This window comes from Sarcophilus harrisii, chromosome 2 (genome assembly GCF_902635505.1).
Source record: "Sarcophilus harrisii chromosome 2, mSarHar1.11, whole genome shotgun sequence".
Lineage (NCBI taxonomy): Eukaryota > Metazoa > Chordata > Mammalia > Dasyuromorphia > Dasyuridae > Sarcophilus > Sarcophilus harrisii.
Window position 1 is genome coordinate 306162738 of NC_045427.1, and position 72089 is coordinate 306234826.

At 40.4% G+C, this 72089-nt stretch overlaps 1 protein-coding gene across 2 annotated transcripts; it reads left to right on the forward strand.

Moving 5' to 3' along the window:
* The first annotated feature begins 15167 nt into the window (after positions 1 to 15167).
* On the forward strand, positions 15168 to 37532 carry SYNDIG1L (synapse differentiation inducing 1 like). Of its 2 annotated transcripts, none has more exons than XM_031952526.1 (4): positions 15168 to 15277; positions 32249 to 32750; positions 35199 to 35336; positions 36416 to 37532. In XM_031952526.1, exons 2-4 carry the CDS (start codon positions 32337 to 32339, stop codon positions 36572 to 36574), a joined length of 711 nt encoding a protein of 236 aa, XP_031808386.1. In that variant the 5' UTR covers positions 15168 to 15277; positions 32249 to 32336; the 3' UTR covers positions 36575 to 37532. The 2 variants fall into 2 exon arrangements, with proteins under 2 accessions (XP_031808386.1, XP_031808387.1); XM_031952527.1 differs by having other exon boundaries at positions 32252 to 32750.
* The last annotated feature ends 34557 nt before the right edge of the window (positions 37533 to 72089 follow it).

Below are 72089 nucleotides of genomic sequence, written 5' to 3' on the forward strand. Positions count from 1 at the left end.
CAGGGAAATGAAAGAAGGGATCAGGGGGGAAGTAAATCAAAAAGGAAATGGCAGCGGGAAAAAGAGACGATTCAGAAGGGAGGAGAGAAGCATGAGAACTGTAGCTTGAAGGGAATGGGGAGAGGAAGTCCCTGGGAAGGAGACAAGGGGGAAAGAAAATGAATTTTTTTTTCATTTCTAATTCAGCTTGGTGACCAAAATGGCATTGACAGAATGGAACAGCATGAGGTGAGCTAGATTCCAGGGCAGGGCAGGGTCAGATGAATGCTATTCATTCAGAGAGAGGCCTCCCTCTCTCCCCCCATCACTCTTTTGTTCCCATCTAGACAGAGTACAAAATGATTTAAAAACAAAAGCTTGGTCATTAAAAGCCTCTATCTGGGAGAAGGGAAATGAAAAGAAGCAAGTAGGATCCCCTCTGTTCCTGGTCCATAGGAAATGAGGAGCAGTGCTATGATTTACCAATAATTTATATCATCTTTTAAAATTTGTAAAGAACTTTTACATATATTATCTCATTTGATTCTCACTAAACTCTAGAAAGTAGATGCTATAATTAATTCACATTTTATGATGAGGAAATTTACCTGAGAAAATTTTAATGATTTTCCTGGAGTCATACAGTATGTATCTGAGGGAGAATTTGAACTCAGGTCTTCCTAAATCCAAACCTACACCTATTCTTGTCTTGATCTATCTCTTGCCACTGGACTCAAGATTCCTATGATCTTAAAATGAGGGAATGAGATTAGGCCCCTTGTAGTTCTAAAATTACTTGTCTTATTACTTGCTTTCAAGGAGTTTACAATCTACTGGGGCAATAAACCAACTTAGATAAGAATAGGAAGCAGGACTGATTGGAGTTAAATGGCATTTTTTCTCTCTGCCCACCAGGGCCTTGAAAAGTGCAGTGACCATAGAAAAGTTGTCTGATTGCCCATCCCTAGGGCACAACTCTCGCCGAGAACCACTAGTTGATTATCTGTAGTCTGGCTTTTTACTACATTGCTGGGCATTAGGGGAAAGTCGAGGGAGCTCTCTGTCTCTTAGCCATAATGATGAAAATGTGTGGAAGTATCCTGACTTCCAACGGCCCCTCTCACTAATGCAGTCATTCTGAAGTGACCTCGTGTTTTAACCTTGCTTCACCCCGGCTCTGTGTAGCTGGCCATCTAAATGCACTAATCAGTCTCATCTCCTAAAAGGGACATGGCCGTGGTTGCCCTGGACCATCACTTAGCCCTGTCTCCTGGTTTGGAATAAGAATCAATCAAAATAGTCAGGGGGGAGCTGAGGAGGCACTAATCCCACCTCCTCATGATTGTATGGTCCTATCAAAATATCTCATATGCTACTTTCTCTTCTCAATAAAAGCAGGACTCCATTTGAACCCTAGCCTTGATCCATCAGGGAGTGTTTCACTTTCTCTTCCCAAGTTTAGCTCCTTTAATCAGGAGGAAGGCTCCTCCTGATTTTCTTTTAACTTTTCTTTTAACAATACACACACACTCATATATACACACATACCTACACATATTCATAAATATACATACATATATCTATATACATACATATAAATATATACATACACATTCTATGTATATATGCATATAAATATGTGCACATATGTGTGTATATATATACTTTTTTCTCAACTAATAAGTATTAATTTTCTTTTTCTCCTACCTTCCCTTCCCATTAGGAAAAATAAAAAAAGAAAAGAAAAAAGAAAACCATCACAGGAAATATGAATATTTAAGTAAAATAAATTCTCACATTGTTCACATCCAAAAATGTGTGTCTTATTTTGTACCATGAATCTCTCGGTTCTGTCAGGAAATAGTTAGCAAGGTTTATCTTGGATCCTCTAGATCCTCTGGAATCACACCTGTTCATTATATTGATCAAAGTTCTTTAGTATTTTTGGAGTTGTTTGCATAATGTTAGTGTTACTGTAGAAATGTTTCTCTCTGTAGTCTGGCTTTTTACTACATTGCTGGGCATGAGGGGAAAGTCGATATAGCTTTCTGTCTCCTAGCCTATAATGATGAAAATTTGTGGAAGTATCCTGATTCTTCCAAGTACCCTTCTTTTCTTCCTCCCATCACCATCCCCAATACCTGAAAGTGTCCAGCTTGTCAGCGGGGTTCACAATGTATATCATCCTGGAGAATTTAAACACATCAACTACATTTTCCTCAGACTGTTCCAATTTCCTTCTCAGCGACCATGTTCCAAGAGAGCTAATGGTGGGCACTGCTGGAGCAAGAGGTTGTTCTCATTAATTTGTTCAATCGCGTCCAACCTTCTGTGACCCCATGTCCTTCTATCCTCCACTCTTTCAAACTCTATCCAAAATCATTCTTTTGTTTCTTTCAAGGCATTATCCATCTCATCCTGTGTTATATACTTCTCCTTTTGTATTCAATCTTTCCCAATATCAGGGTCTTTTCCAATGAGTCTTGTCTTCTTAATTTGTGGACAAAATATTTAAGCTTCCTTCAGCTTCATTATTTGTCTTTCCACTGAATAGTGTGAATTAATTTCTTTAAGTATTGACTCATTTGACCTACTTGCTATCCAAGGGACTTTCAAAGGTCTTCCCTAGCATTACAGTTTGAAAATGTCTATTCTGCATGGCTCAGCTTTCTTTATACTCCAACACTCACAGTCATACATTGTGAATGAAAAGACATACCTTTGACTACATGGACCTTGGTCAGAGAGGTGATGGCTCTGCTCTTTAGTATGCTGTCCAGATTCGCCATAACTTTCCTTCCAAGGAGCAAGCATTTTTTAATTTCATGGCTGTAGTTGCCATGGGTTATGATCTTTGAGCCCAAGAATATGAAATCTGACACTGTTTCCATTTCTTTTCCTTCTATTTGCCTGAAAATGATGGAACCAGTTGTCTTAACCTTAGGGGTAGTGGTTGTTATTTTTGGTTATTTTGTTTTTAGGTTATTCATGTATATTCATTTTTACATATTTCCATATGAGTTGTATTGGAAGAGAATATTCAGAATAAAAGGGAGAAAATGAAGGGGGGAGAAGGAAAAAAAAGTGAAAATAGCATGCTTCAGTTGGCATTCCATCTCCATCATTCTCTCTGGATGCAGAGAGCATTTTTCCATCCAAAGTTTATTTGAAATGTTTTGGATCACTGAACTACTGAGAAGAACCAAGTCTATCATGATTGATCAGCACACAATTTTGCTTTTCTGTGCATAATGTTTTCCTGGTTCTGTTTGCTTCACTCAACATTAGCTCATGTAAATTTTTCCAGGCTTTTCTAAAATCAACCTGTTTATCATTTATTATAGAACAATAACATTCATTACTTTCATATGCCATAATTTATTTAGCCATTCCCCAAGTGAAGGGCATCCATTCAGTTTCTAATTCTTTGCCACAACAAAAAGAACTGCTACAAACATTTTTGTACATATGGGTTCCTTTTCCTCTTTTGTGATCTCTTTGGCATACAGATTCAGTAATGACACTGCTGGATCAAAAGTAATGTACAGTTTTATAGCCTTTGGGGGCATAATTTGAAATTGCTCTCCAGAATGGTTGGATCAGTTCACAACTCCACCAACAATGTATTAGTGTCCCAGTTTTCCCACATTCCCTCTTACCTTAGTTTTTAATATTAAGCTTCAAGCTAACTTTTACATTCTTATCTTTCATTCACACTAAAATGTTTCTTAATTCTTCTCCTCTTTCTGTCAGCAGTGTTATCATCTGGATATTTCTCTTGACAACCTTAATTCTGACTTTTGATTTATCCTTCCTGGCATTTAGCATGATGTACTTTACATATCAGTTTAAAAAATAAAGTCACAATATAGAACTTTGTCATACTCCTTTCCCATCTTGAACCAATCAGTTGTTCCATGTTTGGTTCTAATTGTTGCTTCTTGTTCTGTATCTAAGTTCCTTGGGAGACAAGTAAGATAATCTGGTACTCTAACAATTTGAAGATTTGCCATATTTTGTTCTAATTCACACAAAAGCTATTTAGTTTAGTCAGTGAAGCAGAAGTAGATGCTTTTTTTTTTCTGGAACTCCCTTTTTTCTATAATTGATTAAATATTGGCAATTTGGTTTCTAGTTCCTCTGCCTCTTCAAAAAGCAACATGCACTTTTGGTAATTCTTAATTTACATATTGCCAAAGACTCACTTACAGAATCTTAAGCATAAGCTGATGTGTGAGATAAATGCAATTGTTCAATAATTTGAACATTCTTTGGCATTGCCCTTCTTTCAGACTGGAAAAGCTGATTTTTTTGTAACCCATTAGCCACTATCATATTGAGTGCAGCACTTTACAGCATCTTCTTTATGATTTTATAAAAATAATATTTTTTTCCCAATTACATGATAAAACAATTGTTAACTTTTGGTTTTTTTTTTTACTTCCAAATTCTATCCTTCCCTCTCTCCTTCCTACCTATTCTTCCCTGTGATGGCAAGAAATCTGTTAATAGATTATACATGTGCAATCATGTAAAACATTTTCATATGAGTCATTTTGTACAAGAAGATTTGAACAAAAAAAAAGAAAGTGAAAAATAGTATGCTTTAGTATGTATTCAGGAAATATCAGTTCTATTTCTGGAAGTGAATAACGTGTTTCATCATGAGTCCTTTGGGATTGTCTGGGATCATTGTATTGCTGAGAATAAGTCATTCACAATTCAGCATTGCTCCTATTGTCTACAGCATTCTCCTGGTTCTGCTCAGTTCACTTTGCATTAGTTCTTGCCAGTCTTTCCAGATTTTTTCTGAATTCATGCTGCTGATCATGCTGCTGATCAATAATATTCCATCAAAATCATATAGCACAACTTGTTCAGCCATTCCCCAATTGATAAGGACCTCCTCAATTTTTTTAACTACCACAAAAAGAACTGCTGTAAATATTGTATAAGTAGATCCTTTTCCCTTTTAAGAAAAATCTCTATGGGATATAGATATAGCAGTGGTATTGCTAAAATCAGACACACAGTTTTATACCCCTTTGGACATAGCTACAAATTGCTCTCCAGAATGGTTAGATCAGTTCACAACTCCACCAACAATGCATTCTTTTCCGTATCCTCTCCAACATTTATCATTTTCCATTTTTTTCTGTCATATTAGCCAATCTGATTGATAGATAGATGAAAAGTAGTACCTCAGAGTTGCTTTGATTTTCATTTCTCTAATCAATAGTGATTTAAACTTTTTTCACGTGATTGCTATTTATAATCGTCTGAAAACTGCCTCTCCATATCATTTAACCATTTATCAATTGGGGAATGGCTTTGTATTCTTATAAATTTGACTCAGTTTTCTTTGTATTTGAGAAATGAAAGCTTTTCTTTCATTATCAGAAATATCAGAAATATTTCTGATAAAGCTTTCATTAGAAATATTTACTGTAATATTTACAGTTTCAGAAAAGCAGAAAGTTTTCCTTCTAACTTTGGTTGCATTGCTTTTATTTGTGCAAAAGAAAAAAATTTAATTGTATAAAATCACCATTATACACATTTGTGTATGTGCTTTATTCTATATCTTGTTTAGTTCTCAATTTTTATTCATAGATCTGACAGGTAAACTATTCTATGCTTTCCTTATTTGTTTATATTACTCTTTTATGTAAATTACTTATTCTTTTAAAAGATCTTATCTTCCTATACAAAATATTAGTCTGTATCTAGTTATTGTCATATTGTCTTACACTTTTCCCAGCAGTCTTCATCAAATAATGACTTTTTGTCCTAAAAGTTTGGATCATTCATTTATCATATATTAGATAACTATGGTCACTTACTACAATGTATCTGTACCTAATCTATTCCACTGGTCCACAACTCTATTTCTTAGCCTGTACAACAGTGTTTTGATAATTTTTGGACATCACCAGATGGTCAGTATCAAAATCAGATTATATGCTTTGCGGCCAAAGATGAAGAAGTACTCTACAGTACAGTACAGACCCGGAGCTAACTGTGGCCAGATCATATGTTTCTTATTGAAAAATTCAAACTTAAATTAAAGAAAGTAGGGAAACTAATCAGACCACATAGTATGATGTAAATACATCCCTAATGAATATGAAGTACCTGAAGACCTATGGACAGAAGTTTGCAATATTGTACAGGAGATAGCATCAAAAAACATTCCAAAGAAAAAGAAGAGCAAGAAAGCAACATGGTCTTGCAACCATCTCCTTAACTTCCAATTTTTTTTAATCATCTTCATTTAATATTCCATACAAACTTATATTCTTAAAGCACATACTCTGAGTCTACATTATAGACTACAGTGCTTTCTTATTGACTTTAGCATTAAATATTAGAGGTAAGAACTACACCTATGATTTACTGGCATAGTAGGCCTCCAAGGTAGGCACTTTCCCCTACCAATACAATTCCCCTACCAATATCTGCTTTGCAGTTTATAGGAGAGTATCCTAGAAAATGGAAAGTTTAAATGATTGGTTTATATCACAAGCAGGACTCAAATTCAAGTCTTCCTGTCCTGGAGGCCAGTTCTCTGATCCTTATGTCACATTGTTGTTGTTCAGTCATTTCAGTTCTGTGTGACTCTGTGATAGCATTTGGAGTTTTCTTGGCAAAGATACTGGAGTATTTTATCATTTCCTTCTTCAACTTATTTTATAGTTGAGGAAACTGAGGCAGGGTCACAGATCTAGTAAGTTTCTGAGGTCAGGTTTGAACTCATGAGGTTAAGTCTTCCTGATTCCTGGCTCAGCACTCTATCTACTGAACCATATAGTTACCCCCTATGTCATATAGCCTTTAATCAAATAATCTTTTTTTTTATCTTATCACTTTTAAATTTCTGTTTTGTATAAGCCTTATAATGTACATAACTATTAGTACAACTGTACATGTATATACTTTATAAATATAATCATATATATTAAATATTCTTATTGACAGGGCACACAATCAGAAAAGTTTGGAAATCCTTGCTTTAGATCCAAGCTAAATTTGGTTTAACTGTGGTTAAACTGTGGTTCTGACCCCTTTTGGAGTCTCATAATTGAATGTTAGGGTCACAAAATTATGATTTGTTATCAGCAATTATTTAATTTATATATCTCATAAACCTATATATCTGAAGTCAAATTAAATTTTCCCAGGTGAAAAGAGGTCATGAGTGGAAAAAGTTTAAGAAACCCTGGTCTAGATAATAGACCTGGAGATTTTGTACTCTAAAGAAATGCTTCCTAGTTATCTCTTCACTAAACTTTTGTTCTATAACTTCTATCCTCAATTGCAAGCTTGTATGCTATCCCTGGGTCCCTCAGCTTTGATAGGTGACCTTGTGTCTTGTCTTGCTTAGAACCAGGCCTTTATACTATTTCCTAGCCATCTATTTATCTTGTCCATATAATTAAATAATCAATAATTTTAATTATTAATTAAAATTTTATTTTCTTCAAACAATTCTAATCTACCTTCTCTTCCTCTCATCTTCATGCACCATCAGTCAGGTATTAATCAGAGTTCTAAAGTCTCCTCTCTAGAGTTGTGTTTACAATAATGTCACATATAAATTGTTGTCCTATTTCTGATCACTTCATTCAGGATCAGTTCATACAAACTTTCCCAAGTTTCCCTGAAACCATCTATTTAATCATTTCTTACAGCATAATAGTATTCCATCACATTCATGTACCATAACTTGTTTGACCATTCCATTTTTGCTGGGCACCCTCTCAGTTTCTGATTCTTTGCCACCACAAAAAGAACTGCTATAAATACTTTTGTTCATGTGAGTCCTTTTTCTCTTTCTTTGATCTCTTCCCTGTTTCCTTTCTAGCTCCCTTTTATGTCTTGTCTTATCTCTGTCCAATGAGACTTGTCAGCAAACATTTATTAAGTGCTTACAATGAGCTTGGTACTGTGATAATTGCATGGAATACAAATATAAGCAGAAAGACAGTCCTTGCCTTCAAGAAGCTTGCCTTCTAATGAAAGTAGATAAAAGGAGAATGAAAAGGGGTAAGGGTGGCCATGTGGGAAGAGGCAGAAGTATATCATGGAGACCAATGAAGACAAGGTTGGCCTTGTCTTCCTTGAAATGGAAGGAATCATCCAGAAAGAGAGACTTCAGAGCAGAAAATACTTCCAATGTGTGAAGCCCAAGAGTGGAGAGAGCTTCCTGGATGAAGAGATTTTTCTGTGATGTGATGTGTAGTAGTTATAGCATACTTGTACAAGCCAGTTGTAGCATACTTGTTCACCATGCTGTCATTCACAGTTTTTTATGGCACTCCTTATCCATTCTCTGCCGCAAATAAATGTGTTTCTTTCAAGAGGTTTTTAATCTTTTAGAGGGAAGAAAGGTAGACTTATTCATTTATTTTGAGTCTTACTGCCTAGTTCCCCTGTCTTGGGGATTTAGAGAGATAGACAGGGATAGAGAGACAAAAAATTAATCCCTTTAGGGGATTTTTGTTTCTGCCCTATAGATGAAGGAGGATAGAATAGGGGAGAGGAAAGGGAGAGAAGCATTTATTAAGTATATAGTACTGGTCAGAAAATGTGTTAAGTACTTTAAAAATATTATCTCATTTGATTCTCACAATACTACTGGGAGGTAGGTGCTATTATTACTGCCATTTTACAGTTGAGGAAACTGATGTGGACAGTGATTAAGTAACTTGTTCAGGATCACACAACTACTAGTACCTGTCTTCCCTAAATTCAGCTTTTTCTGACTTAAGGCTAGTACTCTATCTACTGGGTTACCTATCTGCTAGGTTCTTAGAAAAGAACTGGAAGCAGTCACTAGTTTTCCTAGGTGTTGGATATTGTACAGTTGTCCTTCTAGGTTTCCAGTTTACCTTATGGTAACATGTTTTCTTTGCCAAGCTTATGACCTTATCAGTTCTGTGGACTTCTGTCTGACTACTGCCTAGGGCATAGGATTCACCCAGGGGCAGCTGTGATTTTAGTTTATAGAGTCATTCATCTCTATAAAAATCAGCCTTCAGTTCCCCTCCTAGTCTCACTTGGCCCTCCCCATTCACCATCTCTCAACTTGTGCAGAGAATGTGGTGAATTTGGATTAGTCATGGGTTAGATGCCCTAGAAGAAGAGTAGAGAGAGGGCTATTGTTGTTTGGTCTTTGTTTTCAGAGAAGATCATGATTTCAGGGAGGTGATGCCATGACATGCAAGTGGTTTGGATTTAAGTGTATTGGAGGGCTGTGCAAGGTCACTTGTCTCACTTTCCCTTTCAGAGCCATCGGAGTAGTGGCAAGATATAGAACAGGATGACTAAACATGACCCTGGATGCAGTGGGAGACTTTGACCTTTTTAAGTTAAAGTCTTAAACAGGATTCAGTTTGACTGAGGTAACACCCTGAATGGGTGATTCAGTCTAGGTGAGAGATGAGGCAAAGAGTGGCCTTTTTTACCCAATCCAAAAAAAAAAAAAAATCTATTCAGGAGAGAATGAAACTCAGGGTTTCCAAGTAAAACCAAAAAAATTGCATTTACATTCATTCAGAGCCAATTGGGGCCCAGATAATGACTGAGAAGGGCTTGGCCTGTGACCTATTGTTAAGGTAATCAGTGGGTGCCCGACTACTTTGTGTTTAAGTCATGGTCCTTAAGAAAGAAATCTAACTCCAGGACATTTCTTGAGGTTTCAGTGAGAAAAGAAAGAAAGGGTGGGGAAGGAAGGAAGGAAGGAAGGAAGGAAGGAAGGAAGGAAGGAAGGAAGGAAGGAAGGAAGGAAGGAAGGAGGGAAAGGAGGGAGGGAAGGAGGGAGGGAGGGAAGGAGGGAGGGAGGGAGGGAGAAAGGAAGGAGCCCTGTTGCCTAACTGGCCAGTATCCATTAGGTACCCAGTCGGGGAGCTCCTGCTACTACCCACAGAAGTTGTTTGTCCTTGGTCCTTGAGGAGGATTATGATATCAGAGAAGCGATGCCATGACATGCAAGTAAATTGGATTTAAGTTAGGGAGGGCTATGCAAGGTCCACCTGCCTCATTTTCTTTTCCAGAGTCAGTTGGATCCAGATTTAGATCAGGAGGACCCAGAGAGAGGGTTATTGGCTTGGAAGTGAGTAGGTTTCAGCAGTGGGTGAAGTTAGGGAATATAAGTAGAGAGCTAAAAAATAAATAAATAAAAGAAAAAATAAAAAACCCACAATCTTGCTACAAATTCAAAAATCCTTAGGTACTAGTCAATGCATGGTGGGGCCCTATCAAAAGATGGAAAAAGTACAAGGATCAGAACTCCTTCAAGTTGTCCTTTATTCCTTTTCTGGATCAACATGAATTTGACAAGAATTGCCAAGTGGGTCCTGGGAAAGCATCCTGAACCTATACCCTGAGCCCTAAGATGGTGTGGAGATTAAATTCTACATGACATAGCCCTTATACCTGAAAAATAAACAAAAATGAAGGCTTGGAAATGTTGGAAAATTGTAGAAAAATGAGGCCTTTAACAGTAAATCCAACTGTTTAAGGTCATAAAAGTTAGCAGCAAAACCTAGACTCCTAACTTCCAGATAGTGTTCTGTCCATTTCTCCATACTACCTCTCTTTGTGTTTTCCCTTCAGGCAATAACATATAATTATCATCATTAGCATTTGAATTTTTATCTGTTTTTTACTTCACAAGTTTTTTCTAATCTGTATAATTATTTCTATTAGTAACTATCTAAAAAGATAAAAGGTACAGACGAATTGCCATCTGTATCAGTAGAGGGAGTTTTTCCATGAGAAGCTTTGTGTACTGATGAAATTTCAGACTTAAAAAAAAAAATAGTAACTCAACACATCGTTCAGCTGTGAAGATAGATGCCAAAGTGGGCAATACAGAAGTAGAAGAAAGCCTGAAGAATCAAGTTATTGGTTAGATTGAGAGATGGGTAAGAAGAGAAAAACCTTATCCTACTACAATAGTATTCATCAATCAGATGCTCAATGAGTATTGATTTCAGCTCTGCTGTGGCCTTGGAAGGAGGCTTTGAGACTAAAAGATAACCTTCTTGTCCCTATGGATCTTATAGTTTAATGGAGAGATGAGGCAAACATGCATATTTCACATACATAATATTTGGATGGAGCTGTTATCCTTTGTATGCCCAACAATTTAGCAGTTTCCTTCTACATAATGGTCACATAAGTGTTTGTTGAATCTGGATTATTTCCAGTATGGGTTCTAAACCATCATTTAATCTTAACTTTCACATCTATATTCATTTATCTTCACTTTCACATCTATATAATGGGTGTCAATAACTTTCCATAGTCTTCATGGAAGATCTATCCAATAGGCTGGAGGCCTTCTACTTTTAATATCTCTGGGATATCAGTGGAGCATTTAAGCTACTCATCTTTTTTTTCTAGTTCACACAGAGACCTCCTTTTCCTGTTTTGCTTGTCATCAATGATGCCCTTTACAAGATTATTCATTCTCTAGTATTCATTGGCCAATACATAGCCAACTTACCCTTACCGTGTGTTCTTTTTTTCTCTTTGGGTCACACAATTTTTAGTTTTCTCAGATTATCTCAATCATATTAGCAATACCTGATAAAAATTAGAATATAAGAGATGGACTTTTAGCATTAATACAAGTAATAAAGACACAGCCAACCACAGATATATTAAAATGTATGTGAAGAGCTATTTTGTATATGTGCTGAATGAATATGAATATGGTTGGGGATTGGAAGAAAGGTATAAAAAATTATAGGGCACTAGTAAGGTTTACATGCCACGAGTATGGCTCAAGTCTCCAGAAGAAGAAGGAGCTAGTAGGTGGCTAGGCTCAAGAGTATGGTCATCTAAAGTCTCCCCAATGATATAGCCCTAAGGGGTCAATTATTGAATTGAGAACATTTTAAATACTCTTTTTCTTGTACTTGGAGTGTATTGCCCAGACCTCAGAGTCACTCCTACTAAAAATTCCAGAATCATTGGGTTACAGGCCAAGGGATCAGAAAAAGAAGGATGGAGCCATTAGTTATGGTTCTTAACTTACTATCCACTAATTCATCTTGAACTGGCTCTAGATTCTATTCTCAGTCACAGTATTTCCATTTCTATTATAAATTTAGAAATGGAAGGAAATTTAGAAAATATCTCATCCAGCCCTTTCATTCAGTAGATGATCAACTGAGACCCATCTAGGTTAGCTAACTTCTCCAAAATCACCAAGGTAGTAAACATAACTGGGATTTGAATCCCCAGGGTTACAATTTGAGAGTTAAAAAGAGGGCCTTAGAGACAATATATAATGACTGTATTCTAGTTTAATACCTCTGTGTTACAGATGAGGAAATAGAGGTCCAGAGAGAGTAAGTGAATTTTTTAAGACCAAAGAAGCAAAAACTGGCAGTAATGAGATTTGTACCAGATCCTCTACATGGCCAATTCAGTGCTGCCATTATACTACGGCACTTCATTGAAGGAGTAATCCCACTTTACCATCTTTTGGAAGGTTTAGGAAGTCCCTACTATCTAAAGTTTTTTTTTCACTTCAGTGCTTCTCAAATTATAAAGCAATGAATGAATATTTATACGGTATCGTTGATAGTTGTATCCCCACGATAGAGATGAAGAAGCTGAGACAAAAAAAAAAAAAAGGAGTATCAGGGGCAAGGACAAAGGCAAGATTAGAAGCAGTATGGCTACCTGGTCTTCAACACTCTGAGACATAGAATTTCAGCGTTTTAGAGTTGGATGGGATATCAGCAACCAGCTAATTCAACACTTACTGGAAAGGAATATTCACCATAACATACCTGATAAATGGTATACTAGCATTTGCTTTAAGAATTCCAGTGCAGGAAAACCACATATCTCCTGAAGCAACCCTCTTTTGGATACCTCTGATCAGGAATATGCTGGTAATTTTTTTTAAGGCAATCGAGGTTGAGTGACTTTCTCAGGATCATACAGCTGGTAAGTATTTGAGGCTGGATTTGAACTCACTCCTGACTTCAGGGCTGGTGCCCTATCCACTGTGTCACCTAATTGCCCTGTACCAGTAAATGTTAACCATCTCTCTGCAGGAAAATGCATCCATTACACACTGTTAATTTTAAAATATATTATTAACATTTTCTACATCATTGTAAGTCTAGATAATAAACAAATGATAAATCAAGCCCTGATGTATAGAATTTGCCAATTCCCAAGATGTAAATGCTGATATTGAAAATTAAACAATTGATTAAGATTCAAGCTGGCTTTGACACACCTCTTTAATTGCTAGGGACTCCTAGCAATCAAAACTCCACAATTTTCATCTCACTGCCCCAAGTTCCACTCTTTTGTACCCAACAGAACAAATCTAATCTCTCTTTCATCTCACAACCCTTCAAACACTTAAACAAAGCTGTCACTTTTTGCCCTTTGTTTTTCCTTCTCCATTTCCTTCAACTGCTCCTCAAGGCTGGTCACTATCCTGGGTCCTCTAGAAGCTATCCAATTTGTCAATGTCCTTAAACTTAGAACCCAGAACCAAACATGATATTCTACATGTGATCTGACCAGAGGAGAAAAGATTATCATCTTCCTATTCTGGAAGCCATTCCAAGATCACATTCACTTTATTTGGCTATCATTGTATTGTTGATTCATAATTGAATTTGAAGTCATTAACCTCCCCCCCCCCATCAAACTAGATCATTTTCAGACAAACTACTTTCTAACAATGCCCCCTCCCTCCAAACAAATACTTTTGAAGTTGATTTTTTAACCTGAGACTAAGACTTCACATTTATCGAATTTCATCTTATTAAATTCAGGCCAACATTCTAGACTATCGTGATCTTTCTGGATTCTGATTGTCATTCAGTGTGTTAGCTGTCCCTCCCAGCTTTGTGCCATCTTCAAATAGGATAATGATGCCACCCATGCCTTTATCCAAGTCATTAAAATTTTTTAAAGTAGCATAGGGCCAAACAAAGATTCCCTGGGGCATATAACCAGAGGTTTCCTGCCAAGTAAACACTGAACCATTAACCTTTTTACTTTCTGAGTCAGACAATTCATCCAATTCTGAATCTATCATATAGGCCACATCTCTGTCTTTTCTATGAGAACAATTCAAAAAACATTAGATGAGATTCTTTACTGAAATCAAAGTAAACCACATTTTACTACATTCCCTGATCTACTCATTTAGTAACCCTGTCAGAAAAGAAAATGAGGTTAGTCTGGCATGACTTGTTCTAGATGAAATCAGACTGTCTCTGTAATAATCACTTTCCTTTGGCTCAATAATCATCTCTTTAATGATCCATTCTCAAATTTTCTCAGGAATTGAGTCAAGCTCCCTAGCTTACGGTTTGCAGACTTAATTACTTCTCCTCCCCCCTTTTTTCTTCCAATTTGGACATTTTTCCAGTCCTGCAGTACTTCTCCCAATTCCCATGACCTTTCAGATATCCCTGACAGAGGCTCAGCAGTAATATCCACCATCAGAATCCAGGGTGGTAGTTTATTTGGGCCAAATGATTTGAATCTATCCAAGATGTTTTGTTCCTGGGTCCCTCTGGCCCCTTCCCACAAACTTGATGTATCGAGAAGGTAAAAAAAAAAAAAAAAGAAAAAAAAATACCAAGCTTTTGCTCCATGATCCCCCGGGGAGTAAAACTCCTCTCCTCTGGAACCAGGTCAGGCCAACTCTAACCTGACAGCCTGCGCCCCCAATCCCCTTCTGTGGGGGAGGGCACTTCAATGACTTCCCATACTCAGAATTGCCCCTTTCCCCGCCATTCCCTCAGGATTACAATCTTGGGGGAGGAGGAGGGAAAGGGGGCGGAGGCGGGGTGGTTTGGGGAAAACACAAGAGAGACAGCGCAGTCGAGATGGGGAGGGAGGAAGCAGGGGAGGAGGAGGAGGGACCCTTCTCGGCTTCGCCTATAAGTCGGAGAGAGCGCGGGCTGTGATTTGAGCAGTCTCCCAGTCCGGGCCCTGAGGGCAGATCGGTGGAGAGACCACTGTGTAAAACAGCGGCCCCGGGGGCAGTGATGCGGGACTCCCCAGACCAGGCTGGGAAGAGCCGGCGTCGATTAAGGAGGGTGACTGGGCCAGGGGAGCGCCTGGCTGCCTGCTGGGGGGAGCTGTCCGCGGTGCTGGAGCGTGCGGCGGCGGCGCCGAGCTGAGCTGGAAGCCAGAGAGCTCTAGCCCACTGGGGGAGGCAGGGGCACCCGGGGACGAGAGGACCATGTCTGGACTGCGGCTCCTCAGTCCGGTGGAGGCGGGAACCTACGCCACCCACCAGGTAAGGGACTGTCCTGGGGCGGGGCGGCGAGCTGGACTGGGAGACACGCATGAGGTGAGCGCCTTCGCTTGGGGGCGGCGGCGCGGCAGGGCGGGACAGCGCTCTGGACCGGGAAGACTCTTGCGATCCTCTTTCCTTTCTGGATACATTACCTACCCCCAGCCTCTTAGGAGTGAGATAGTCTAGCCAGGGAGCGGTCGAGGGGGGGACGGAGACACACATGGAGCCAAGATCTGGCACCCCGTCTTCAGTCCAGGACTCACCTAGTGACCCGAGTAGGATGCTTTGTGACCCAGACCCAGATCGGGCCAGCCTCAACCATTCAGACAGGTCAAATACAAAACCCCAACCCTTGTCGCTCCTTCCTGCCACCTCCTTTCTACCATTTCGGAGTAGGTGGTGGAAGACGAAAGAGAGAGAGGGGGAGGAGGAGAAGAAGAAAGGAGGAGAGAGAGAGAGAGAGAGAGAGGAGAGAGAGAGAGAGAGAAAGAGGAAGAGAGAGGAAAAAGGAAGAGAGAGAGAGAGAGAAGAAGAAAAAAAAAGGGGGGAGAAATAGCATCTCTCCCCTTGACTTCCCTTTGCCCTCCCAAACCTGCATCAAAGCTCCCTACTTCCCTTTCCCCCACCTGCAGGTGAAAATGCTTTGATTTTCCTTTCTCCTGGGTTGATTCACATATATCACCTATAGGAGCCAAGCAGGAGGCTAGTTGTGTTAAGATATACTGATTTCTCAGCAGAAGAACTAAGGCTTGCTCGGTCTCTTCAAAATTTTTAAATCATCCTTCCCTTCTTCACATTAGCCCTTTTTGTAAACAATGAAGGGATAGGGAATCAGGATAGCTGTTAACTACTAGACATCTAGATGCTGTGTGATACTGGCAAAGCATCCAACCTCTCTGTGCCACAATTTTCCCCTTTGAATAATGAAGAAGGAATCTCTAATTTTTTCTTTTTCCTTCAGGTGTGGTAAAGTGGAATAAACACATGTTTGCAAAAATGCTTTGAGTTCTTCAGACTCATAGACAGACAAAAGGTGGATAGTCAGAATGTTACTACCTCTCTTATAGGACAGTGGCAATTGGGCTTTGGCCCAGTAACTCTTTTAGAACTCCTCACCCTCTTCCAACACAAATCAAGCTTACCTCTTTTATCCCCAAGGATTGAATGGCAATTCCTGTATTCCTCCTCTTCCCCCCTTCCCCCATAGCATGTTCCTTTTTGGTCTACAACTGAATCCAAGAGGAAAACATGGTCTAGGTTGGATATTTGGAATTTGGGGGGAGAGAGGATGTCTGGGATTAAATTTATGGTCCTGAAGCAAAAAAGCTCTATTTCTCCAATGTAGTATTTCACTTCCTAAACAATCTTAGGGGACTAGAAGGCTTTGTTTTAACTGTAGTCCTAGAAAATGTGGTCCTAATACACATTCTGTGTACTAAAGCATGATGATATTTTTTAGTTTAACATTGTCTAGGATCCCTTTATTGCTCTGAAACATTTATATGACCAGGCCAGAAGCTTAAGTCCAGCTAAATTTAAGACAAACAGTAGTATGGTGGAAAGAGTACTGAATTCAGAAGATTTGGCTCAATTGCTCTATTATTAGTTGAGTGATCATGGGGAAGTCACTTTTACTCTCTAGATCACCAATCCTGTCCCAGTTATCAGCTCCACTCACTTTGATTTATTCACAGAGGGATAAATCATTTGCAGGTTGACACCAGTCCCCCCAGAAAAATTGTCAATCTGAAGCTTTGTCTTAAAATTTTGAAATATCAGATATACTTTCAATGTTGGATCAATAGTAACACAGACAATTTCTATTCAAGGTATTCTGGCCAGTGCCAGCCTTGCCATCTCCTCACTTAAATTACTATTGATCCCTCTGGTTTAGCAGAATCTGTAAAACCATACTTTCACATAGAGAGGAGGTATCATAGGGGAAAACTTATTCTGAGAGTCCTGTGTTACCACATTTATGAGGCCTGGTTCTTGACTCTAATAGTAGACTTTTCTGAGACTCGATTTCTTCATTTGTAAAGTAGGAAAGTTGGATTAGATGATCCAACTTGCACTCTACAGAATCAAAGATTCTCTTGAAAGTTCCTCTGACTATATGGATTCCCAAGCCTATTCTGCATATAGAAATTAAACACAGGTTAAGAGTAGCTTTTTAATTCAATCTTAGGAGTGAGTTATTATTGCACTGAGTAACTGAGCAGTCTAAAAAAAGAACAGAAAAGAATTATAGGTTATAGAAAAATAAATTATTTTCCTACTATTTTCTTAACTGGTTCCCACTATTTCCTTAGAGTGACTTTTCAAGAAAACCATCAATGTCTTGAATGAAGCTCAGACATAAACATTGGGTCCTGACTTGGAGAGATTAGAGGGAACACGGACCCTTTACTTAAATTTCCTCTGTTCCTCTTGCTCCTAAAGCACTGTTGGTGGAACCAATAGCTAAATAAACCCCCAATCTCAGCACACCCAAGAGTCAAAGGATGATCTCGAAGCAATTAACTTCATTCTTGTAGGGGCCTCATCTCATACTCAGGCTGGATTGGGTCCATTTTTTTCCAGACAGAGAGGCCATGAAAAATGGGGAAAGGAAAAGAAAGGTTTATTCCCTAGGGAGTTCTCCTCTTGAAAAAAAAAAGAGTTTTTTCAATAATAATTCCATAAGAGAGTAGCAGGCCATGACAGACACTCAAACTCTCATTAATTGGTTCTTGGGAGGTGCTGAGTAATCAATCCATATGGATGACCTCCCCAGTTGATCTGTTAAAACATGTCCTGTGTTGGAGGACCAGCTTTCCCTACCCTTTCTCAGTATTAGCCCTTTAAAAAAGGGCTGATTTACAGCTGTCTGTGCAGAGGTATTGAGAATAAGATCTCCCCCAGATAATGGAGAGTCACTAACCCTTGCAATAAAACAGTAGCAAGAGAAAGCCAAGGGTGCTGGGTCTTATTTTCCACATGATCAGTCTGGAGGACTGATTGCCTGTAGCTGGTAATAAGGGATTGGGCTACTCTTGTCTGTCTTCCTGAAGACAAGGCAAAGAGAGCACCAGTAGCAACTGGCAGGATGAAGGGCATTTGTGTGTGCATAATAACTGCCCCAGATCCAAACCTGTTCATTTCCTAACCATCCACAATGGAAAGCTTAGCATTTCTACAGAGAGAAAAAGACAGTGGCAGAGATCATCTGAGGACAACTACACTGAGACCTTAAATTTGTATGACATTTTACAAAGTGTTTTCACACCCCTTATATAATTTGATCCTTGGGACAAAGCTGTGAGATAGGCAGGGCAGACATTCTCCTTCCCATTTTATAGAGAAAAAAACTGAGGCTCAGAGGTTTCTTTGTTTTTATTTTTTTTAATGACATGCCCAAGTTATAGATCTTAATGTTAATGACATCAGATCTTAAGTGTTATGATTCTTAGCTCAGTCTTCTTTCCCCTATACAATGCTAAGATAAAAAGCTGGTACATGTACATTTTTGGAGGGACATCTTTCAGAGAAGGGAAAACATCATTGTTAGGACAAAGACACTGCTTCTGTCTCTGGATGAAAAAAGGTTGTTAAATTCCCTAACATTGCTTCTATTTTCCTTCATTTGCAAGGAACTCAGTTATCATCCCACCTAGGACATAGTCCCCTGACCTTACAGAAAATTGTTTTCCTGACCCTAGTATAGCCACTGGAATTCTCCTCATTGCTCCTTCTGTTTTCCTTTCTCTCTTTTGCTTCCCCTCCTCCCATTTCTCCCTCTGTCACATCCTCTTCCTTACCCTATGGGCCTGATGTGCTATTTCCCACCATTAGATGCGCCACTCTGCCTTTAAGTGGTTGGAAAGGAACTGCTTCAGTGAAAAAACAAGGTTTTTATCAGTGAGAATAAAGATTTGGTGACTGCCTGGAAATTGACCAATTTGACTGGTGAGTGTATATGGTGCCACTTTTCCAAAGCTCCAAGCAATTTCACCCTTGTCAATTCCAGGGCTTATTGGGGAAATGATCCCCATCTTGGAGGGAGGGGTCATACCTACACACAAATACTCCTTATCCCCCAATTTTGATTAGGGGGGACATAGACATTTCAGTTAAAAGGAACTTTAAAGAAAACCTAAGAAAGGATTCTTAGTATCCATAGATCCCTCCAACGGTCTATGAATACAAGGAGTCCATGAACATGGAGGGGGGCAAGGAATCACATGTAAAAACAATAAGTATTTATTAAGCATCTTCTATGTATCAGGCAATGTGCTAAATTGTTGCTGTTTGTCCTTCCTGCTCAAAAAGAACCAAGATGACATCACAAGTTTGAGGTCAATAGACGGTGTGTTTCACTGTGACTGATCATATCAATAGGAGCTCTGAAGGCTCTACTACACACCTGCTAAATGCTGGAGATACAAAGGAAAACACCTTCCCCATCCCTTCTCCAAAAAGCTCATAGTCTAATGGAAGAAATAACATGCAAATAATTATGCACACACAAAACATAAGGGGAAGGGAAGTTCACAGAGTCTTAAAGATCTAAGATTAAGGATGGTTAGAAAAAGCTTCTTATAAAAAGTGGAACTAGTTAAGATTTGAAGGAAAACAGGGAAGTCAGGGATGAGGAGGAAAAGAATTCCAAAGAGGATAATCAGTGAAATGTTTAGTTGGGAGATGGAGTGTATTTTTTAAGGAATAACAAGATGGCCAGTATCACTGGAGAGTAGAGAATGTGGAAGGAAATAAAGTATGAGAATGCTGGAAAAGTCACTAATTTCTAATTAGACAAGTATTTCTTTCAATGATTTAAAAACATTATTCTGGGAAAAGGTCTATCAGCTTCATCATAATGCCAAAGGGGTATATGGCAGAAAAATAAACTAAGTGCCCCTGGTCTAGCATAACTCCTTTTTTTAGATAGATGAGAAAACTAAAACCCCAAAAGGTAGGTTGACTTTCTCCAAAGTCACAGGGGTAATATGTGGCAACGCTAGGATTTGAAACTAGGTATACTGGTCCCAAATCCAGCACGCTTTCTACCATTTTATGAAAATATTTCCTGGCAGGTTGCTGTGGAATTGATACCTAACTGCTGAATTATTAGACTGATATATTCCTGCCAGAACCTGGAAATGCAGGTATTTTATAGGACTATCCCAGATGCTCTCAAACTGAAATTGTTTAAAATAGGAGACTATGCTTCAATAACTTTTTTCTCCTTTGTAGCCAAACTCCTGGGAAAAGCTATCTACATTTATTACTTCTACATCTTCTGCTACTTCCTTCTTTATCTCTAAATCTTTTCCTACTTATTTCTTAATTCTAGCAGTCTGGCTTCTGACCTCCTCATTTAACTAAAGTAGTTCTTCCCAAAGTGTTAGTTATCTAGCACTTCTGTATTGCTAAATCCAATAACTGTCTTACTCTTTATCCTTCTTGACCTCTCTTTAGCTCTTTTGCCATGATGACTAGCCCTTCCTCCCAGATTTTAAGTGTTGTCTAAATTTTAGTGACACAACCTTTTCCATTTCCCATTTTTCTTGGTAAATCTCTATATGCTTTCTTGGTAATCTCATCAATTCTCATTGGTTCAATTATTGTCTCTTTGCAGATGACTCCTAAATCTATTTAGCCAGCCCCAATCCAGTTTATCAAGTGGAAAGAAAGTCACCTTAAAGCCAAAAGGACCTAAAAGCAAGTCCCTCCTCTAACAATGCTGGTGTTGTCATCTTGATCAAGTCGCTTAATCTTTGAGAATGTCATCTTTTGTAAAGACATATTTACCAACTTACATTGGTAGAATTAGTTTTCTTATTCTAGAGTTTCCTATATCCAAGAAATCACAGTTCCAATCTCTATCGCTATCCTTATCTCTACAGTCTCTCCTCTGAACTCCAGTCCCACATTACTAATTACATACAGATTAGACATCTTTAACTCAGTGTCTCAAAGGTATCAGAAATCCAATGTGTCCAAAACAAAACTTATTTCTCACTCACTCTCCCTCCCCCAATCCACCATCTTCCTAGTTTTTATGCTTCTGTTGAGAGTACCACCATCATTCCAGTCACTCAGCTTTCTGACTTCTGTGTCATCCTGCACCTTTCCCTCTTTTCATCTGCTAGACTCTTATCATTTGCCAAGCATTATCAATTCTGTCTCCACATTTTACACATCCGTCCCCTTCTCTTCACTAATATGGCTACAATACTAATTCAGATCTTCATCACCTATCATTAGTATTGTAGTAGCCTTCTAATTTGTCACTCTCTTTCCAGCTTTCCCCTTCATTAATCCATCTTCCACACAGCATCCAAGGAAGTTTTCCTAAAGTATATCTTATCATGTCACTATTCTGCTCAAAAACCTTCATTTGCTCTCTATTGTCTCTAGGCTAAAATATAAGTCTTTTAGCTTGACATTTAAAGCTGCAGTGTACTCCATCCTCATCTTCACCTCTTAGAGTTCTTGTCTTCCTTCAAGGTACAACCCATATACTACTTCCTAAGGGAAGCCTTTCTTGTTCCTTTTAGTTGCTGGTACTGTCTTCATGTTAAGTTACCAAGTATATATACATTTATCCACGTGTTTTATTCCCCAGTATAAGGCAAATTCCTTGAGGAGAGAAGCTCTTTTTCATGTTGCCTTCATATTCCCAGTGCCTTTTAGATAGATACATAGATGGATGGCTAAATGGATGGAAAGATAGATAGGTAGGTAGATATGAATATGCACACACACAGATATGTTCATAAATGTTTGTTGGATTGGAAGCTCTGAGATGATCTATGTACGCTCCTTCTCCTGATACCTTGCACTGTTGTCCTGGAGTCTGTCTTCCCCTTTTCTTTTAATTAAGAATATCAGAGTATTTTTCTTGCCTCTTGCCCCAAGTGGCAAAATTTCCAGTGACAGATCTGGGCACTCACATAAGCCTCTCTGACAGCTCCTTTTCAAGCTAGTTCTTAGGAATTAAATCAGTTCTTACTCTTTGCTTCCGGTATGACTAGGCTTCTGGGGAACCTGACCTGTAAATCTCTAAGAGAAGATAATGGCCCTCATTTGGAAGTAAGTTTTTAAGTGACTATTCAGTTGCTGCTAGCTATTATCACCTTGCTTTGTGGTATTCTACATACAGCCTTCCTCCCTCTTCTCTCTGCACAATACTGTGCTAGAGTCTGCTTGAGCATTTATTTACACTTCAGAAAGTAGCAAATGCTCCAATCAGGGCTTGATTTATTATTCTATTGATTGTCTAGACTTAAGAAAGCAAGGAGAAATTATTAATGGAGATGAATCTTAAAAGTCCCTATATTTTCCCCTCTAAGAGCCAATTGTTAAATATTTACCAGCATACCTCTGTACCTACCTCATTGATATCCATGCACTGAATACTCAAATACAAAAATAAATACATTGAAAGGTGATAAGATATAATGAGAAGGAAGGAAACTGGAGTGTGTGTGTGTGTGTGTGTGTGTGTGTGTCTAGGTGTGAAGTTAACTTGAATCTTAGTTCCTTCATTTACCAGCTTCAGCAAAACCACTTTGAACCTGTTTTCATATCTGAAAAATAATAAATAGCATTTATTTTATTAATCAATAATTAATTACATTTGTTTATTTTAAGATTTGCAAACACTTTATATATTCTATCTTACTAGATCCTAATAATCATGTGAGGTAGGTGCTCTATTTTACAAATGAAGAAACTGATGTTGAGAGAGACTTAATGACTTGTGCAGGATCATCCTGGAATTGTCTGAGGTAGAATTCAAATGCCATTTTGCTAACTTGAAATTCAAAATTCTATTTAAAAATAAGGGCTAAATGAATTCTGTTGTTCTTTAGTCATTTTTCAGTTGTGACTGACTCTGTGTGACTCCATTTGGGATTTTCTTAGCAAAGATAACTGAAGTGATTTGCCATTTCCTTCTCCAGCCCATTTTACAGATGAAGAAACCGAGACAAATAGGGTTAAGTGACTTGCTCAGAGTTACACAGCCAAAGAAATATCTGAGAGAGCACTAGCCCTCAAGTCAGGAGGACCTGAGTTCAAATATGACCTCAGATACTTAATACTTCCTAGTTGTATGACCCTGGGCAAGCTACTTAACTCCAATTTCCTCAGCAAAAAATAAATAAATAAATTTAAATTTAAAAAATAAAAAATATCCAAGGTCAGATTTAAACTCAGAAAGGTGTTTCTGATTCCAGTTCAAAATTCTATTCACTTCTATACCCAGCTGCCCAGATGACTTCTAAAATACCCCATAATTCTATCTCTATGATACCATGATTTTCCTCTCAAAAAAATCATCTTTTTAATACTTCATCTCCCTTCTTTTTCTCTTTTGCATTGTCATGGAACCCAACAGCAAGGGATTGGTTGCAGTCTGAATGACTCCTTTGTCTTAGGGGAGACTTTGTGTTTCAAGAAAAAAATCTAGACCAAAATATTAAAACCTAAAGATCCTAAATGTTGAAGATAAACGTTTCAGGGTGCTAGGTGGTACAGTGGATAAATCAGTGGATCTGGGGACAGAAAGACTGAATTTGAATCCTGCCTTAGACACAAACTATATGATTCTGTACAAGTCCACTTTAATCTTACTTTGGCTCAATTTCTTCATATCTGTAAAATGAGTACAATAGCACCTATCTCATAAGAGTGTTACAGAGAGTACAAGTAACTTCTATCTTACAGGTGTATTATACAAAACAAATGTGATTACATGCATAAAGCACTTTATAAGCCTTAAAGAACTATATAAATGCTTTCTATTTTTATTACTAAGAATCACATTATCATTGTTTCCTTTCATTAGGTATTACAAAAGCATCACTGAAAATCAACATTGCATTGACTATGTTTTCTCATCATCTGTGATACTATAATAAAGGTTAATTGGAAATTGTTCTAAGCAAAGTTTCCCTAGCTGACAGAGTAAACTGTATCATTCAGTCTGTCTCCCTGTAATTGCTTGGAACATGCGTAAGAGCATTTCTGACAGACTTTAGTCAACATGTAGAGAGAAATGCAGAGAGAGGATTGTTTCTTTTAGAAAAGGCAGCCTGGTCTCCAATAAGCCTGAGCTTGTGGCTGACGTGGATGCTTGGATGGACTGAAACTCAATAGTCTCACGCAGACACACACACACACACACACACACACACACACACACACACTGTATATTCCTAGAGCAAATGAGCAAATCTCTTTATTTTAAACCTTTCAGACTTCCCCAACAACCCATGACACTTGCTATGATGACTGTCCCTATGGCAACCTTGATCTCAGGAAATAGCCTGTAATGGTGAACAAGACATTGTCAAGAGAGCTGGGTTCCAGTCCCCACTTTGGCAGTGAATTAATGCACATCAGAGGTGCGAGCCCATTTCAAAACTGCTCAACCACATTTGGAATCCACCTTTTAGCAACTCTCACCAATGGCTCCAAGAAGCCACAGCAAGAACAGCAGCTGCACCCTGGTAATGTGTCTCAACAGACAGGCCAAACCAGGTTGAGGGTAACCAACAAGCCTATTGGTGAGTTAATTAAATATTTACCCCAATTAAATATTTAAAGACTTCCCCTGGCAGATGAGAAGTGTTCCAAGTGCCACGAAGGCAGCTGATCCAGGAGCCATGGAGCACTTGGAGCTTGATTAAAAATCAGAGTGCCAAGGTCATTCACTGCATCTCCAACCATCTTAAGACATCTTGATTTTTGACCTGCCATTGGATTTTGATAAGTCAGGAAGTAAAATTGATGACTTTGTTCAACTCTGCCTTACTTAAATCCAATTACTGGAAAGTCAAGACATCACCCATGATGTCAATAGTCTTCTTGATTCTCTTTGAAGACCAGCAATGAAGAACTCACTATCCCCAGAATTAACTCACCTTAAATCCCTGCAATTTCTACCCATTGCTCCTCTCTCTTCTCAGTAGAGTCAAATAGAATGTCTATTCTTCCATATTACAGCCCTTCAAATAATGTTTAGAGCTTCCTCATTTCAACCTAAGTCTTTTTTTCCCTGAAGGCTAAAAATTCCAATTTTTTACCTGATTCTGGAGCTGTTCCAGACTCTATTCAACATCCTGAATGGCACATATTGACTGTTCCTCAATATATTTTCTAATATATCACACCTAGAACTGAGGAACAGTCCTCTTGCTGAATGAGGCTTTACCAGGGCAGGGCATATGGCAGGACTGTCATTTTCCTGAGTCTAGACATGAGGAATGAAGGTATAAAGTCCAGAACAACAGAGCATATCCATGAGGTGATGTTAGATAATCTCTCTGGCTTCTTCTAGCTGCTAGAGAAGTTAGGGGGGTACAACAGAAAGTTCCCTGCCTTGGAGTCAGAGGATCTAGGCGAAACCTATGACTTTGGTTAGTTAATTTAATATTTTACTGATGAGGCCATTTTCAGTTCTCTCACGTGAAAAACAAACACATTATTCTAGATGCGGGCACCTAAAAGGCACCTAGACAACATGGTGGATATAATCCTGGAACTCAGGAAATTTACAGGAAAATTACAATTTCTAAGGTTTCTGATACTTACTAGCTGGATGGCTCTGGGTAACTTCCATCTGCCTTAGCTTTCTCATCTGAAAAACAGAAATAATAAAAGTACCTACCTCCCAGGATTCTATTTTGGGGATAAAAATAGATTATATTTGCAAACGTAAAAGTGTTATATTAATGATAGTTGTTATGTTCTCTAAGATATCTTTTAGCACTAAATGCTACAATTTAGGCCCTACCTCTTGCTCTATTCTCTGGGATAACTCCAAAGGCTGTGGGTGTCTGGAGGAAGATATTATGGCCCAATCTCTGGTACTGTAGAATAACTAATGCCATGGAATTAGTACCCTTTTCACCCCAATAATACAGAGCAGAAAAGAGACCTGCTGCAGGTTTGATGTAGCTGCAGCTTAAGAAGATACTTGCATCAAGAAGACCTGAATTCAAATCCTAATCAAACACTTACTAGCTACAAAAATCACTTAACTTCCTTCAGGCTCAGTTTTCTTATTGAAAAATAGAGTTGTTGGGAGGAACAAATGAGTTTATATGAACTTAAAGATAGATGTAGATATATAGAAATGCAAGGTGATATATATAAAGTACTTTTCAAGTGGCACAGTGTATAGAGTTATACTAGGCTTGGAATCTGGAAGTCTCAACTTCCTGAATTCAAATCTGGCTTCAGACACTTTTGCTGCATGATTCTGGCCAAGTCACTTAATCCTGTTTGCCTCAGTTGTCTCATCTGTAAAATAAGCTGGAGAAGGAAGTAGCAAACCACTCCAATATCTCTGCTAAGAAAACCCCAAATAGAGTTACAAAGAATCAGACATGATTTAAAAAAAAAATGACTCAAAATAAATCATTATTGACATTTAGAAAAGAAAAGGACTTTAAATGATTCATCTCAATGAAGTAGATGATTAATGAGGAATTAGTGGTTTCTTTTCTTATCCCTGCCCTGGGTAGATGTTATTAGGTGTTTGGGGTTTGGAAATGGAAATAGAAGGTAGGGAAAAGTATCACAAGTGGATTTGTATTCTTTGCCCCGGGAAACCTGGTCTGGCTGCCTCCTCCTGTGTCTAACTCACTGCCCTTTCCACCTTTCAGACCAAGTAACATAATCAGAAGTCAGCCCAGAGATATAGCTTCACTCCCTAAAATCAGCAAATGTTGGAAGGGTGCACTATATGAAAGAGATGTTATATTTGTTCTATTTGTCTTTAAAGGGAAGAACTAGGAACACTGACCAGGTAGAAGTTGTAGAGAGGAAAATTTAGGCTTGGTATTAGAGAAAATTTCTTAACAATTAGAGTTGTCCCAAAGTGGACAGGTGGCAGGTGGCAATCTTCACAGGAAAACTTCAAAGACTGAATAATACTTGCCAAGGTCACCTTTTTCAGAGTAGATGAAATTTCCTCTGAAATTCCAACTCTAAATTTTTGATAGAGGCATCATATCTAATTGTTAAATTGCTTGTAAAATGAATTAGGGTTACAATTCAGGTTGGAGGGCCATATAACCTCTAAGTGGGCTGGAATGAAATTCTTAGTACTCTCTTGAGACAGCCCCTGGGCCCTGCTCTCCAAGATGGAACCACAGTGCTTCCAACTACTTTTGATCCTTTCTTTCATCACACAGAACCATGAAATCAAAGAGTTAGAGCTCTAAAATTACTTTAGAGCTCATCTATCCCAGGTTGTTGCCACCCAAAAATTTTTTTTACAGATGAGAAAAACAGAGTCCCAGTAAAGTTAGTTGAGTTGCCTCAGGTCAATAGCAGAGCCTGGAATGGAACCTTGGGCCTTCTGATTTCCAATGTTAGTGAAATGCCTATTAGGGAGAGCATAATTCAATGTACAGCATCAGTTAGTTGCAAGTACTACTATTTGCCCAATATAGGACGCCTCAACTTAGGACATCTACTATGAAAAAATTCTAAGGAAAAGAATACTGAGTTTGATTGTAGGGTCCTTAGTTTGAATTCTGGATCTACCAGATTCTAGCATATAAACATAGGTAGGTCACTTTACTACTTGAGCCTCAGTTTTCTCATCTGTAAAAGGGGACTAATAATACTTGCACTTTCTACATTATAAGGTTGTTGTAAAGCTTGAATTAAAATTTTAATTGAAATCCCTTCTAGCTCTAAAAGGGATCGAATCTAATCTAATCTAGCCCTCTTTTATTTATTTTAAAGATGAGGAAATTGGGACCTAGGAAAGTGATTTGCCTAAGATCACGCAGAAATTGAATGTCAGAGGCAGGATCTGAATCTAGGTCTTTTGCCTCCAGAGCCAGTTGGTCAACAAGCATTTATTAAGCACCTACTATCTGCCTGGCATAGTTGTTCAGTCATTTTTCAGTTGTGTCCAACTTTTTCCAACCCCATTTGGAATTTCCTTGGCAGAGATACTGAATGGTTTGCAATTTCCTTCTCCAGCTCATTTTACAGATGAGGAAATGGAGGCAAACAGGTGAAGTGACGTGTCCAGGAGCACATAACTAGTCAGTGTCTGGGGCTGGATTTGAATTCAGGAAGATGAGTCCTCCTGACTCTAGGTCCAGTGCACTATAGTACCCTACCTGCCAAAGGCCTCAGAAGAGAAGAAATAAAGTTAAGTAGGACTTTGGAAAGATTTTTGTAGATGAGATTTTATCTGAGACTTGAAAGAATCTAGGGAAGCCAGGACAAGAAGACAAAAAGAGAAAGCTTACCTAGCACAGGGGACAGTCAATGAAAAGGCTTGGAGTCAGGACATGGAATATCCTGCAGACCACTGTCACAGAATCATAGAATACAAAGAGGGAATTAAAGTACAAAAAGCCCAGAAAGGTAAGGAAGGGGCCAAGTTATGAAAGCAAAGGGGAAGATTTTGTTTGCTCCTGGAGATGACAGGAAGCCGATGCAATTTATTGAATAGCAGGGAGGATGATATGGTCAGAGCTGCATTTTAGAAAGGTCACCGACAGCCAAATGTTTGAGGAGAGAAATTTGAGGCAAGGAGATTTAATCAGCAGGCTACTGCAAAAGTATAACTGTGAGATGGCATGAAGACCTCCACCAAGGTAGTTGCAATGTCAAAAGAGAGAAAGGGACTTACATAAGAGATGTTACTGAAGATGCAAATAACAGACAAAGACTTGACCATCTGGGGAGAGGGAGTAAGGAGTTAAGGATGACATCTAAGTTGTAAGACTAGACAACTGGGTACTTTTGAAAAACTGTGTCAGGTATCCTATTCCTAGGCCTAGGGGAAGCTAGGTGGTCCAGTGAATAGACCATCAAAGACCTGGAGTCAGAAAATCTTTAGTTCAAATTCAGTCTCAGATATTTACTAGCTGTGTGAACCTGCATAGGTCATCTAACCCTGGTTGTCTAAAATAAAAAAGAAAAGAGAAGACTTTTTCAGAAAATGATTTAGAGGAAGAAGGAACTTGGTCACTTCTGAAAATCCTGTTAGCATGGGATGGCCCAGATTTCATTGTGAGGGTTTTCTGACTTTCTTACAGATTGAAAACCCAGGACAGCGACTCAGTGATCCCCTCGAGATTTCATTCCCATGCCATCCTCACCCAAGACCAGGTCAGAAGTCCTGCCCAATCCCTCCTTGCTCAGAGAGGAAAATGCTCTCTGAAGCCTGGTGTGAAACCCCTGCTAATTCCCCACACATTCAGCTGGTTTATGGCAGCCACTGCAACCTCGGCTCCCCTCCAGCTCCATCTGTTCCTCTTGTAGCAGGAAAAACTCAGCCCCTCACCAGCAGGAGCCATGCAGAGAAGCAATGATTCATTACTTCTGGTGATCCCAGTAGTATCCATCCCTGAGTCAGTAGCCATACACATCAATTGCTGGCCAATCCCCATATTTTCACCCAGATCATGTTGAAATAGATCTGCTTTTCAGTCTGGCTGGCTGCTACTGCTGCCTCTCCAGAGTGGTTTCCTTGCTAGTGAATCCTTGAGTTTGCCCTCATCTCTTCCATAATGCCTTAACCAGGTGAGCATATGAGGTTTACCTGTATCAGGTATACCTCTTCCTTGTGCCTCACTCACTCAGCCCTTCGCCACAAATTACACTGTTTTTATCTTGGTTATAAAGAGTGACAGCACTGAAATCAAAGGACTTGGGTTTAAGTACTAATCTGCACATTTCTAGCTGTGTGACTTGGGCAAGTCAATGAATGACTGAATGACTTAAAAAATGAATGAGTGAATGAATGAAAAAGCATATATTAAAAACCTACTAAGTCCTAAACATTGGGGATACATATATATAAAGCAAAAACAGTTCATCTCTCAAGGAGTTTACATTTTAAAGAGGATGACAATATATGACTCAGAACAGTAGCCAAGTGCTTTGGTCTACAACTGGGGTGGGGAACATCCTGCCTGCAGATCAAAATCATTTGCTAAGGAAACAGGATAATTATGAATTGAAAGCTAGGTACAATAGTCTCCTACTGTTTGAGTTCTATAAGCAAATAATTTTGTATGACCCATGCATAATGTTATAAAGATCCAAATGGCCCTTGGCAGAAGAAAATTTCCCTACCTGTGGTCCAGAAAACTACAGAGATGGTCACTGGGATGTAGGGGAGTAGACTAATCCATCCCATCCAGAAATAATGGCAGAGTTGATTTGACCATGGTTCATGGTTTCAGAACTATAGAGATGGAGGGAGAACACCCACTGAGATTGTGGGATTAGGGGGAAAGGCAAGGAGGTTGTTAAGGTTACAGAGAAGTTGGCTTCAATCAGGAGTCAAGTGAAACACAAGTGGGGTTTTTCTTGGAATTTTGTGTAATAGTGGAAGATGGCAGACTTATAGAGATGGTGAAAAGGAAAGAATGCGATTTCCTCCAAGGTTTCTTCCAGCTTTGAATCCAGTCATCATTGCCTATATCCATCCTCTAACTCCCTCAAGATGGGAAACAATTCATTTATTGCTTCTTTATCCTATACCTTGTGCTGTGCATACTGTAAATGTTCAAAAATGTGTATTAACCAAAAGTTTGGTTCATTCCTCTACTCTTGGTGGAGAAAATAAAAGGAAACTTTCCCAAACTTGGGTTATATAAATATGGGTAGAGGAAGGGGGAAAGGATAACTCTTGGATCTGGTACTGGGCAAAGAAATTTCAATTTCAATTGCTCTTTTTCTTTGCCTCTTCTCTCTCCTCCCTCTTACTAAGATCCTAGTTAGGAAAAAGAAGTGGGGAGATCACAATGAATTTGGCCAAACTTGAAGTCAAGCTTTTAAGAAGGCACAGATAGATTTGTTCTGTCCAAAGGACCTCACAGTGATTGTTGTTGATGTCTCATAAGCTCAGGACAATAGGAACTAACCATGTTCTATAGGTCATTGACAACACCTTGACTCTGTCCTGTCTTTCTGCCCACAAAGAATCACAAAGCTGAAAGTTATCTGAGAAGTCATCTCATCCAAATCTCCCTTTGCCTCCTCCCCTTTTTATACAGATAAGGAAACTGAAGCCCAGGGGAAGTCGGGTTACCTGCCCAAATTCATACTCACATCCATATTTTTCCCTCCCCACTCCCCCATTCCCTAGACAGCAAGTAATCCAATAAAGGTTAAACATGTGCAATTTTTCTAAACATATTTCCACATTCATCAGGCTTCTTGAAGGCAATGTGATTTAATATTAAAAAGTATTGAACATTCCTAGTGAACTCAAAGTTGTGGGGTTCGAGTTCAAACCTCACTTCTGCCATTTACTACCCATCTTTTAATTTCTTGGAACCCGTTTCCACTTCTAGAAAATGTTCAGATTAGGAAGCCTCTTAAATCCCTTCTGGTCCTAATCTATGACCCTATGACTCCAAATTCTTTAATTCCATTTCTTCCACAATCATCCCTCAGCCATCTTTGTCCCTGGAATCAGGGAAGGCTTACCCTCTCCTATTCTCTTGCTAGGATCCCTGAAGTCAGAGCAATGTGAAATCTGCCCAGAGTCACTTCTTGATTCAACAAGTGTTTATTGAACGCCTCCTATGTACTCTGCTCTGATCCTATCACCATTTTTGACTAACCAAGCTTAGGACCCTGGGCTCAGGAAGCCTGGCCTCCCCTCTGTAAGACTTGTCATGAGGTAGAAATCAGCACATGCCATATCAATAGATGGGTTCCCATCCAAGAATTGTTGGTATTCAGTCATGTCTGACTCTCTGTGCTCCCTTTTGGGGTTCTCCTGGCAGAGATAATTAGAGTGGTTTGCCATTTCCTTCTTCAGTTTATTTTATATATGAGGAAACTGAGACAAATGGGCTAAGTGATCTGCCCACAGTCACACAGCTAGGAAGTGTCCAAGGTTAGCTCTGAACTCAAAAGATAAATCTTGACTCCACTAACGACCGAATGACTCTTGAACCTACCACTGAGTCTGTCTCCCTCTTCCAGCAGGCTTCTTGAAGGCATCACTCCCACCTCCAGCTGCCCTCAGCCAAACATTCGCATTGCCAGCCCCTCTCCTCCCACCCCTGCGAACATGGAGAGCCTCAATGACGTGCACAACCCGCTGCTGGCCAGGAGCAACGGTCACCTCGCCAACTCGTATCCATTCCGGGAAGACTCCCCGACTTGGGACTGCCAGCAGAAGTTCTACTCCTACTTCTTTGGCGGAGCTGGCCAGGCCAGAGCCCACCAGCTGTTAGACGCGGGGTCCCTGCAGCTGGCTGTCGAGGCACTGTATGGGTCCAACTTTCTCCTCATGAAGGACAAAACAAAGGAGTGGAAAGCAGAGAGCTGTGAGACCACCTTCACTGAAGGCAAGGAGTCCCAAGCCTGTCCCTCCGAAGAAGTCCAGAAACTCAGCCAGACTGAAGAGGAGGCCAAGATTCAGACAGTATCCTTTGAAGTGGAAGATGAGTTTCTGGAGGTGGAGGAAGAAGATGATGATGAGGTGAGTTTGATGGGAAGTTGTGGGGTGAGAAAAGAAGGCGGAAGCATCCACTGGGCTTGGACAATAGAGTTGTCTCTGCCTTTGTTCATCACTGTGAAAATTTGGGTAAATGCCTTAAATTCTCCCAACTTTCATTTCTGAAATAGTTGCTATTCGTATCTATAGCTTCCTACTCTGTTGCTCTCTGTGTCTATTCATGGGAAACACTAGACTATTTGCATACTATGCCATATTTCAACTTCTCTTTTGAAAATGGTGCTGTCCCCTAGACTAAGACAACAGTCTTAGGTTCTTAAGCTGTCATTCAACCTGACACATCTCTGAAACTGCATCAGAGGTTGGCCCAGCCCAAGTTTCTCTTAAATGGTGGATTGCAACTCCACATAAGCCCCTCATCCACATAACTGAATGTGGGGATCACAGAATTATGATTTATTGTGATATGTTATTAATATTTGATTTGTATACTTATTTTATATACCTGGGATCATGTAAAAATTTCTTGGGCAAAAAGGAGTTGAGAGTGGGGAAAGTTTAAGAAGCTGTGTATCCAGGGGATCTGAAGAGGCTACCCATGGACACAGGGTGGAATTAGCCCCTGGTTATTTGAGTCCAAGGATCCGGGGGTGGGGAGCACCTCCTTCCCAGGCTCCCACTTTTCAGGATTGTCATGACCTAGAACATTCTTGAAATCCAATAGGGAGTATGTTCCCCAAGTATCCTATGTGGCAGAGTTAGGATAGAAAACTGTTTTGTTAGACTTCCTCTTTGGGATATATATGTTAGCAATTGAGAAGCCATTGGGTCAGCCTTCCATAAAAACCCCTCCAGAGCCCCAGAACAGAAGAGATCCTCATGGGTATTCATTCACTGAGAACTCCTCCTCCTGCACTATTATCATTATCATCATCATCATCATCACTCAAAATTATATAACTTAAGATTTCCTCATAATCAATCAGTCCACAAATATTTTCAAGCACTTACTATGTAATGTCAAGCAATAAGAATAAAAGTACAAAGAATAAAGCTATCCCTACTTGTAATGAGCTCATATTCTAATGAGAGACACATCCATATAAAATATACATAGTATAAATGTAAAATAAATAATACAAATATATACAAAAGCAGTCAAATCCAATGTAGTTTAGGAGGAAAGTACACCAGCACTTGTGGGAAATCAAGAAAGGTTTCATGCAAAAGATGGTGCCTGAGCTACATCTCAAACTGAAAAACTCTATGAGGAAGAATTAAAAGGAAGGGGTGCATTCCAGGCCAGGTCACCCTATCAGCATATATATTAAGAGTTGAGGGCCAGTTGTTCTGGTCTATATCTTGCGATTGGACTCTGATAATTCTGTAGGAGAGAGTGAAACTAATGGCTTTTTAAAGTCATTTTTTAAGTATATTTTTATACTTAATTATATTTATATATATACTTATATATATATACTTATATAAATATACTTAAGTATATTTAAGTATATTTTTAAAGTAAAAATAACTTTATTTTTCAAAATACATGCAAAGATAATTTTCAACATTCACTCTTGAAAAAACTTGTGTTCCATATTTTTTCTCTCCCTTTCTACCTCCCCCATCCCCTAGACAGCAAGTAATCCAATATAGGTTAAACATGTACAACTTTTCTAAACATATTTCCACATTCATCATGTTACGCAAGAAAAATCAGATCAAAAAGGAAAAAAAGAAAGAGTAAAAAAACAATAACAAAAACAAAAAGTGAAAATACTACGTTGTGATCCACATTCAGTCCCCATAGTTCTCTTTCTGGATGAGATGGCTCTCTCCATCACAAATCTATTAGAATTGGAAGCTAATGACTGCATAGTTCTGCCTTAATGTAATTCATAGGCAAGTCACCCTCCTGATGTCATGGGTCCTCTTCCAGAATGAAGGATGAACAACAACCAGAGCTGACACTTAAACCCAGGTCACCCCAGGCTGACTCCTACTTTATGTAAAAGATAGGATACAGGAGAATACTCTGAGGCACAAGTTCTAACCCCTAAGGATCCTGTGATTAGACCTCAGGGAATCTCTGACTTTTTATCATTATTATGTTGGTAACTATTTTAATATAATTGGGTTCTATGTATGTTATGCATTTAAAAATATTTTTCTATTTTCTGCCTTCTCAATGAGCGGCAGAAAGGGTAGAGGGAATTGGGGGAAAAGATAAAACTAAATAAATATTTTATTAGACTGCTAGAGGGGCTCATGGCATAAAACGCTGAGAATCCCCGTCCTAAAGGGAAGATAGGGCAAACACTGAAAGACAAATATCTCAAATCTGGGACCCAATATCAAAGATACTCTCATCCTCAGGCTTAGTTTAGATTTCTGGGACCCTTTCTCTTTCCTTCCTCCTCCCAAGGCAGGAAGTTGGGCTTAAAGCCTAACGGCTCTCCTGCTCTCTTCTAGAGTGACTCCTCCAGTGCCAGTGAGAGCGAAGACGGTTTTCTGACTCTCCCACCCCGGGACCACCTGGGGCTAGCCATCTTCTCCATGCTCTGCTGCTTCTGGCCTTTGGGCATTGCTGCCTTCTACTTCTCACAAAGGGTAAGGCTCACTTGCACGACAGAGCATGACTTTTTTTCAAATGAAAGGACCATCCTGGCTGTGCTTTACACCATAGAGGGAAGTCAGGTCTTTACATATTAGTACCTTCTACACCCAGGCAATTGGGCCTCAGGAGGGCTGTGAATTAGGCAATAATAACTCCTAGTCCTGGGACTGGTACTTCTGGGCCTGGAAAAGGATGGTCTCAGCTGTGTCTAGTAAAAACCTGAGAAATAACTATCTATAGATGATAGATAGATCTACGTGTGTGTGTGTGTGTGTGTGTGTGTGTGTGTGTGTGTGTGTGTAGAGATATGTGGTGAGGAAGAGAAACAGAGACAGAAGGAGAGATAGACAGAGAGAGAGAGAGAGAGAGAGAGAGAGAGAAAGAGGGAGAGAGGGAGAGAGGGAGGGAGAGAGAGAAAGAGGGAGAGAGGGAGAGAGGGAGAGAAGGAGGGAAAGGGGGAAGGGGGGAGGGAAGGAGGGAGGAAAAGAAGGAGAGGGAGGAAAGGACAGAGAGGGAGGAATGGAGGGAACAAGAGAGGGAGAGAGAAAGATTATATATGTGTACAGCTAACTCTTCAACAATCCCCATATTGGTTTTGTAGCATATGGGACTATGCTCTTTCATTTTCTCAGTATCTTCTCCCCACAACCCAACAAAATTATTTGTTAAGATATTCTTTTCCCATTCAAAGCTACTCTTGATAGTTTAAGGTGTCTTTTTTCAAACATGACTTCACTTGGGTAGCCGTTAGGGGTGAAGGGAGTGCTGTATAAATTATCCAAGACATCATGCCTAATTGGGGACAAATAGGAATGGCCCTTCCCTGTCTTTCCCCCAAAATTGCCTCATCCCATTTTTAATGGCACCCATCTACTCAAGTGATTCAACCCTGTCCCTCTGGTTGGCTTAAATCAGGGATTTTTTAGAGAATGGCCAGAAGAAGGAAGAATCCCTGGGGAAGGACATTCTTTCCCTCATGAGTTTGCACCGCCTTCACCCCCATCCTCAAGCAGCCCATGAAGGATGGCTCCAGAGTAACGGTGGTCTTATTTGTGTGTCTTCCTTTTCCTAGACCAGCAAGGCCATCTCCAAAGGGGACTTTCACCTGGCCAGCACAACTTCTCGACGGGCCCTCTTCCTGGCCATCCTCTCCATCACACTTGGCACTGGTGTCTACATTGCAGTGGTGGTGGCACTGGTGGCTTACTTGTCCAAGAGCAGCCAGGGCTAGCGGGACCTGGGTTGCCCCCCTTGAGCAACACTCAATCCCTCCCTCGTCAGTGGTTCAGGAGAGCCCTGAATCTCTCCATCCATGGGTACTAGTACCACAGGTATCCTGGTGTTCCCAGACGAGAGCCAGAAGCCCTGGACTCTCAATTTCTAACATAAACCCCAGAAGGATCTGGGGAAGAGAATGCTATCAGAATCACATCAGTCTAGCCTCAGAAACTCTTGATCTCACCTCATTATATTTAGTTCTCCCCTCATATAGGCCCCCACTCAAATAAGGGGTACAAAGTTTATTCCATGGGCTCCCTTTTCTTGTCCTCCAACTCTGTCAAAGATGTCACAGTGGTCAATGCCCTAATCAAGTTATGCCAGGCCTAGTACTAGCTCTGGCACGAGAGCAAGTCTGAAACACACACACATCTCATTTCCACCCATTTCTGTCTCTGCTGGAGACAACTCCACATACATTGAAAACTGCTAACTCCCTCATCCTCCCAAGTCTCAAGGGAAGGGAGAGGAACATGGAAGAATGATGGAATTGCTTGATTTTTGAGGTTGCAGGAAAAAGTAGGGGATCTGATCAAAACCACATGACAGCCACCTGACGTTCAATCAAGCTGGAAACAGACCTGATCACCCCAACACATGGATCTTGAATTTCCCATTTGGCTATGACAAAATGGATGCATTCCCATTTGCTTTTCTCTCGCCAAATATGGGAAATATCCATTTCAATTCAATTAAACAAATATTTATTAAATTCCTGCCCTGTGCTTTGCACAGGCTAGGTACTGAAGGAGATATAAAATTTAAAGAATGCGTATCTTTTATCTTCATGGAATTTTACACTCTAGTAATCTTTGATATATTATGTAATGTTTCCTTTTGCCACCTGGTGAACTATGGTTGAGCTGTGAACAGAAAATTAATGATTGGTCATTAAAAAACTTTAAAAAATGTTTACTTTTATTTTCTCTAAAGAGGTAATATCAAGAATCCAATCAGTGCATGGGCAGACATGGAGGAGCAAATAGATTTGTTGTTGAAACATCAGTCTTGAGGTCCCTTTTCTCTCAAGAGACATGGAAGATCATAGGATCCTTGACTGCTTCCAGAAGGAACCTTATAAAGAACATCTTGTCCAACTACCTCCTTTTATAGTGGAGGAAACTGAAGCTTTGAGAAATTATGAGTCGCCCATAGTTTTTTTGTTGTTATTATTAGTGAGTTGGTTTTGTTTCCAACTTTGTGACCCTATTTGGGATTTTCTTGGCCAAAACAGTGGAGTGGTTTGCCATTTGCTCATTTTACCTATGAGGGAAACAAGGTTAAGTGACTTGCCCAGGTTCACACAGCTAATAAGTGTCTGAAGCCAGATTTGAACTCGTGTGAAGATGAGTCTCCCTGATTCCAGGCCCAGAGCTCTGTGCACTATGGTGTCACATACCTGTGCCTCCCCAGCTGCTGCTTTCATTTATCCAAAGTATTAAAGGTAATCAATGACAGGAGCACCTCTGATTCCAAATCCCATGTTTTTTCACTGTACCAAGGATCCCTTCCTTCTGCCCACCGTGCCTTTCTCCCACCTTTCCCATTGTGAAATAGATCCTTGATGGTTCCCTGAACATAGGATCACCTGAGACTTCCAAAGCCTCAGATACCATGTGGTAAAGAAAGCATAAGTAATATCCTGAGGTGCAATATCAGAGAGACAGGTCTCTGAACGGCCAAGAGAAATGTAACCACATAATCAATCAACAAATATTTACATTGTACCCTATACTGTGCTAGACACTGAGGGTATGAAGATATATAAAATATGGTTCCCATGATCACTGAACCTTTAGGCTAGATGGGGAGACAGGATAAATTCCCAGTATTTATGCTCATTTTTGCTACAGATAATAGGGGTTATAAGAGGTAACTGTGGACTCCAAGCTTCAACTTTGCGATGATCAACTAGCTCAACTCTGGTGCTTAAATTTTCAGTGTGAACATTTACACACCAGAAATAGGCAAACACTACAAATCAGGGCTTCTTATATCATTGGTCTATTATTTAGACTTTGAAAAGGGATGAGAAAAAATGTTATTAATGGAGATTAAATTTTAAATGTGTTTACTTTTTTCTTTATAAATATGGGAAATATCAATTAAAAAATATTAAATGCCTATCCATATACCACGATTTCTTCTCTCTGTTCTTTCTCTCTTCTCTTCTCTCTTCTCTCTTCTCTGTCTCTCTTGTCTTCTTCTTCTGTTCTTCTTTGTCTGTTTCTTCTTTCTCTGTTCTTCTCTGTTCTGTCTTCTGTCTCTGTTCCTGTCTCTTCTCTTCTCTTCTCTCCCTCTCCCTTTCTCTCTCTCTCCCTTTCTCTCTCTCTCTCTCTCTCTCCCTTCTCTTTCTCTTCTCTTTCTCCTTTTCTTCTCTGTCTCTGTTTCTCTCTCTCCCTTTTCTTCTGTTCTCTCTTTTCTCTTCTCTCTGTCTCTGTTTCTTTCTCTCTGTGTGTGTCTCTCTCTCTCTGTTTCTGTCTCTCTCTCTCTCTGTCTCTCTGATACATACATATATATATATATATATATATATATATATATATATTTCTCCCAGAGATTTGGCTGCTATACATTTATCAGCACACCCCTGGAGGAGGTGCCATTGATCTGGACCATAGAAGAGAAGATAGCATTGACTATGTAATGAAGATTTATGTAATCTTTTAGAATCATCAAACAGTCAAAGGTGCAGCAGGAACTGTGCAAAGATGAGTTTTCTAAGCTGTTAGTGGCCAGTTCTTCTATTTATAGGATCATAGATTTAAAACTAGTAGAGACTTTAGAAGCCATTGGGTCCAAATCTTTCTTTGTACAGATAAGGAAACTGATGCACAGAAAATTAAGTGTCTTGTTCAGGATCACATATCAAGTCACTGAGGCAGGATTTGAACTTAGCCCTTCTTAACTCTAAGTCTAGTTCTATCCACTATTGATTTCACATAACTCTAAGGGTCCTAAATTATGTCACACATTCCAATTTAATTCAATAAGTATTTGCTAAAGATAACTGTAGGGATATGTATACATATATTGAATTTGACATATATTTTTAACATGTATTGGAATACCTGCCATCTAGGGGAAGGGGTGAGGGAAGAAGGGGAAAATTTGGAACAGAAGTTTTTGCAAGGATCAGTATTGAAAAATTGCCCATGCATATGTTTTGTCAATAAAAAGCTATAATAAAAAAATAAGTATTTGCTAAATAAGTGGTTAGCTCCTTGTGCCAAGCCTTGGGATCAAACAACACAACCTCTGGTTCAAAGAGTTTTCAGACTAACAAAAGAGCTGTGGACATACACATAAAACTAACATGGCTTAGGGTAGAATGTGATTAGAACAAATGAGAGATTCAGAACAAATTATGAAGTTTGAGGAGGGAGTTGTTGAGCTATTTCAGTTGTGTCTGATCCCTTGCGACCTCTTTTCTTGGCAAAGATACTGGAGGGTTTTATTATTCCTTTTCCAACTCATTTTACAGATGAGGCAAACTGAGGCAAACAGGGAGAAGTGACTTACCTAGAGTCACACAGCTAGTAAGCATCTGAGGCTGGATTTTGAACTCAGCCACTTGCTGCCCTTGAGGGAAGAGGACCATTTTCAAATAGTGTGGGGCAGCCATCAGAGAGGGCTTCATAGCAGAGATGACCCCTACACTAAGTCTTCAATAAGCAAAAACGTGGAAGAGGTGCACTTCAGGCATGCACAAGGCAGAGAAGGTAAGAAGAAAAATGGGAGAGCAGCTAATTTGGCTTAAGCACGGAATAATGCTGGAAATGCTGTCACATTCTCTCCCTGTTAGACTGTAAGCTTCTTGAGGGCAGGGACCATCTTTTACCTTTCTTTGTATCCTCTGGGTACTCAATTTCTAGCACATAGTAGGCACTTAATAAATGCACATAGATTAATTGAAAGCTAGACCGAGGCTAGATTATGAAGTGCCTCATATACCAAGCTAAGGATTTTATATTTCATCCTATGAACAACAGTGAGCCACTGAGGATTTTCTGAGAAGGGAAGTCAAGTGGTCCATCTATGCATTAAGATTTTGTCATCTATGTAGAGCAGGGGGGAGATGGGAAAAGAGAAGGGAAGTGGTTGGAGGTATGCATTAAGATTTTGTCACAGGCATTGGAAAGGGGAGAGAGAGAGATAAGAAAGGGAAGTAAAGTGGTCGAATCTATACATTAAGATTTTGTCATCTACGTAGAGTAGGCATTGGAAAGGGAAAGGTAGGAGTTTGAAGACTATTTCAGTAATCTACAGAACAGCTAATGAGACTGGAATCCTAGATTTAGAGCTGCAAAAAACTTAGAAGTCATAGAATTCTTTATTCCATGTATGCGTTGACCCATCCTACAGATGAGACAGAGAGACAGAAACAGAGAGAGAGAGAGAGAGAGAGAGAGAGAGAGAGAGAGAGAGAGAGAGAGAGAGAGAGAAAGAAAGAGACAGAGACAGAGAGAGAGAGAGAGAAAGAGAGAGACAGAGAGAGAAAGGGAGAGAGAGAGAGAGAAACAGAGAGACAGAAAGAGAGGTTTAAATAGCTTGCCCCGGGTTACACAGCTAGAAGTGTCTGAGGTAGCACGTAAATCCCAATCTTCCTTACTCCAGGTCCAGGGCCTTAGCACTATACAACTGTGTCCAGGACTGGGGAAGAGGATTCCAAAAGGTATTTGGCAGGTAGATTTTACACTTGGCAAATGATTAGATGGCCAATGTCAACAGGAAAGTCTGTGACTGGCCCTAGGGAAAAGCCAGACAGCACTGCCTTGTTTCCACAAGCAAGTTTCACCTTCCTCAGACTGGACAAGTCACTTCTCCCTGTTTGCCTCAGTTTCCCCATCTGTAAAATGAGCTGGAGAAGGAAGGGATAAACTCCTCCAGTATCTTTGCCAAGAAAAAGTGTCACAAAGGATCAGCACAACTGAAAAAGCTCAACAACTCCCTTCTCAAACTCCACCTAGTTCTTTGACTGAATCTCTCATTTGTTCTAATTACATTCTACCCAATTTCACCTCACACACTGGGGATGAAGGGCAGCTGTTCTAGCATCATCAGACTGTCCTGGGACTGTTCTTAAATTACTCCTGTGATAGCTTCTCTCTCAGGGGCTCCACGACAGCCCTGGTTACAGTTCTCCCCTTTGAATGCTGCCTTCTTGAATGGACCACACTCCCAATGTGACCATAGCAACTGAGACTGGACAAGAGGGAAGCTGGGTAGAGGGCAGCCCCAACACGCCGACTCCCTCTCCTGCCATTTCCCATTGCCACTATCGCAGTCACCTCCATGTTCTTCCTCCCCTCTCTCTGCCATGAATGATTTTCCCAGTGATCATCAGCCTAAAAGAGGCTGCATTATTTCCCCTGCTCTCCGAGGGGGCAAAGGAAATCAGGACTGGGTCACTCCCAGGTACTTCTCCCAGGCATCAAGGCCGGATGTGGCAGCTCTGGGCTGACTTAAGGAAGTCCCCATTGTTCTCTCTTGGCAGCCAACAGTGGCACATTATATTTGTAACCTTGATGTAAAAGCCTCTTGGGGGTCACTGGCTGTCTCCTCCACTTATCCTGAGGCAGAGCGAGGCTGGCGCTTAGTCAAGATGCCACTGGATATTTTTTGGACATGACCAATGTGGGGATTTGTTCTTCTTGACTTCGCATATTTTTACAAGGGTTTTTCTTTTTTTCTTTTTCAATAAGAAAGAAGATGGAAGAGGGAGGAAACAGCTTTATGTTCATTCAAAAATGATTTTTTTTTTTAAGTATTCTACTGGATAAGTTCAGAAAGGCCTGGTGACTAATAGACACACATGTCTCATCCTTGGAATGTTTTAGATTTGTGGTAGAGTGCTGGAATCCAGCCTTAAATACTTATTAGCTGTGTGACCCTGGGCAAATCACTTAATCCTGTTGTCCTTAGTTTCCTCAGCTGTAAAATGGGCTGGAGAAAGAAATGTCAAATCACTCCAGGATCTTTGCCAAGAAAATACCAAATGGGGTTACAAAGAGTTGAACATGATTGAAAATGATTGAACAACAAAACACCTCCACCATTTTATGTAACACCTTTTGTATGTGACTTTTATATCTATTTATATATATATAGATAGATATATTTATATCTATATATGTATACAGACTTATATACATATATACCTTTACATGTAACATGTAACTCTCCTTCCTCGCCTGGCTCACAGTTATAAGTATAAAGTAGAGCCCCTTCCTCACCTGTTCTTGACATTTAAAAGTAAGTGAAGGGGAATAGTATAATATATGAGTATGAGTATGAAAATCTGCTACTTACTACTCACTTAACTTCCCCATTTCCTCCTTTCTTAAATGGGGAAGGGGGAGCATAAGCTAGCTGGTGTCTGATAGCTCTAGATCTACGACTCTTAAGTTCTATCTCTCATTCCCTCTCCCTCCTTTCTTTCCCTTTCTCTCCTTCCCCAACTTCCCACACGACTCTGTGGAATATAGTTCACCCATTTTTCAAGTGAGATTTTGTAGAGTGCTTCAATCCTTTTATGCTACTTCAAGGGGAGACAAAGATGAAAACAAATGAACAAAAACGCTCCGCAGACCTTTTCTTCTCTCACAATGTCTGCCTTTAACTCCTTCCTTCTGGGCCGTCTTTCCCCTGAATGCCAAACTCAGCCATTGCCATGCATGTCACTTGGATTGGACGTTTTATTTTCCCTATCACTCAAATGAGAAAGTTGGGAGGAGGAAATATCCACTGATATAAATTTAGAGGGAAAAGGATCCTAGAGATCATATCCAACTGCATCTGCCAGTTTTGCTTTTAGAAGAGAGGGAAGGGGCTGAAGGAAAAGGCACTGGAAGGGGCGGTAGGATGTGAGCAGGCAGCCCAATCTCGACATCCAAAGTCTCTTTTTTCATTTGAAGAATTGAGTGGGGAGGGAGACTGGGCAAGTGCACCGAGACTGGTCAAGACCAGGCTTGAACTATCAGAGGTTGATCAGAAAAGAGAGGATGGAGGCAGCTAGAGGGCGCAGTAGATACAGCACCAGTCCAAAAGTTGGAAGAACCTGAGTTCAAATCCAACCTCTGACACGTAACACTAACTGTGTGACCCTGGGCAAGTCACAACCCCAATTGCCTCACTAAAAAACAGAAAGAAAAGAGAATGATGTATCCCAGACCTGATGGGCCATCCTGGGGAAAGGTTGGAATAGGAATTGGGAGACCTGGGGTCTAGCTCCCAGTTTGCCTATGTATTTAAAGGGACGCTAGAGGGCTTGGTGGATAGAGTGCCAGAGCCCAGAGTCAGGATGACTTGAGTTCAAATCTCAGACAATAACTATATGACTCTGGGCAAATCACTTCACCCTGTTTGCCTCAGTTTCCTCATCTATAAAAATGAGCTGGAGAAGGAAATGGCAAATCGTTCCAGTGTTTTTTGCCAAGAAATCCCCAAATGGGATCACGAAGAGTTGGATGAGACTGAAACAACTAAACAATAACAAAAAATGGAGTTAAAACCTAGATCATCTCCAGAGTCCTTTTTAGTTCTAATATTTAAGGGTATCAGGAGGGTACCTATAGAGTTAATTTTCTGTTTAGGGAGAAAGACTTAAAGAAAGGTCATGTCAGCCGATTGAGTTAATTGTGCAAAACAAGATATTGAACCGCTGAGCTGATAAACTAATAAAAATCACCCCAAAATAAGGAGGGAAATGAAAGGTAACTGCAAGTACTGGATGTGCATACTTAATGAGTTAATTAATATAAACTCCCCAAAGAAGGAGTTTTCCACTATTTTTGAACATGGGTTGTATGATAAGGGAGGGGGGAACATGTCAAGGAGGAACATACAATGAAGGATCTGTTAATTTCCGTTAAATCTGTTAAAATCTGTTAATTTCAACATCCCCAGGGAATTGGGGCTATGAGGGAGGGACCGTGCACTTCAGGATGGGAAATAAAAGTCTCCTTCCAGCATCCATAAGCCCAGATCCACCCAGGGATTGCCCCTTAGTGGATCGCCCATTTCTTTCAAGAATGGTAAATAAACCAACTTACTTCACACACTCCTGAGTCTTTTTATCTTTGCAGCACATTTCTAACAGGGTGCTTCTAAATTTTCCACATCCACTCGGCAGCAGGGCATGGTAATTGAAGCAGGACTAGAGTTGTAGATTTTCATATTTATCTCTCCCGGGGCTCTTTTGACTTGTGTGACATGTTTTCTCAGGTTTTGTCACAGAGCTTCATCCATATCATGTCTGCTAACTGGGGGGAATCCTTCAAGGTTTGTCTCTTTCCCTTCTAAACTATCTCACTTGGTGATCTCATCAGTTCCCATAGATTCAATTAACATGTTTATTATGCAGGTGATTTCCAGATCCAGCCAAATCTCCTTCTTGAGTTTCAAATTTGACTTCACCTTTGAAATATCTCAAATTATATATCCAGTGGGGACTTCAAATTCAATGTGTTTACAACTGAACTCATTTATCTGTTCCCAGCCTTATTGATACTATCGAGGGTAGCACAATCTTCCAAATTCAAGGCTTGAAATATTGGCGTCATTGTTATATTAGAAAATTAAGGTAAATGTTAAAAGAAAATTAAGGCAAACAGAGACAATGGGCTGAGCATGATCAATTTATTAGTCAGGCTATCAATAACCAATAATTTGAGTCAATGGCCTCTCTCAATCACCACAGAGCCCAAGGTAGCGCTTACTCACCTCCTTAGGGTTTTGGGAAGTCACAAAAGAAAAAAGAACAGAGCTGACTGGGTGGGGAAAACAAAGTAATCTGCAATTTGGCTGGCAGCATCATGGAGATGTGGACAACAAGACTGAGTGGAAATTGAGAATGAAGTATTAGCAACAACCTCCTACTTTCCCCTCTGTGACTAAGAAGTGTTCCTTGCTTGAGTCCACCTGCAAGGTTAGAGATAGTGTACCAGACTTCTCTGAATAACAAACCAGACATCCTTGAAAAATAGCTTGGTGGTACACAGATATTAAACCAGTTTCCCTAGTGTCCACCTGTATTCTTCAAGGAAAACAGATTTCCTTGAGGCAAGAATAGAACAGTGATTAGCAGGAGAACTGAACTTCTAAACTTAGCTCATAAACAAAGAGACAAAGATCCAAAGCTTGAGCAATCATACAAAAGGGAGCAGCAATCCAGAAGAGGATCCTTTACAGAATGGAATTAATTAGAAAATGATACAAAATCAATTTAATTTCTTCATCATCCTTGACTCCTCATACTAACCCGAAATATCCAATCTGTTGTCAAATCCTATTGTTTTCACTGTCAAAAATCTCTCTCCTATATATTCTCTTCTTTTCACTCAGAGCAACCACCCAAGCTTCAGACCCTCATTACCTCCTGACTGGCTTATTACAATAGTCTCCTAATTGGTATGCCTGTTCAAGTCTCTCCCCAATTTATGCTCCACTCAGTTGATATTTCTAAAGCATAAGTCTGACTGTGTCGCCATCCCACACTCCCTACTCAATAAATTCCAGTGACTCCCTATGGAACTAGAGGAACCTAGGTGGCTCAGTAGGTAGACGCAGAGGTCCTCAAACTTTTTAAATAGGGGGCCAGTTCACTGTCCCTCAGACTGTTGCAGGGCTGGACTATAGTAAAAACAAAAACTTTGTTTTGTGGGCCTTTAAATAAAGAAACTTCATAGCCCTAGGTGAGGGGGATAATCATCCTCAACTGCCGCATCTGGCCTGCTGGCTGTAGTTTGAGGACCCCTGAGAGTATTGGGCCTGGAATTTGGAAAATCTATCCAGCTCCAGAAGCTCTGTTTGCCTTAATCTGTTGGAGAAGGAAATAAGAAACTACTCCATTTTGTTTTCCAAGAAAACTCCCATTTTTCAGTGTAGTTCAGAGGATCACAAAGAATTGAATATGAGAGAACAACAGCTCCCTATGATTTTCAGAATCAAACATAAAATCCTCTCTTTGGCCTTTAAGATCTTTGATAATTTAACTTTTTTCTCACCTTTCTAGTCTTCTTACACTTTAGCTCCCTCCACACATATGATTGTTATACTCTCTCCTTTTTTATTTTTTTTCTTGGCAAGGTATTTGGGTTAAGTGACTTGCCCAGGATCACACAGTTAGGCAGTGTTAAGTGTCTAAGGTTGGATTTGAATTCATGTCCTCCCAACTCCAGGGCCCGTGATCTATCCATTGGGCCATCTAATTGCCCCAATACTGGCCTTCTTAAGGATTCTTCATCTGAGAAATTCCATCTACCTACTCTGTACTGACAAGAGTTTGACAATAACTAGACCTAGAGTTAAGAGAACCTGACTCAATCACTTACTAGCTATGTGACCTTGGGCAAGTCCCTTAATCTTTTTGCCTCAGTTTCCTCATTTGTAAAATGGACTGGAGAAGGAATTGGGACAATTCCAGTATCTTTGCTAAGAAAAGGTACTCCCTCCTCACCTTCCCTTCTTGGCTTTCTTCAAGACCTTTGATAGAAGGCCCTTCCCCATTTCTCCTTTTACTGCTTTCCCCCTTCATTCTTCTAAGATTTCCATCTTTTTATCCTGAATACATCCCATATGTAAATAGTTATTTTTGTGCTGTCTCTCCTTTTAGAATAGAAGTTCCTTGAGGAAAGGGACTGTTCCTTTCGTTGCAACCTCAGCATTGAGCACAGTGCTTGGTATGTAGTCAATGGTTGTCATTTGCTTGACTGTTAAGCACAATCCCTCTCCCTCTCAACCCATAGACCCAAGGCCTTAGAGGTTCACTTCTTTATTTTCTTGGAACAAGACCTAGGCGAGGGCATTCTCCAGCATCTTTTGCCCTGGCCATCCAATGCATACCCCAGGTCTTTGCCAGTCAGACCTGGGAGGTTTGGCTCATCTACCCAGCCTCCTGACCTTTCTCTGCAGCTCAAAGCTCCCTGGGAACCCAGGAGGGTCTATACCATTCCCGTGTTCATCTCCTGAAAAAAAGCAGGGAGTTTGGGGGCAGGGCTCAGTCACCCCCAATATAACAAGGCTCAAATAGAGCCAATAATAGGATTCAGTTTCTCCACATCTGTGCAAATATTACCAATTATTTTAGCCACTATAAACACCCAGCAGGAAGACAGTGAGAAAACCAAACTGAACCGTTTAAAATAGAAACTAATATTGCCAAACAGGAGAAGACAGGGCTGTTAACAGATAGGGTAGAAGCCAGGGGGAATTGCAGAACTCTGGGGTTCCTGTTTAACCCCTGACTTATGATACTAGCCATGCCCCTTCCCGGACCCTCTGTCTCTTCATCTGAAGGTCAAGATAAATGGCTCTTTCCCTGGGGAGAATTGAGTATTAAGTGGAATGGAGAGGACTATTTAAAAAAGAGAGAGAGAAAGGGGGAAACTGGTGCTTTAATCCTAGCCTTCTGAGACGGAGAGGAGGAGTTGGCCAAGTACTGGAGCTGTTGATCATTAAAATGAGAGATAGGGTTGGCAGCCCCTTCATAAGGGCAGCACTCTAGGCCCCGGTCTCAGCCCTGGCTTTGTCATTCGTGCTGAGAGTAAAGACAGCAGGGGAAAGGAAAACATTTTTCTCCTGCACTTCAGGAAATCCACTCTCTCCTGCAGTTCTCACCCAGCTGTGAGGGAGGGAAGGAAACTTGAGGGGGTGGCAAGCTAGTGAGTCTTGACTGTAAAGAGGGAGAGAGATAAGCCCAGAGTCACTGCCTGTCTCGAGCTGCGGCAGGTTTTCCTATTTAAAAGCAAGAATTTTCAATAAGATGAAACAGCTAGAAAACCTCCCTGGGAATACTCACTCCCCCACTTTTCCCTGTTGCATGCTGGATCTCTCCCCCAGATTATTCTTCCTACCTCTCCTCCCTCCTAGCACCTCAAAAAGACTGCTCTCTTTGGGGGGGAAGCCCTGTTTTTTTTGGGGGGAGGGGGCACTTGGGACTTGATTTTTTTTAAACTGTGTCCATTCTGGAAAGGCAGATTTGAAGTATTGGATGGCCCCTGTCAGTGCTGGTTTTTACTAATGAATAGGCAAAAGATGGGTTCCCAAAGACCTGGCCAGAGCTTCTATCCTGTATCGTGGGACCATGGTGTCTGAATTCAAATCCTAAACCTGCCACTTACTATGTAATGATCCCAGCCCTAATTAGATCTTCCACTGCCAAAGCTAAGACGGACTCAAAGGTCATCTAATCCAAGCCTCCCCCTCTCCCATCCCATTTTAACAAACTGAGGTCCATGGACATGAAGTAATACAAGTCCTACAGTGACTCACATATCCATAGGACTCTAAGGTCTAAGAAGTGCTTTCCTCCCAATAACCCTGTAAGGGGAATTGTACTGATTTCATCATCCCTGTTTTATGGATGGGGAAAACTGAGGCACAGAGCAATGAAGTGCTCTGTCAGGGCTGGATAGGTAATAAGTATCTGAATGGGACTCTCTGAGACTCAAACCTAGATCTTTAAACGCCAAGACCAGGGTTCTTTCAGTTACTCCCTGCTGCCTCCCCCACGGGAGCCCTGGCCAAGACAGAAGAAGGCATTTCTGTTTATCATAAAAACACAGAGAGGGATTTGGGGAGAGCCACAGCTGCTGCCACTGTGAATACTGATGAAGCAAGTTGAAAACCACTTTAAAAACAGCTTCTCTCATCAGCCCCTCCCTCGACAATTCCTTAAACTGGCCCTAGAGGTTTCCCTCTCCCACCTGGGCTGCCATTTTTAAATCCCTTCTGTTTCTCAGGGAGCTGGGGGGTGGATAGGGATGGGGGGTGAGAGGGGCTCCAGGGGCTACTCTGATCCCGGAAGCAGCCGGGCTCTAGATCCCGGGGAAGCGCCCCACTGGGCCTAGGCTGGGTGAGGCTCAGGGATGGGGACGGGAACGGGGAAAGCTCAGATGTTCCATGTAAAAATAAAAGGTGACTGTGCAGCCCATCTGCATTTCTAAATACTCAGCAACCTACATTCCCCGAACTGCTTTTAGCTCTTTTCTCTCTTCAGAGGTAGAAAGGCTTCAAAGCCACTACCAGCCTCTGGAGGAAGAGACAATGAAGGGCACTCCTGACAGAGAGAAACCTCAACCACAGCCCCAGGACAAAGAAAGCCGCCAGAGGACGAGGAAGAGTTTCATCTGACTCTTGCCTAGAGCCACAGAGAAGGATAAAGACAGCTTTTTCTCCCAGATTTCTGTGATGGGTCCTCTTATCAATCAACCAATCAATATTTGTTAGGTGCCTACTATGGGCAGCTATCTGTCACAGTGGATAGAGTACAGAGCCTGGAGTCTAAAATGAATTCAAATCCAGTCTCAGACATTTATTAAATGTGCATCCTGGACAAATCACGTAAACTGTGTGCCTCAGTTTCCTTATTTGTAAAATGATCTGGGAAAAGGAAATAGCACACCATCCAGTATCTTTGTTAGAAAATCCCAGATAGGGCCACCAAACAGAACAATATGAGCCAGATATAGTCGCATGATGGGAATGCAAAAAGGACAATGACTGCCCCCCAGGAGCTCACCTGGGGAAGGGGGTGGGCAGACAACATGTATATACAGAACAAATAGGAAGTGATTAAAGGGAATGCGCTAGAATTAAAAGGGGTGAGCAGAGGCTTCTGGATTTTAGTGAAGTCTCAGAAACAGTCAGGGGAAGTCAGTAAGCCTGAGTTGAGAAGGGAAAGCTTTCTGGGCATCTGTTACAGCCAAAGAGTGTATTTAAAACAGACAGATGTTGAATAGCCAGTTGGACCCTTGTCAGTGATTCAAAGAGTGTGTGGAACCCTGGAAAGATAGGAGGGGGCTTGGTTATGGAGAGCTTTGAGAATTCTGTATTTGTTTCTGGCAGTGGCAGGGGGCCTTTACTGCAGTTTGGGGGGGTTGCAGGGGAATGACATGGGCCATCAGCCTCCATTCTTGTTTTCCTTTTAAGTGAGGTTTCCTGGGTGGGAGAGACTTTGACAGGACGGGCATTAGTCAGTCCTGACAGCAGTCTGATCTATCCTGGTGGTAAGAATCCACAGGGGGTCAAAGATGATAAAGAAAGCTGGTTACTCAACATGGTAAATGATGGTTATCTAGATGAGACTCATCATCCCTATATTTCTATTCACTGACTCAATCTGGAATACCCAAAAAGGCTCCTCTAGACCAAGAAACTTCTGGGTTCTCCCTTTGGGAAGGTTAAAAAAAATGAGAGTGAGCTCCAAGCAAGTGTGCACTCAGACTGTAGGTCTCCCCATATTACTAGTCAGAACTACACACCTGTCAAGTTGGCTAAACTAACAGGAAAAGATAATGATGAATGTTGGAGGGGATGTGGGAAAACTGGGACACTGATACATTGTTGGTGGAATTGTGAATGGGTCCAACCATTCTGGAGAGCAATTTGGGACTATGCTCAAAGAGCTATCAAACTTGCATCCCCTCTGATCCAGCAGTGTCTCCACTAGGTCTGTCTCCCAAAGAAATTATAAAAAATGGGAAAAGGACCCACATGTGCAAAAATGTTTGTGGCAGCTCTTTTTGTAATAGCAAGGAACTGAAAATTGAGTGGATGCTCATCAATTAGAGAATGGCTGAGTAAATTATGAATGTTATGGAATATTATTGTTCTGTAAGAAACAACCAGCAGGATGATTTCAGAAAGGCCTGGAGAGACTTACATGAACTGATGGAAGTGAAGTGAGTAGAGCCATTATACACAGCAATAGCAAAATTAGGCAATGATCCTGATGGATTTTTTTTTTCTTGAGGCAATTGGGTTTAAGTGACTTGCCCAGGGTCACACAGGGACATGGCTCTTTTCCACAATGAGGCGATTCAGGCCAGTTCCAATGGTCTTGGGATGGAGAGAGCCATCTGCACCCAGAGGAAACTGAGTATGGATCACAACATAGTATTTTTCGCTCTTTTTATTGTTAATTGCTTGCATTTTGTTTTCTTTCTCATTTTTCCCCTTTTGATCATATTTTTCTTGTGCAGTATAATAATTGTGGAAATATGTATAGAAGAATTACACATTTAACATATATTGGATTACTTGCCATCTGAGGGAGAGGGTGGGGGGAAGGAAGGGAGGAAAAAATATGGAACACAAGGTTTTGCAAGGGTGAATGTTGAAAACTATCTATGCATGTGTTTTGAAAATAAAATGTTTTTTAGAAAAATTACTAGGTAGAAATGGGGCTAATTTGGACTCAAAGGATCAATATTCAGTGTGACTGAGCAAATTCCTGTTTCTTTATCTATAAAATGAAGGGGCTGGCCTAGGTGATCTGTAAGGTACTATCCAGCTCTGATAGATAAGACTAAAGGCAAAGATAGTGCTTGGTTCTCTTCAGGGACAAGCTGGGGTCAACTAGATAATTCTGGCTTCAGAGCTGATGGGCATTTTTCAGTCTACAAACACTATAAATCAGGTTTGTTTATTGTTTTATTTTAAGGAATGGAGAAAATGTTAATAATGCAGATTAAACATAAAAGTGTGTCCTTCAGTAAACCACTGTTTCCTTGCCCTAAGCTGGTTATTAAATATTTAACAGCACAATCCTAGCTCAACGAGATGAAGGAAGAAGGCTAGTCTCACCTGCCTCAACTCACAGTTTAGCTCCTTTGGTTCTGGTTTCTGTGAAAGATATCATGGTGATGTGAAAAGGACAATTCACAAATTTATATGTCCCAGATACCCCTCCCCACTCGTCTCCCCAGGAGCGTGGATTACAATCTCACTCTATATGAGGAATCAAGATAGGCTCAGAGAGGAAATGGGGAGCTTAGCTCAAACCAGTGAAATCAGTAAGACCAACTAATTATTTTTGCACAAGATGCCTATGCTCTGCAATGCTAGAGTTCTGTTCTCTGCAAGTTTGCATATTACCTTATTCCTCTTAAAATTCTGGTAAAGATCTTTGGAAAAATCCAGCCTTGATCTCAGGCTGCCTCGGGGAAAGAAAAAACCTTCTTATTCTGGAATAGTCACAGGCACTAGTTAATTGAACGAAAAGGGACCATATTCCAACAGCTCTATGGTGTTGAAGAGGAAAAACCAATAACCAAGTAATTATCCCTTCCACATTTTAGGGGTTAGTAGCATGGCACCCCCATGATCTGGAAAAGCCACATAAAAAGTTTGGCCTTCCATTTGTACCAGAAAGTCTGAATTATTATAGTATTAAAAGATAAAATGTGTTATTACATAGTATTATACATATAATTTGCGCATTTCTGAGTTTCTAAACTTTTTTCTACGTCATCTATGGGTGTGTCATCTGTAACTTCCACAAATCTCCCTCCAAATTCCTATTTAATTTCTTATACAAAGCCACAACATATCAATATATTAAAATGGTATTGGAGAAAGTCTTAATATAGAAGGGATAACTATAGTAGTAATATATTACAAAAAGAAAAGAATTTTAAAATCTAAGAGGAAGTTGGTGCTCCATGGCACAGTGTAACCCAAGTCAAAAAAACCTAAATTAATAAAATCCAGTTTCAGACATTTACTGGCTGTGTGTCCTTGGGCAACTCACTTAAAATTCTGCCTCAGTTTCTTTATCTATATAATGGGGATAATAATCACACCTATGTACCGGGGTTATTGTGTTAATAAGAACCTCTCAGGATTGTCATAAGGATCAAATGACATACTATTTGCAAAGTATTTTGTAAACTTTGAAGTATTATATAAATGTTAGCTATTATTGTTTAGGTCACTTTGCATCTGACAGGGGTCCTCAAACTTTTTAAATAGGAGGCCAGTTCACTGTCCCTCAGACTGTTGGAGGGGCAGACTATAGTAAAAACAAAAACTTTGTTTTGTGGGCCTTAAACTTCATAGCCTTGGGTGAGAGGGATAAACGTCCTCAGCTGCTGCATCTGGCCTGAGGGCCATAGTTTAAGGACCCCTGATTTCTAGTCTATGCTTTTTTCTGTCTGAAGTATGTATGATCATAGGAAGATGGGATCTACACACACTTACCAAACTGATATTCCTAAATCATCATTTGACCACGTCACTAATCTGCTTCAAGCAGATCCCTCTTGTTTCTCAAATTTTTTTATTTAAAACAAATTCTTCTCGTTGATACTTAAAATCTTTCACAATCTGATTCCAATCTATTTTTCCAGAGGGCTTTCCCATTAATCCCTTTCACAAAGTTTATGCTCTAGCCACAAAGATTGATTTGGCTATAAACTATAATCCCTTTCCCACCTCCCTACTTTTGCATAAACTATCCCCAGTGCCCAGAATGCTCTGAGCCTCTTAGTATTCCCCCCTGCCCCCATCTCCAAAATTCAACTCAAGTGTCACTTCCTAAAAGGTGGCTTTTATTTTTATTTTTGAGACAATCAGAGTTCAGTGACTTGACTGGGATTACAGAAAATGGCTTTAATCGATGTCTCCCAAGTTTTTCTAGCTCATGCCCTCTGCCCTCCTTACCTCCAGTAGAATATAAACTATTTGAGGAAATGGAATATTTCATTTTTGTATTTTTCAACCCAGCATAGCACCTGATATATAGTAGGTGATTAATAAATGTTTGAATAGAATAGGACTTAGCAGGAAGAGATTTTTAAAGAGCTTTTAGTCTAGTCATTGAATCATTTCAGTCCCTGCCAATTATCTATGACCCCATTTAGGGTTTTCTTGACAAAGATATTAGAATGGTTTGTCATTTTCTTCTCCAGTTCATTTTACAAATGAGGAAACTGAGGCAAACAGGGATAAGTGCCTTGCCCAGGGTCACAAAGCTAGTGACCAAATTTGAATTCAGGTCCTCCTGACTCCAAGGCTGGAGCTCTATCCTTTGTACCATCCGGCTTCCTGAGTCACTAATTATAGAAGCATAGATTTAAAGCTAGAAAGAACATCAGAGATCATCTAGTCCAATCCATTCATTTTGCAGATGTGTAAACTGAGGCCCACAGAGTTCAAGCAATTATATTATAAAGGCAAAATCTGAATCCAGACCTACTGCCTCCAAAAACAAGCACGCTTTCCACTGTGTCACTTTGCCTTTAAATTAGGAGGGAAGTTCCATTCCTCTCTGAGACAGGTGTGGGTAGGGAGCTATAACCTCCCGGGCTCCAGGCGAGAGAAGCAGCAAAAAGAAAATCTCAAATTAAAGCAGCAGCTTGATCTAATTATTCAAGAAGGAACATCTCCAGGAGTTCAAGTGCAGCCCCCCCCCCCCCCCCCATACTTTCACAATCTCTCTCTCTCTCTCCTCTCTTCTCCACACCACCAGCCCCCTCTCTTCCAATTCCTTCTGCCCTTTGACAGCATAGCCTGCAGGGGAGCTGGAGGGGGAATCAGTTCTACCTCTGACAGTTCTCCCAGAGGCCTAGAGATGGAGTATTTATACTCTCGAGAAGCCAATTAGGGACCATCATTCCGACACCCGCTCTGCTGTAAAACAGAACTTAATGTTACTCCCTTCCCCTTGAGAGCTGCATGGGGGTCCGGGGGGTAAACTGTGCACAGGAAGAACTGAGATCTGTCTGCCTCATGAGGGAGTTGGAGAATGAATGGATGATCGAGCCTTGATTAAGTGCTTATTATGTGCCGGGAACCAGCATTTAGCCTGGTGTACACCTACAAGAAAGCGAGATGGGCCCTGTCCTCAAAGAGCTTACTGCGGGGGAATATAGCAGGAAAAGGAGCTACAAAGAGGATGGGGGGAGCAGCATGGCTTGGATCGGTCTGGGTCTAGGCAAGATTAGGTGAAGGTTCCCCAGAGTTTAAAGAAGTCCCTTGATGGGAATAAGTAGTTGATGATGGTGGCTGAACTTTTGCTAAGTACTGGAAGAAACTTGATTCTCCCTCCCTCCATCCCCCTCTCCCTTCCTTCCTCTCTTCCTCCTTCCCTCTCCCTCTTTTCCCTCTTTTCCTCTCCCTCCTTCTCTCTTCCTCTCCCTATCTCCCTCCTCCTCTCTCCCGCTCTCCCTTCTCTCCCTCCCTCCTTCCCTCTTCCTTCTCCATCTTTCCCTCTCCCCCCCTCATAATGCTTAACATGGTGCCCAGCACATAGTAGGTGCTTAATAAATTTCCCTTCCTTTCTCTTCCAGATGTGATTGAAGATCCTCACTCATCCCTCCCCACTCCCCATTAATCCCTATCACCATCTGTTCACCAACAATTAGATATCAAGCATTTTGAGGATACCAGATAGTCAAATTGGAGAGATGAAAAAAAAAGTAATGAGACTAATTCCATAAGCCACATAGGAAAATTATTATTATTGTTAGGTCATATCTGACTCTGTAATCCCATTTGAGGTTTTCTTGGCAAAGATATTGGAGTGGTTTGTCATTTTCCTTCTCCAGTTTATTTTACAGATGAGAAAACTGAAGCAAATAGGGTAACATAGCTCATGTCTGAGGTTGTATTTGAACTGATTCTAGGCTCAATGTGGTACTGATTTCCCCATCTAGCTGCTCATAGGAAAATTAGCTTTATTCGGAGCTATCACTCACTTGGGATGAATGGGCTTTATGCTAGGGCACAAACATGGGAGTTTGGGGAGAGGTAAGTAGTGGAATCTCTCTTGGGAACAACCAACACCCTGCTTCTTGAGTTCCTCTGTTGGTCCTAATTCTTCTGTGTGTTGCATTGCCAGGGAATGCCCTTCATGCTGTCTGCCAACCTTCTCCCCTACCTCCCTGGCTTAGACCATTCCCCTGGAATGACTACACCCTTGGTCAAACTTCTCTGGGCAGGTGCCATCAGTCCCACTCTCAAACTATTTTTGCTCTAGGTGAAAATATTCCTATTTATTGTTCCAGTTTCATTGTAATTATTTCATAATTGCAAATTCATGAAAACCAACTCCCCAAAGAAGGCAATGCAATATATGTTATAGTGAGTATCAAATGGACAATTAAGGGGTACAAAGGAAAGAGTGTTGGATCTACAGACAGGAAAACTTAAGTTCCAGTCCAGCTTCACATGCTTACTAGCTGTGTCCAAGTCACTTCATCCTGTTTGCCTCAGTTTCCTCATTTGTAAAATGAGATGCAGAAGAAAATGACAGATCACTCCAATATCTTTGCCAAGAAAACCCCAAATGAGAGTCAGATCCAAATGAAAAATGACTGAGGAGTTGGATCTTCAGGGAAGAAATAGGAATTAAGCTGGCCTATAAAGAATGAAAAGATGAGTTAAGATTAGATGCTCTGAAAACAGAGGATACAAACAGGCTATACAGAGAGGCAGGAGTGAATTTCCAATTTGGGGCAGTGACTGCCTGGAGCTGAGAGTTCCTTTAAGGCTGGAAAGTTAAACCGGGATCAGCTTATAGAAGGCCTTGAGGGGGTGAATAATGTCAAATGTTGTATAAATGTCAAGAGGAAGGAAAAAGTGAGAAAGTTATTAGGTTTGGTGATTAGGAAATTATTGGTGACCTTAGAAAGTATATTTTCAAGGGACAGCTAGAGCATTGGACAGATCCGAGAGCCTAGAATTCAGGAGCACAGCCTCAGACACATAGTAGCTGGGTGATTCTGGGCAAGTCACTCAACTCAACGTGTATTGAAGAAAAGAGGGAGGAGAGAGGGGAAGAGAAGGAGAGAAATGAGGTTCATTCGGAGTGGTGGGAATGGAGTCAATTTGGAGGGGATTAAGTAGGGAAGAAGTTTTGAGGGCATCAAGTATAGCATATCTTGGAACAACAATGAGGCATAGTTCTGGACAGACATGAAGCTAGGAAAACCTCCGTTTGAATCCTACCTCTGATCACTAAGTAAGTATGACAGTAGGCAAGTCATTTAACTCCCCTGAACCAATGTCTTCTCTGTTTAAAAAAAAAAAAAGAAAAAAAAAAAAAAAGACCATAATACATTACTCCCACAGGGTTAATAGAACGTATGCATTTGAATCTGCTTCCTTCCACTTGCTATATTGTGACCCTGCGCATATCTCATGATCTAGCTGGGATTCATTTGTTTTCTCATCTACAAAATGAAAAGGTTAGACAAGGGGGAAAATTCCTTTCCTCTCATTCATTTCTCAACCCCTTCCAATTTGGCTTCTGATCTCAATACTCAGCAGAAACTACTCTCTCCATACCAATAGTCTTTAATTGTCAAATGTGTTTGTTGGTCTTTTCTAGATGTTCATTATGTTTGGCTCCTCTATAGCATCTGAATTTATTAAACAGTCATCCTGGATACTCTGTTTTGTTTGGGCTTTCATATTATTTCTCCTACTCTCTCTCTCTCTCCCTCTCCCACCTTCCTTTCTCCTCCCTCCCCTCTCCTCTTCTCTCCCATTTCTCTGTTCTCTTCTATCTGTCTGTCTGTCTCTGTCTCTGTCTCTGTCTCTCTGTCTGTTTCTCTCTTTGTCTCTCTCTGTGTCTGTCTCTCTGTTTCTCTCTTTTCTCCCCTCTCCCCTCCCCCCTCTATTTGTCTGTTTATTTCTTTTTCTCCTTCCTTACTATCTCTCCCCCTTCTCTCTTCCCCTTTCCCTTCTCCTCTGTTTTCTTTGCTGGATCATCTTCATCTACCAGAATCCTAGACACTTTCCTTCTAACTCTATACTCTCTTTCAGGGACCTCATTAACTCTCTTGGGTTTAGTTATTTTCTCCATCCAGTTGACCTCCACTTTTATATATTTAACCTTAATCTGTCTCCTGAGCTTCAGTCCCACACATTATTACCACCTGTCTATTAGACATTTTGAATCAAATGTGTACACATTAATTTTTACTGAAACTTCTCTCCCTTCTGAACTTCTCAATTTTTGTCAAAGGCACTACTACTAGCCTTTTAGCACCACAATCTCAGATTCTCAACACCTTCAACTCCTTCAACTTTCCATCACCCTGTAGATTCTCTAGATTTTCAAATCTTGTTTCTATACATTCTTCCTACCCATGGCCACCATCTTAGTTCAGGCCCCATTATCTCTAGCCTACACTATTGCAATAGCCTCCTAACTGATCTCCCCATCCCAAATCTCTCTTTTCTCCAGTCCATACTCCATGTAATTCCACACAAAATGATATTCTTTTTTTAATAGTATTTTATTTTTTTCTGATTACATGTGAAAACAATATTTTTGAATTCTAAATTTCCTCTCTCTCTCTTCTCTAAGAGGGCGAGCAATTTGAAACAGGTTATATATGTACAGTCATGTAAAACAATTTCCATATTAGTCATGTTGTGAAAGAAGAAAACAAAGGGGAAAAGCTATGAAAAAAAAGATAAAGTGAAAATAGTATGCTTTGATCTTCATTCAGACTCCATCAGTTCTTTTGCTGGAGGTGGATATCATTTTTTATCATGAGTCCTCTGGAATTGTTTTGAATCACTATATTGTTGAGAAGAGCAAAGTTGATCATAGCAGATCACTGCACAATGTTGCTGTAACTGTGTACAATGTTTCTGCTCACTTCACACAAAATGATATTCTTAAAGCACATACCTAACCATATCATTCATCTGCTTAATAAATTCTAGTAGTTTTCTTTTTTTTCCCTCTACGAAGAAATACAAACTCCTCGGTTTGGCATTTCAAGTCTTTTACAACTAAACTCTGATACACTTTTCTAGCTTTATACACAATTCCCCTTCATAGCCAGTCCCACATCACGTTTCCCATTCCATCTAGCCATCCACCAGGAACCATTCCCTACCCAGCTCCTAGAGCTTGCTATTTATCATCTTAGTGAACCATGCAGTTCATATCCACCTCTTTCAACCTCTAGCTCTTGCTCAATAATTGAATCAATTCCACCATTACTTTTGGAAAAGAATGCCAGATGGCTCCACTCATAATCACTGACTTCTTAAATAAAAACTCTCTTCCTTGTGTTGGGTCAATTTACCAGATGGGATGGAGGGACTAACCCATTTCTGTGATGGGATTCCATTAACCAGCACAGTGCCTAGTACATAGTAGGCAATTTTAATAAACATTTGTTGATTTACCAATAGATGACCAATGAGGTCTATTCCCACTCTAGATTTATGATCTTTTATGAGACTTAGATGAGATAATGGCATGTAAAATGTTTTGAAAGCTTTAAAGCATTATACATATATGTCTGCATATATGCATGTCAGTTATTATATCTTTATCTAAGTGATAATAGATTGTTAGATTTAGGAATTGGGAAAACTTGTATTTGAATCCTGCCTCAGATATTTATTAACTATCTGTGCTTGAATAAATCACCCTTTCTTAGTCTCAGTTTCCACATCTGTAATGTTGATGATAACCAGTGCAAAGTGTCCACATGTGGATCAAATAAAATACTGGCAAACCTTAAAATTCTTATATAATTGCTACTGATATAATAGTAATAATATAATAAATAATAATTAAGTTTAAATAATTATTAATAATCAACAGTTTATGAATTATTAATATAATATTAATGCTTCAAGAAGTTTGACAGTTAACAGAAAAAAGGAATGTTGTAAATTTTGTGATTAAAATATATATCTAGAATCATAAAGAACAAATATGTGGCACTGTGAATTGAGCACTGGGCCTGGAGTCAAAAAAATTTGAGTTCAAATCAGGCCTCACACACTGTGTGGTGCCAGACAAGTCACTTCACCCTGTTTGCCTGTTTCCTCATCTATAAAATGATCCCGAGAAGGAATCCAGTATCCTTGTCCAGAAAACCCCAAATGGGGTCACAAAGAATTGAACATATTGAAACAACTGAACAACCAATTTTATAATCTAGCACCAAGTTCCCTGATTAGAGTTCCAGAGAATTGGGGTTTTATCTTTGGACTGTGTCCTCTGGGCTATAGCATCTCCCTTTATCTTCTCCCTAATTCTTCAGGCCCAGTCCAGATACACATGTGCCATTGCGGGCATTAGGCTTTGGGGCGTGTCTTGGAGTCTTCATTCCATTTTTATCTACTTAATTTTATCTCTCTCCTACATGGTCAGACCCATAGTCTATCTTTTCATTTCTGAAGGGGCCCTCTTCCTTCTCTTCAAGCATCTGGTATACCTAACTTCCTATTAATCTTCACTCTAGGCAATGAGTTCAATCTTTTCATTTCATATTGAAACCATAGTAAACCTTAAGGCTACAGTATCACAGACTCCCTGAAAGAGAACTTAGAAGTTATCCTATTTGCCCAAAGAGAAATACCTTTGACACACATCCCTGAAGAATTTGCCTCCATCTGAAAACTTGATGAGAGAAGGAAGAATTTACTAAGCATCTATTATATGCTAATCTCTTTATATATATTATCTCATTTGATTCTCACATTAATCCTGAAAGATAAGAGCTATTATGATCTCATTTTACAGTTGAGGGAACTGAGGCAGACAGAAGTAAAATATCTTGCCCAAGGTCATATAGCTTGTAAGTGTCTGAAGCTGGACTTGAAGTCTGGTCTTTCTAGCTCCAGGCTCCCAGCGCTTTAGCCATTGCACCATCTAGTTGCCTCAAGGAAAAGTATCTCATAGGACAGATCGTTCTACCTTTCCCTTAAGATGAAATCTGCCTCTCAAAGTTTTACTCGTTGAACCTAGTACTTCTTCCTCTAGGGTCAAGGAGAATAAGGCAAAATCTTTGATGGGATGGCACAAATACATGAAGTTTGCTTTTTTGCCTTCTGCTTTAGCTCACCCCTAAGCCCTTTTCCAGGTAAACATTCTCAGTTCATAGGATCAGAAAGAGACATGCTAGTAAATGTTTAACAACCAGCTCTCAGAGCAGAAGATGGGGGGCAGGGATAATGTATACCTCACATACTTTTAAGTTTAACCTAGTAACATTTTATTCATCATTTCCTTGAGTCTGGGAAGCTTGATGGAATAGTGGATAGAGTTCTGGGCCTGGAGTCAGGAAGACTCCTTTTCCTGAGTTCAAATCCATTCTCAGATACATTCTAATTGTATTATCCTGGACAAATCACTTAACCCTGTTGATCTCAGTTTCCTCATCTGAAAATGAGCCAAAGAAGAAAATGGTCAACATTCCTTATCTAATAGACTCAGACGGGATCAAGGAGAGTCAGACGTGGGGCAGCTAGAACACTAGTCCTGAAGTCAGGAGGACCTGGGTTCAAATTTGACCTCAGACACTTAACACTTCCTAGCTGTGTGACCCTGGGAAAGTCACTTAATCCCAATTGCCTCAAGGAGGAAAAAAGAGTCAGACATAACTAAAAATGACTGAATTCTCAAGTCTAGACAATCAGTAAATCAATAAATCCATCCATGATTTCAGAAGTGGCAATGCTCACACTGAAAATTTAATAATCCTGAGAATATGTTTGAGCCAACTCCAGCATATAGAACTTGATGACCCTCACTTCAGAGGTCTAGTTCAACCCTCTCCTTTTATAGAGAAGAAAACAGGTCCTAGAGAGATTAATGACTTGCCCAATGCTTTCCAAGTAGAGTGTAGCAGAATCAGTATTTGAACCCACGTTCTGACTACAAATCTAGTGCTTTTTCCATCATACTTTTCATGGCATGAATATATGGAATGAATGCAAGGCCCCATCCTGGAGGTCAGTATCCTTGACAAAGCTTGTCAATACCTCTCAATGGCTCAAAGTGACACAATACTACAGATGCATTCCAGTTAGGGAAAAATATAATGGGATTGTCCTCTTTTCCCATTCTGGATCCTATGCCTCTGAATGTAGTGGGTTATGTTAGACTTTTGTTATTGTGTGTTAGATCTCTGCCATGCAATATGGCTGTCTCATATTAAATTTGTACTCCACCAACATCCTGGGGTCTTCTTCACATGACCTACTGTCCAGAGGTACCTGTGCTCATGCAAGTGGTTTCTTTTAAATTCAGACACAAAACTTTACAATTAAGCCCTCTTAAATTTAGTTTTATTGGATTAAGTCTATCATTCTAGCCTACTGGGAGTTTTTTGGATCCTGACTGCTGTTCATCATGTTAACTATCCCTCCTAACAACCATCCCTCTAGAAAGTTGATGTCACTTATGCTTATATTCATATCATTGATTTTAAAAAAAGGTTGAATAAAACAAGGTCAATGAAAGCTCACTGGGATATTCCACTAGGAATCTCTATCTTGACATTGTAGAAAAGAAAAGGAAAGGAAGGGAAGGGGGAAGGAAAGTGAAAGCAGGGGGAAGGAAAAGGAGACACCTACTATGTGCCAGGTGCTATGCTAAGTACTAAGATCTCATTTGATCCTCACAAAAAAACCTGGGATGTAGTTACTATTATTATCTCCATGTGAAAATTGAGGAAACTGAGGCACGTCACAGTTTGTTTGACCTGACATTGTACTATTCATCACTAATGAGGTCCAGACATTAAATAAATTACCATCTAGTCCATATGTCTTCATTTTGTCCACAAAAATAGCATGAGAGACTTTGTCAGATATCAGACATATCTAGATATCTATATCTATGATGGAATAATTCCCCTGGTTCAAGGAAACAAGATTAGACTGGAATGGCAATACTAATCTTGATAAAGGATATTGCCTCTCTGGGATCCTAGCTTCCTTTTCTAAAGGGTAACAATGTATCTTAGATTTTTCCAATAACTGAAGCTCACCAGCCAATGAGCCAATTGATAACTCATTCCTTTTTGAAAATCAAAGCTATTTTGAGCTAGAAAAGGCCTTAGAAGACTTCTCCCTCAGTTGACTGAAAAGCAAAGTAAGAGCTAATAACTTTAGGTGATTTATTCAAAGTCACATCCATAATAACCCTCAGGGGTAGAATTCAGATCAAGATTCTCTGATTACAGAGTTAGAACCACTGTACCATAATGACTACAGACATAATAACGCCCCTTCCCCCCTACCCCCTCATCCCCTGTCCCAGGATTTCCAGTCCTGCACCATCATGTCCTGTGTCACCAAGCCTAGTTCTGTTGCTCTGTTGTATCATCTTATTCAGAGCTGGGTGAGGATGAGTACAGTTATGTTTTGGTTATAGGGTCCTTAACATTTTTTTTTTCATGTATCCGTTTGATATTCTAGTGAAATTTAGGAATCTCTTAAGTTCTTAAAATAAAATACATAGTATTATAAAGGAAATATTAAATATATTAAACATTCATTTAGTTATATTAAATATATTAAAATATATATTACATATAATTGCCAAACTATTTTTAAAAACAAAATCATGGACTCCAAGTTAAAGATCCTTATATCTGGAGTATTGGTCAATAGCATTTATTCATCATCTACAATGGGTTCAGCCCTGTACTAAGCACCTATGTATGAAATCCTGATTCTTCTAAATTCTACCTTTTGACACTGGTTATATGATCACAGATTTAGAGTTTTGGAATTGATTAATCAAATTCAATCCTCTTAAATTACAGATAAGGAAACTGAGGCATAGAAAGATTTAGTAATTTATTCAAAGTCATACACTCAGTATGTTTGTAAACATCATACACAGTATGTCAGTAAATGTTCGAGTGTGGAATTTGAACTCAGGCCTTCCTGACTCCCGATTCAGTATTCCACCTGCCTCAGATCCCTTTACCTACCAGCATTTTAGTCATTCATCTCTCAAATTAACCGTTTGGACCAGATAGTCTCACAGGGGTCCTCAAACTACGGCCTGCAGGCCAGATGCAGCAGTTGAGGACATTTATCTCCCTCACCCAGGACTATGAAGTTTCTTTATTTAAAGGCTCACAAAACAAAGTTTTTGTTTTTACTATAGTTCGGCCCTCCAACACTCTGAGGGACAGTGAAATGGCCCCCTATTTTAAAAGTTTGAGGACCCCTGCAATCGCTCCTCATTTTAACTTTTCTAAGTTAGTGAATTCCTGAAGCCTTATCCTCTGCCCATCGCAAATGCTCCAGAAAACCAATCCCTGTGCTGATCCTTGAGGCACTCTATAAGCCGGAGAATCCCAAACAAGAAAGAATGAGTTGGGGCAAATTTCCCTAAGAAGTCTGAGCCAGATCTGTGTGTCCTTGAACTGGAGCCCTCCCAATGGTGAGACTGATCACCTCTCTCAAATATCAATATCTTCTTCCTTCTTGGCAGGATGCAGCAGGAGCAAAGAGTATCTCACTCTGGAAGACCAGATAGCTCGCATCTAAATTGGGAAAATGTAATGGGTGCTTGAAGGGATAAAGATGCAAATAAGGTAGATATCATTAAGATCTTCTAGTCACTTCACTTCTCCCACTGACTCATTCTATATCTCTACATTCTTCCATATTCCCACCAGCATGTACTACCATCCCCCAACTCATCAACTTAACCCAACCCTACACACACACCCCTCTACCAGCATTTAAGAACACTTCCTAAGTAATAAGTTTTTCATTATATGGGTAAAGAAAAGATCTAAAGTCTCTAATCATGGACATCAAAGGGTTTAAGACAGTATAAAATAAAGTACTAAGCCAGGGGTTCTTAGCTTGGGATCTCCTGAACTTTTTATAAAAGACATTTTGATCATTGTATTTCAGTATAATTTATTTCCTTTCTAATCCTAATAAATCTAATTTTATGCACTTAAAAAACATGATTCTGAGAAGGGGTCACAGGCTTCTCCAGATTGCCAAAGGGCTCCATGACACAGGCAAGGTGAAGAACCCTTCATAAATGCTCTAATCATGGGATCATTTTCCTCCCGCCCACCCCATCTCTAGACTTCCCTCTTCTATCAGAGACAACATCATTCTTCCAGGACTTCAAGTTCATAACTTTACTATTAATATTGACTCCTCACCCTACTTATCCAACCAATTGCCAAATCTAGTTGCTTCCACAACATCCCTTTGTCAGATCCCTTCTCTATTCACAATAGTCACCAGCTTGTTTAGTCTCTCCTCACCTCTTGTCCAGACTATGACAATAATCTCTGACTTGGTTCTCCATGCCCCAGGGTTCTCCCTCTTCCAATCTGTCCTATACATGGATGCCAAAATGATTTCCTTTAAGCATTTTGCCATCAGGATACCATTCCTCTAATCAACAAACTCCAGAGGTTTCTATCACCTCTAGAAATATCAATGCTATCTTTCAAAGTCCTTTACAATCTCATCCCAACCTATCTTTTCAGTTTTATTCATTATGCATAATTACTCATCCTATCCTCTACAATCCAGCCAAACTAACCCTCTCCCTCCCCCTCCTACATCCTTTTCTTCTCCTCCCCTCTCCTCATATGGCACTTCAGATGTCTGTCTTGGCTGACCCCAAGCCTGGAATATATTTTCTCCTCACTTTCATCACCTCAAATCCCTCTCTTCCTACAAGATTAAATTTAGGTACCCCTTAAAATAGTAGGTCTTTCCTAATTTCCACTCCCATCCCCAAATGGTAGTCTGAAGCTCCCTCCCTAAGAACTGTGACTTTATTTTGTATATACTGCATATACTCGCTCTGTGGTATACTTGTCTCTTGACAGAAATATATGCTCTTTCTGAGTTTGAATGAAGTTTGAATGAATGAAGATTGCTTCATTCTTTGCATTTGCATTATTAGTGCTTGTCACTACCGTGTCTAGCATAGTAGGTACCAAATAATTGCTCGTTGATTGATTTATATTCCCAATCCCTCTCTCAGTGCCTGGCTTAGAATGTGATTAAAATATGCTTGTTGATTTGTATTCCCAGGTCCTCACATAGTGCCTGATTTCAGAGGTGTTTAATAAATGCTTAAATTGAATTTATGAAAATGGATTCATTACTTTTTGGATGATTCTTTGTACTTGTTTTCCCAGTGTAAGATTTATCCTTCCTAATAGATATAACAGCACAGAAATGAATAAATGAGTTAACCACTAGCTGTTCCCTGATACAATGTGCTCTAGTGCAAATCAAATGATTTGGGAAGAGACCTCCTCTCTCCCAAGCCTGAAGACAGCTCCTTCTCTTTTCTTCCTCCCTTTCTCTCTTTTTAAATATCTGGGACACTCTGCAACCTTAAAGACTTCTTTCTTATTCATGTTGGCCAGAGTTATAACTAGCAAGTTTGACAAGTAATATGTAATACAGGGTAGATGGGGGTGAGGGTACCTCCAAATAGATTTTCTTTAAACAAATTCACTTGTGGAAGGGGAAAGAAACCTTGATGTGGTCCAAGTTTTGCTGAAATACTAACAAGAAAGGGAAAAAGGCAGAGACAGGCCAAGAAAAAAAGTTTGATCTAGGTGGGGAAGGAGGGCAATGAAGAAAAGGAGAGGAAGTGGGCCATCTGGTATCTTCCTATTTTAACTCATTTTCATGCTAAATGCAAAGCTCAGTTTCTACCTACTAAAAAAGCACAAGTGCCATTAGCTCCCTTTAAATTTTGTCACTTGGGAAAAAGCCCCACTGACCATACCCTAGTTATGGCTCTGATGTTGACCCAGAGATAATTTCACTTTGTTCTCTCAGATTCTAAGAAAGCAATCTGGTGTAAACATGCACAATGTAAAATACACTGGCCCTGAAATCAAAAAACCTGAATCCAAATCCCACTTCCCAGTGTTTCTTTAATAAGTCACTTCCTAAAGTTTTAGTTTATCCATCTATAAAATGAGGGGTGGGGGGAGAGGAATGGATTAGAATACCTCTAAGGTTCTTTCCAGCTCTAGATTTATTGATCCTGATTAATTTTCTGATCATAAGGAACCAGGAAATATCTCTAGAGTCTGCCCCTGACAGCAGAGTTGGACGTGACTTCCTAAAGCTTTAGTTTACTCATCTGTAATGAGTTTATGTGTTGGAAGGTGGGGGGAAGAGAGATGTATTAGAATACTTCTAGGTTCCTTCTAACTCTAGATTTATTGATCCTAAGTAATTTCTTGAGCATAAGGAACAGAACAAGTAGGGAACCAGGAAATATCTCCAGACCCTGCCCCCGACACCAGATTTGGACACTTCTGCTTTGTCGTGGCAGTCATACCTTACCTCCCTACCAATCATTTTTTTGGGCCACGATTGATCATTTCAGTGCTGAGGTGGGAGTAAAGTGGGGGGAGGGATGCCACTGGGAAAGAAAAGTATGAGAAGAACAGAGCAATATACATCACACCTGTAATTTTGTCATGGAGGTAAGAGGAGAAAGGGGAGGGGCACAGAGCTGGAGGGACTGAGCAGAGGGGCCAACCTAGAACAAAAACACCTATGTTATCTACACTCTAGTGCTCTGGATGCCTGAAAGACCTGGGAGTTCTCTCTTCTGCTTCAGTTCTATCAAGCCTTCTGCTTGGAGGGGTGAGGTGGGGAGAAGCGAGATCTGATCCTAATTAAAGCCGGCTAGCAGAAACGGAGTAAATGTGGACAGAGCAGGAAGGGCATCATGGAGCCCATGAGCAGTGAAGGACTCCGTCAACCCACCTTAAAGGGCTTGGGCTCATCCTTATTTATTTGGAGCTTGTCAGAACCAATCAACGAGACGGCTTGACAGCTGTGGGGAAAACCAAGGCATCTGTGTAGAAAACCCCGGGCCAGAAGCTTTGGTGACCTGTGATGCTCTAGCACTATGCCCATTAACTCTAAATAGCTATGGAGCCTGGGGTATTCTTGCTTAAAAAGCTGGGCCCCCACCAGAATCCTAATTATCTGAAGTGGGGGCTAGCAGGAAGGCAGCCAATAGCAGCGTGCTCAGTGCTTCCACCTTCCCCATCATGAGTCGAGTTGAAGATTTCTCCTGGGACCCCTCCCTCCCTGCTCCCCACCAGCTCACTTTCTTTTTGGTAAATGGAAAAGCGGACCACCTGAATCTAATTCTGGAGATGCTCAGGATGACTCACACTACCTCCTCCGCTCCCCTTTCCCACCTTTCCTTCAGCTTCTCCCCCTCTCCCCACCTCTGCCAATCCTCCCCCCAGACCCCTCCTTTTCCCTCTCTTCTCTCTCTTAACAAGCTGCATACCTGTTCTCCCTATCTTGTTTCAGATTGTAAGCCCTCAGAGAGAAAGGTACATGTAAGCAGCCTATGAGATGGAACAGGTTTTTTTTGGAGGGGAGGAGGGATGGGTTGGATCCTCATAGCAGCTGGGCATAATAAATCAGGAATCTCTGGGTAATTAATGCCAAGGTTGGCAACCTCTTATAAGTGGCTTGCCAAGGTTCAGACCCCTTTCCCTCTGGCATACTACTACTAGGAATGATAAACAGGCTATCTCTTCATACTGGGAGGAGGAAAAGGGAAGGCTGGATATCAAGCTTCATCATCAGGATAAGGGAGATTGGGAATTGACTATTCCAGCTCCCAGTCCTCAGGGAAAAAAATTCCCTACAGGCTCACAAGGGAAACCTATCAGTAATCATACCCATCACCTTCTCTGGCCCATGAGCCAATAAATCTCCAGGGATCCAGTATATGGGTAAGGTCTATCCTGACCCTATTCTTGGAACAACCAGTTTCCATGGGGCTCCAACTCACTTTTTTTCCCCTATTGTGCTCAGTTCTTAGAGTTCTGCAGAGCATTCCTAATAAGGAGGGAAAGGATATCTCAATTGCTAGTCCTGATAATATTCTCAAATGCCCACCTTTCTGGGAATAGCTCTTAAGTAGATGAATCTTGGGGAGTTGTAGTATCCTTCGGGCTTGATTTGTATGGAGGTTTCAGAAGCCATAGAAGTTCTCCCTTCATCACCTACCTACTAATTCTGCCTAAATGCCTGCCTTAATAGGGCTGGCTTGAGAGGGCAGCTAAATCGCACAATGGATAAAGCACCAGCCCTGGAGTCAGGAGGATCTGAGTTCAACTTAACACTGCCTAGCTGTGTGACTCTGGGCAAGTTACTTAACCCCAACTGCCTCGGGAAAAAAAAAATTAGGGCTGGCTTGAAAATCCAAACCTAGCAAGTGAAAGTTCCAGGCATATATGGCCAGGTGAAGATTAGAAAGTACTCCTGGTCATCTGGGAGAATAGTGTTTCCTGTTTCCTAGGAAATGCTGGACTACTCTGGCTCAGACATCAGACATGGGACTCCAATGTCAACTGAAGGGCTCTTCCCACCATCAAGTCAAGGTTTAATCCATCAATCAATCAAGATGAATTTATGAAGCACTTAAAATGTGCTAAGCACAGGGGGAGACTTGAAGGAGGATGCTATCATTACCAATTTCACTGAATCCTTTTCTCCTAAAAACTGCAGTGCTGTGAGCAAACCGTGCTGCCTGGCTACAGGATGCAGGACCAGCATCTGGGTTGAGATGGGTAACTGACAACTCCTTCATCCCAAAGGAAGTTGTACTGGTTCTGAGTTGTTTGTCCTTCCAGGGAGGTGACGCTTTGACTTGAAAATGAATTGGATTTAAGTGAGCAGAGCTGTGCAAAATCACCAGCCTCACTTGTTCCTGTGACCCCCCTCTGGGTCCAGTAACAAAACACAGATCAGGGCTGGAGATGGCTCTGGATGGGTTCTGAGTAAACGGGGTTCACTAGCATAGGCCGGGAGGACAATTGGAAGATAGATAATAGTTACCATCTATGCAGGTGGGAAGGAGAGGTGGAGTCCCCAGCTCTGGCTGTTACCTTTTCCCCCTTAATAATGGGGAACAATACTATCAGAATCATAGATCTAGAGTTGGAAGGGCCCTTAGAAACCATATTGCCCAACCCCGGCAGTTGAAGAAATAAGGCACAGAGAAGTGACTTATCCATAGATAAACACCCAGGATTTAAACTCAAGGCCATTGACTACATAAACAGCTTCCTTTTTACTGTAAAGATCTTCCAGTTCCCTTACTGTTCCCAACCTGAATGACGAAGAGAGCCAGAGACTCCCTGACTTTAACCCACTCGATGCCCTGAAAGTCAAGAGCTGCCCCTGGGTCCCTTAGTCTGTACCACCCCATCTCCCTGAGAGGGCTGCCCACTTTCTCCAGCCCCTTTCAATTCCTCTATCCGGTCTCTTTTCCTTCACCCGAGCTGCTGTGTTTAATAAGCCAATGCTTGCCAGAGGATAGCTGCTGACAACTCCAGCCAGCTTTCTCCCCAGGTGCCAGGGAGATTTACTAGCCGAGGCTTCACAGACCAGCTGGAAGCAGTTGGAACCTGTTTGAATGGAAGAAGCCACCCCAGGAGATAACCCTCCAACAGTTCTTCTTCCCTCTCTCCCCCAGCCCACACATCTGCAAGTGTAGCTTCGGACTCTCCCAAGAACAGGATCAGGGACTCCTGCTCAAAAATATCTAGCCCCAGCCAAAATTCCCAAGTTTGGGCTATATACATGGAAGGCAGAATGTTAGTTCTTTGAAGGAAAAGATTGTTTTATTTCTCTTTATCTTCAATTCAATGCTGTTGTTCAATTTGACTGTGACCCTAATTTTGGGTTTTTTTGGCAGATACTGGATTGGGTTGCCATTTCCTTCTCCAATTAATTTTACAGATGAAGAAAGAGTCTACAGGATGGTCCAGACACATAGCTAATGGTTGAAGGCAGATTTGAATTGAGGAAAATTAATATTCTGACTCTAGGCCAGGTACTCCATCCATTTTGCCACTTAGCTGCCCCTTAGGGTTAGATAGACTGAGGCAAAAAATACTTTAACCTTCACCATTTTGCCAAGTGTTTCTCTGATCTAGGGGAGTCACTTTGAATGAATGGGTTAGCCCGTGGGATAATCAAGGTCACAATTTTGGGTGGAAATGGGGAAATTGCTGTTGGCAACCCAAATGCCTCCCTGAGTAGTTAAGAGGAGACATCTGGATTTGGAAACTGGAGAATCTGGTAAGCTCTGATAAGTCACAACCTCAAAGGACCTGTATCTATATCTGTGACATGAAAGGATTTGAGGTTCCTCCCAACTCTAAATGTGTTCTGAAATAATGATGCTAATATGAGCCAATTCCAAACCTCAGGCTCCAATACCCCACTTCCTTCCTCACCAGCCAACAATTCAAAGTCTAATAGATATAACTGATATATCTCTGCCTGTTCCCAGAGCCATAGTAAGAGATAAGACTTCCTCTCCTCCCTCCTAAGAAATTTGTCATATTCCCATTTACACAGCCTGGTGATACAAATAAGGTAAGGAAATTAATAAACCTAGTTTTGCTGAATATCAAAGCATATTGATCATTGTTCTTGGTTTAAGGGATGGCCAAGAATCTCCAACAGGCTGGGAGAAATAGAATAAAGGGACAATTTGGTGATTCAAGACATTTCCAATAGACTTGGGATGAAAAATATCATCCATATTTAGAGAGGGAAATATGGAGACTGAATGTGGATCAAAACAGAATTTTCACCTTTTGTTTTTTTTCCCCCTTTTGGTCTGGTTTTTCTTGCACGTGGCAAATTGCACATATTTAACTTGTATCAGACTGCTTGCCTTGAGGAGGGAGAAATGAGAAATTTGGAACAGTCTTACAAAAACTATCTTTACATGTATTTGGACAAATAAAATACTATTGAGAAGAAAAAAAAAAAAAAAACAAAGGGGCAAAAGAAGCAATGGGGGACCAGCTCTTTCCTCTTCACATATCCCAGAACTCAAGATTAAAAATCCAAATCAGCAGAACTCTCTACCCAAATCTCCCTCTGCCCCCCTCCTCCATTAT

Bases quoted from the DNA above. Each gene is read 5' to 3' on its own strand.
- SYNDIG1L (XM_031952526.1), top strand. From the start codon at position 32,337: ATGGAGAGCCTCAATGACGTGCACAACCCGCTGCTGGCCAGGAGCAAC. The intron at 32,751-35,198 runs GTGAGTTTGATG...GCTCTCTTCTAG, and splicing joins AGGAAGAAGATGATGATGAG to AGTGACTCCTCCAGTGCCAG. The intron at 35,337-36,415 runs GTAAGGCTCACT...TCCTTTTCCTAG, and splicing joins CCTTCTACTTCTCACAAAGG to ACCAGCAAGGCCATCTCCAA.